At 41.4% G+C, this 70,073-nt stretch overlaps 1 long non-coding RNA gene across 2 annotated transcripts; it reads left to right on the top strand.

The window, feature by feature from the left end:
* The first annotated feature begins 10,135 nt into the window (after nt 1-10,135).
* Nucleotides 10,136-65,103, top strand: LOC308589223. Of its 2 annotated transcripts, none has more exons than XR_014009166.1 (3): nt 10,136-10,202; nt 11,913-12,019; nt 65,069-65,103. It is a non-coding gene; the product is annotated as an uncharacterized lncRNA (long non-coding RNA). The 2 variants fall into 2 exon arrangements; XR_014009167.1 differs by lacking the exon at nt 65,069-65,103 and adding an exon at nt 12,484-12,567.
* Nucleotides 65,104-70,073: the final 4,970 nt, after the last annotated feature.

Below are 70,073 nucleotides of genomic sequence, written 5' to 3'. Positions count from 1 at the left end.
ATGAAGAACTGTGCATTATTGGCAGGAAGAAAATGTACCATTTAAGGGAGGTTTGGAGTACTAAACAGAGTGGACAATGAAACACCTTGACAGAGCAACTGTACCTTTCAGAAGCAAACTTATCCCAGCTTCTATTATTACATCAACATAATCACCCAGAATCCTAAGAGAAGGATATAGGTATAATAAAAGGCTGCTCACACTGTATCTCCCATTGTGAAGGATGTTCTTTATCAAAAGTTACTCTGACTTTATTCATTGCTTCCATCAGTCTATTGAGACTCTTCTATTCCATCAGAATCTGGGAAGAAGAAGAAGAAACCTTGCAAAAGGCAGTATATACTTCCAGTTATGGGACTTGAAGATTGTATGTTGTTATCAGTAAAATAATGCTGCTGTTTAAGTGCTGGAAAAAATGAAATTTCCCCGCAACAGATGTTGTAGCTAGAAAAAGATGCTCAGTTTCCCACCAGCTACCAATTTTGCATGTACTGAACATTTGGTCTCAGCCCAGTGCTAGACCTCGCTGTGCAGCCTTCTGAATCTGTACAGTGCTCTTTTACGCCTCTCAACCACTATCAACTGCTTCCATTCCCTCAGGGTCTGCTGTGCTCTTCCTTCCCTCTTTGCCTTTTGTGGTAAATCGGTTGCTGCAGCTGTCTCTTTGTTGGTTTGAAGAGAAAGAGAAGAGTGCCTTTTGCTCCAAACTCAAGGCCTTCCTGTGAATCCATAGGAAAGGGATTGAAAATAAAACTGCCATTCTCACGAGCCCTTTCTACATACAGTATCTATGGTGCATTCACACTTTGGGCACTATGTACAATTCTGATTGCCACACATGAAAAAGAGCTAGAATACCTTTCCCACTCTTATGTGGGGGTGAATTTGCTACACTCAGGTCAACCCAGGGGATGACTCAAATGTCCCTGGGATGGAGTGTTGGGTGGTATGAATGGACAACTGGCCAATACAGACAAGGAGAGAGCAGAGATATATTATATCCATCAACTGTTTCACTTTAAGCTTTGAGAGGTGTAAAAAGACAGGACAACATTTTGCTATCATAAGTGATTGTGAAGTCCATCAATGTGGACAACTTAAAAATGGTTTTACACAAAGTCGTAGAGGATAAGGCTGCCAGTGGCTACTAGCCAGTCTGAAAGATAATATGCCTCTGCATATCAGATGCTAGAGATCATAAGCAAGAGAGTGCCATTGCCTTCCTCTCCTGGTAGTGGACTTCGATAGGCATCTGATTGGTCACTGTGAGAACAGAATACTGGACTACATAGGCTTTGGTCTGATCCAGCAGGGCTTTAAAGTTATTATGAGCCACCAGTAGAGAAGATGTTTGCAGAAAACGGAGAATAAGAACAGCAAAGCTCATGGATCATGTTTTGTTTCCAGTAACCACAGAGCAGTTTGCCAAGGCTACTGGTGTCTTGCAAAATGAGGATCTAGCCCAAGTTTAGTATTACAGTAAAATAAAATAAGGTAGGAGACTAACCTGTTTCAATATCACATTTACTGCCTTTTATTTCAGGCTTGACCTTCTATGGCTATGTTATCAACTCTCATTAAGCAAAGTTAATAATGGAAGCCCTGACACTTTGGGTAATGGCATAATTACAGTTAGAAATAAATGGGGCATATTCAATACAAGCAAAACCTTGCAGTGCTTAAGAACCTTTAACAATAACTGTTGGCCATCCATTCATTAAGACTATTAAAGTATCTGAATCAGAAGAATTCTATATTAAAAAAAGCATTCTGCACATAAAACATGGAATAAAATAAGGTGGATCTTGAGTTATAGTTGAAGTTCTACCACTCTCCAGATATGAAAAATGATAAAGATCAGGGTTATTTTTTCATTTAATCATTTCAGAATGATAACATTTGCTTATGTATAGATCGAGCTGAGTTTGGAAAAATCACAGAATCTCCCTCAGGCTGAGAGTTTATACAGATGGGTTATTTTTTATGTAACTTAAAAAAGGTAGAGGTATCCCTGCCCATACAGGCCAGTCTTGCCAGACTCTAGGGTTGCACGCTCATCTCACTCTATAGGCTGGGAGCCAGCGCTGTCCGCAGGCACTTCCGGGTCACGTGGCCAGCGTGACAAGCTGCATCTGGCGAGCCAGCGCAGCACACGGAACGCTGTTTACCTTCCCGCTGGTAAGCGGTCCCTATTTATCTACTTGCACCCGGGGGTGCTTTCGAACTGCTAGGTTGGCAGGCGCTGGGACCAAATGACGGGGGGTGCACCCCGCCGCGGGGATTCGAACCGCCGACCATGCGATCGGCAAGTCCTAGGCGCTGAGGTTTTACCCACAGCACCACCTGCGTCCCTGCTTATGTAACTTAGAGTACAGGAAAATATTTATTATTCACCTGTTAAATTTAATAGGATCCCCACCACCTTAGAATGCAGTAGCAAACTAAGACGCTTTTGTAACTTTTGCTTGCTTTGGGATGTCTTTATGTTTTCTTGCAACATTAATGAAGCAACCAGAGTATTCAGGCCTGGTTTGGGCACAGAAACTGCCTTGCTCACCCTATTAGGAGAGAGACAGGGGGAATGTGTCCTGGTTAATTCTCATTGATCTCTAAATGATTTTTAATACCATCAGCCATGGAACTTTTCCAGAACAGCTGTCCAAGCTGGGGGTGGCACCACCACTCTGTAGTGGTTCTAGCCCTACTTGGATGATCATTTTCAGAGAGTGATGCTTGGGGAATACTGTTTGTTCCCATGGAGCCTTCAGGATTTAATGTTATCCCCTAGGCTGTTCAGCACCTGCATGAAACCACTGAGTGGGGTCATCTGGAGTTTTGGAGTATATGGTCGGCAACCTGCTGATGACACAGCTCTAAGGTACCCAGGTGGCGCTGTGGTCTAAAGCACTGAGCCTCTTGGGCTTGCTAATTAGAGGGTTAGCAGTTCAAATCTGTGTGATGGGGTGAACTCCCGTTGCTCTGTCCCAGCTTCTGCCAACCTAGCAGTTCAAAAGCACACTAGTGCAAGTAGATAAATAGGTGGCATTAAGGGAAACGGTGTTTCCATGCGCTCTAGTTTCTGTTACTGTGTTCTGTTGCACCAGAAGCGGTTTAGTCATGTTGGTCACATGACCCAGAAAGCTGTCTGTGGACAAACACTGGCTCCCTTAGCCTGAAGCAAGATGAGTGCCGCACCCCGTAGTCACCTTTGACTGGACTTAACCATTCAGGGGTCATTTACCTTTTTTACCTTACCTTTACAATGACACAGCTCTCCACTTCTCCTTTATAGGTATAGAAACATCAAGTCAAGGACAAATAGACTGAAAAATAGTTTCTATCCAAGAGCTGTGGCCTTTTTGAATGCTGTAACTCGATAGTGAGATCTGGGAGTTTTTGGGGGTGGGTGTGGGTGTGGTTGGAAGGTGGTTTGTTTGGTTGTTGTTGTTGTTTTGCTTTTACTGTTTTTAAGGGATGGCATCCAATTTCGTTGCACTTGTGCAATGTTGCACTAGTGTAATGACAATAAAGAATCTATCTATCTATCTATCTATCTTTACATCTGCAGGTGTGGCCATGGATGTGCTAGATTGATATCTTACCTCAGCAATGGACTGAAAGCCAATAAAATGGAGTTTAATCCAGGCAATAGTGGATTAAATATGACCTGCAAGACCATCTATTCCCTAGAACTGATGGATGGGATGTGGTCTGTTCTAGACAGGGTTTCACTCTCTCTGAAGGAGCAGGTATGTGACTTCAGTGAAGCAGAATGCCGGCCATCAGTTTGGGCTGGTGGCCCAGCTGTGCCTCTATCTGGTCCTTTAACAGCCTAACATTTTGTTGTCTATGCCCTGGTAATCTCTAGTTTGCATTACTGCAATATATTATATGTGGGGCTGCCTTTATTCAGAAACTACAGGTGGTGTTGATGGGAGCAGGAGTCCAACAACAATTGGGTATCACCTGGTTAGAGAATTTTCACTGATCATTCTAATCTACAGCTTCCTGTTCCTGAATTATTATTATTAATATTATTACTTTCACCAGTCCCAATTTATTGTCTCAGAATAAAACAATAAGCCTTAGTGCATTGGTGTGGTATATGAGGGAATGACTCTTCGTATATAACTGAAAACTTTTCTGCTGCAGACAATTAGAATTAACCCCCCCAACTGACTCTCAACTATTACATTCTGATGGATAGATGTCTCCAAGAGCATAATGTTGCTAGGCAACACTACAAAGAAGCAGCACCACGCCATGAAGTCACCCACTCAGCAAAAAAGGGAAAAAAAGGAACATTCCAAATGTTTCCAAAGTGAAAACTGGCACTCTCTGATTCTATATTTGTTTTAAATCAATCAAAACTCACTGTTAAGGTATAACAGTAGGCTCCGCCAAAGAACTGGACATTTTCCTATTCGCTAACTTGGAATTTTTCTTCTCTCACACACACTTCATATTTACACAAATTTCACTGCTGATTCCATGCCAGCCCCTGAATAAATTCATTTAAGTAGAAATAGATTTTAAAAACAAAAAACAAAAACAAACGTAGAACATTTCATATTTGCTGTTCAACTTGGATAGAGATGCACACATTAAACAAGCACAGACATGCTTTTTCATACATTTGTGCCAAGATGATGGGTTGTATTCAACTAGTTTTTTCTCAGAGCAGACCCACTGAAATTAATGGACCTAAATTAGTTATGGCCATTGATTTCAACCAGTTTACTCTGAGTAAAAGTTAGTTGAATACATCAAGTATTGTTAGGAGTTTTGCTGTCTTCATTAGCATGAATGGGTCTATCACTATGATTTCACCTTGCAGACTAACTAACTCAGGTGTGGAAATCTTTTCACAGGCCAAAGGCCAATTTCCAGAAATCACACCAGTAGCGGACATAACCAGAGGCCAAGGTGGACATGGAAAGGCAAAAGTGGGCAGAGTAATGGCTATGCCTCTTACCTTTGTTCAGTAACCTACATTCCATCTATGCAAAGGTCAAAAGGTTTCTACAAAAGCACACACAACTTCTCAACCAGGAAAGCAAGTGACATTATCCTAGTTCAAGGACACATTGCATCTAGGTAAAAACACTCAAGGAAGATGCAAAGTAGTCAGTGGAAGGTGTGCCCTGGGGGTTGGATGTGGCTCGAGGTAAGTCCCATGGGTCAAAAGGGTTCACATAGAGGGCTGCAACTGGGCCCTGGGCTTGAGGTTCTCCACCCCTCAACTAATTGGTAATAGAGGATTTGTCAAAAGGAATTTGAATATATCTTAATGACTGGGGGTGTTTTCCTAAATGACCACTTAGAACTAGAGAGATCTGGATTTGACGACTCAAAGAGGCAAAGGCCAAACTGCTTGATGTTAAGCGTGTGTGTGTGTGTGTGTGTGTGTGTGAGAGAGAGAGAGAGAGAGAGAGAGAGAGAGAGAGAGAGTGTGTTTTAAAATACAAATGCATTCTCCAACATTCCTCAGATGAAAATTGGGACATTTCTCACTTCCTGCAACTGACCCTCAGCCCCGCATTTTTTGGTCAACCCACCCCCTGGCAGAGCAGTTCCTATCAAAAGAAAGACAAGTGCCACCATCACCAACAGGACACAGGACACACTCCCTCCACTGTCCTGAAAAAAAACATTTAATCCTTATATTATTTATTTTATTCTTTGGTAGATTTAAAAAAGAAGCACACATACCAATAAATAATTTTTAGAAAGGGGCAAGATTAGATGCAAATCCTCCCCAAGCTCAGCAATGATGGCACTGATGGGGGAAATAGGGACACCCCAGGATCAAATCAGAAGCCAGGATGGCTTTCGTAATTCCAAGAGTGTCCCTGAAAAATTGGGACAATTGCTCTAAAATCTTTCTCCATCTTTGCGACCAGGACACCCGTCAGAATTTGCGCGTAGGACAAAGAAATAGCAATAAAGGTGCCTGTTTGAATTTAGAGACAGAAGGAAAAACAGCTGAGACCTTTTAGCTGGCATTAATGAGACTAGAACCAGTCTTGGCAGCTATGGGTATCCATACTTTTGCTCTCTGGGAAACAAAAGTAGGGTTAGAGGCTTTTATGTCGTATTGCTTGCCAGGAAAGTGTCTGAACTTGCCATGTCAACAGGACAAAAGAGGCCTCCATTTGCACACTGCAACCACAAAACAGGAAGGTTGACTCAAAAATACAAGGGCTAAAGCCTTGTCATGCCACAAGGCAATAAATGCCAGAGCACTCAACTGCAAGTACAGCCGCAAACATTTGCAGGCACCCACAGAATCAGCCTGCCAGAAATGCTAATATTAGAAAACATTTTATAGCCAGTTGTTTAATACTAGAGTGACCTGTAAAAAGCAAAGAAGGGAAAGGATGACACTAAAAGGCTGAACACACTTTTAATGTTGTGCATTTTGCTGTCTTGAATATTCTGTTGAGTTCTCCTTGAGTATTTTATCAACATTATTCAGACACTCAATGTACAAAAACATATGATGCTCCCATCATGGCTAATAGACGATTTCAAGTGTGCCATGCTTTTCTGAAGAATACATTGACTATTTATAATCTGCATGATGGGGTGGGGTTGGGGGAAATCAAGCAGACACTTTGAACTACTCAACAGAAAACTTTGATGAACAAGACTGCACGAATCTAGCAGTGTTTCAGCAGGCTAGGATGTCACCTTCTTTCTACTTGCTATCCTTTCTTCTCCCTGTAATACCATTAGCAGAAGACTCAAACAGTTTCAGTTGGTAGCAGGTACATAACAACAAAGAAGAAGATGAAGATGAAGATGATGAAGAAGAAGCTGATCCATAAAGGGGACAGCACACCCTGAATACTTTCCAACTTAACCCATGTGCAAATATTTCATGAACTAATTCATTTACAGATCTGTGAACTTCAAAGGTCAACTGTGGTCACCCATCTAATTCAGTCTTTCCCTACTTGGTGCATTCCAGATGTTTTGGAAAGCAATTCCCATAAGCCCCAGCCACCATGGCCAATGGACAAGGGTGATGGGAGTTGTTGCCCAAAACATCCGGAGGACACCAGGTTGGGAAAGGCTGATCTACATCCCTTATATCTTCATCATTTCTGTAGGCTGACCTCCAATATTTGAAAAAGCCATGTGACATCCATTAATGAGCTATTGATAGCAGTAGAACCATATTTTTGTAGGTTTGTTTGTTACATTTATGTTCTTTTTTCAGACAAATTAGCTGTCAAAGCGCATTGCCAAAGTGAGCCCCAAACATCTTGCTTTCTGGGATGGAAAAACACTTGGCACCACCACTTCTAAGTTCACAGTGGCCAAAGCCATTTAGCTAATTCAGCATTTGAGACAACAATAATAATCCTCAATACCCTTTTCTACTCCATGTACATGTATTGCAAAACAGCAGCAACAACAAATTCAGCGACCAATTTATTTCATGGCTATTTAATGACCCCAGCAATCTTAAAGGGGTGTGCATCAGGGGTTTCAAAATCCAGAGCGTCAGAGGGGTAGCTTGGAGGGATTTGGGACTTTTCATGGGCAAAGCAGGATCCGTGTAAGGCAGCATGGGTCAAAGTGGCAGCACCTGAAGTGCTTTGTGGTGCCTCTGCAACCCAGTTATAAAATGATAAAACCCCGCAGAGACAAGCACCTGTTAATAGTGAAAGTAATGTTACTAAGCTTACCATACAGTATTGGAAATAGCACAGGGATGGAGTGATGGTGGAACACTGGAAGCTGCCTCATACTGAGTTAAGACCATGGATCCATCTAGCTTAATATTATCAACGTTGCCTAAAAGTGGCTCTCCAGAGTTTCAAACAAAGGGCATTCACAGCTCTACCTGGAGATGCTAAGGATTGAACCCATGACCTTCTACATGCAATGCAGATGTGCAAAGAGCAGAGGGTCGAGAGAGAGCTCTGTTGTGACTGATAAGTCAAGCCTGTAATCTGAAGGAATGATTTAAGGCTCAAAATCCTGTACACACTTACCTGGAAGCAAGTTCCACTGAAAGGTTTGCTCCTGAATAAACATGCACAAAACACATGTGTGTGTATGTGTGCGTGTGCGTGAGTGTGTATAACAAACTAGTTAGACCTGTGGTTCCCAAGGTGGAGCACATGCCCCACAGGGGGGCAATATGATTTTTTTTTTTGGGGGGGGGGCAATTCGAGAATGAGTTATTAACAGTTCTAGGCTTCCTCCACATAAACAGGAGTTCACTTTTTGAATAATAAAAACTATATGTCATGGCGTTGGGGATCAGGATTTTAGAGATGCTTAGGTGGGGCATGGTCAAAAAAAGGTTGGGATCCACTAAGTTATATGTCCTTGTTTTCCTATCACTGTAAAATATTTCTTTATCCTTGTTGTTTATAACAACATCTTGAGAGACCAATATTGAAACCCATTTCTTTAAAGATGGACTTTCACTCAGGGGAAAACTTGAAGAAACAGAGTTTGTACATCATGCAAAAAAAAAAAAGCAATTTACTTTGCAAGCAATTTTCTGTGTTTCCCTTGCTATTACTGCAGTGGCAGTATTTGGGGATAAGCGCTTTCTGCTGTAACATCTGCTTTAGATGATTCTCGAAGAGAAGTTATGCTGCTTTGCATGTCCTTATCATTGGCAGTAAAGAAAACTGATAACGCAAATTTAGTACTGTTGGTCAAACACTCTACTTCTCCTGCAGAAAACTAATTGCAAATGTTGAAGAAAAGTACTTGGAAAATCAGATGCTGCCCAAATGCCTTGGTCTCAGCAGAATTTCAGAGGAAGGGGTTCAAATCTCTTGTAGAGTAATCTTAACCTGGTGCACTCCAGATGTTTTAGACAGCAACCCCATCATCTGTTGCCATGCCGAGCAGGAGCTGAAGCCCAGGAACATTTCAAGGGCAGAAGGAAGAGGTTCTCCTTCCATTCACCTGTGTGCAGAATTAGGTATAAGGATCTAGATTTGGGAGCATTGGGTGGGGAGAGAATTACCTTCACACCTCAGAACATGCTGACACAAAAATGTTAAATGGGAATTCCCGCTGAAGAAGACATTTCCAGATTTGTCTGGGCCCCTTGGAATTGCCACCTCAGGCACCTTTCTGCAGAAACATTTGTGTTGAGACAGCCTTGCACACCTTTCATGATCATGGTTGAACAAATACAGTTTTCTGGCTGAGGTGGAATAGCAAATTATGTCCCCCCTTCAAGGCCATAGTCATAGAACCCAAGGCTACCCCAGCTATTTTGACGGAAAATCCCACAAATGCTTCCTTAGGAGGTAAAAAAAATAACCAATGAAAATAAATTAAAGAACTAACAACTTGCTGCCTTTTCATAACACTTCAGACCTTAGACAACTGCATCACTCTCCCTAATAGTATGGTTCATTTCTTCATTCTTTGAGAGCATGGCCTGTTGGAAGGACAATGTGGGAGGTATTTCACCTCACCCCAACTCCCACCAAACACTATTCGTCATACTCAACAAGAAAAGAGTGTCAATTTTAAGCATAATGGATTTAATCCAGGTTCTCTTGCAATCAATGACAAAAACGTGCATTGATTCCCTCAGTCACAGGTAGTCTGGCCTCAAGGCCACAAAGTCTGACAGACGCAAATTGACAGGCTACATCTCATTCACCTCAAAGGCAATGGGGAAAAGAAATAATCAGAAAGGGGCTCTGGAGTGGGGGTGGAAGACCAGCTGCATTTTTTTCCTAAAGAGGATTTTATTTATTTCTTTAAAAATGAGGTCCTCTATTTCTAGCTGAAGTGTTTATTCTGAAGTTTTAAATAAGAATTATGGGGGGGGGGGTGTTGGCTGCAAAGCAGCATAAAAATAATATTTGATCTAATTTATTTAACCTAACTATTCCTTCCTTCCTCTTCCTCTTCTGTTTAGTTTCACATTGCTGTTTTTGTTCCTCGTGACTGCTATGGCTCCCTTCACATCATGCCTTTATTTTACAGAAATAATTCTTCTGTGCTCTGCCTGTTCCTGATAACTGCCCTCTATCTAAGATCGTCAAACACAAAAAGTCTGTTTCACATTCTGGAATCCTAGCTCAAATCCAAACAGAAAGCAACAGGTTCTTCAAGCAGTTGCATTCCATGCTCAGAGAGCCCCTTCCATGGGATTCCATTTACATGTTACAGCAATGGCACAGGAAGTGCTTCATCATTGTGCTGTGGTAAGTAATTTAAAAGGTCCTCATATAGGCATGGTAACGCAGGTGTTTGCCACATCTGTGTTCCCCACACTCTCCCCAACTCTGTTCCAAAGGGTTGAGGGGAACCCCCAGAACTCATTTAGAGGGCGCATGGCAGGGGGAGGGAGGAAGTTCCATTGCACAAGCAGAAATATTTGCACTGACAGAACATTCACATTGCTCTCCATCGGATGCAACCCTTAGACATTGCCAAACATGGGGTGCCCTTCCCAAATAATGAGGGAGACATTATGACTTTCTAATGCAAAAGAGGATTAGTCATTTTCAAGAGCAGGAGGCAAAACCCAACCTCTCACATTCCACAATGCAGGTGTTTGAATGATTTAAAAGATGATTGTGCATTTGAGACAGAGACCAGTGCTTTGCACAAGCAGGTTTCTTACTCCATTGCCTCATATAAAGATGCTGTTTTAAACAACAACCAGGAAGGTCACTGAGACTTGCCTGCCAGCCATATGTTAAGTGGGGGCAAACCATTTAAATGCATTATCTACCTAGTCCTTTGAAGAGAGAATGCTTTGTTGATTTTGAACTCTAACAGGAATATTCCCTTTTAACATTTTAAAATAATGAATCTTCATTGTTTTCCTTAATATTTAAACACTATGAATAATTGAAGGGAATATTTCTCTGATTTTGTTTTATTGAGGGTTACATACAGTCAAAGCCTGCAGAGGTTTGGGAATTGTAGCAGGAAAAACAAGGCCCAGCAGTGAAATATTCAAGGCTATGTGAGGAAGTTATGCTGTAGCTAAAGCAAATGTTTTGATACGGTTGACTCAGCTGAAGGCAGCCTAAGATTGATAGGGTGGTGACTCCCTTTTTGCTCTAATGGCATACCCTGCAAGTGTCCCAGAAAAACGTTTCCCGTGAGAGCACAGTGGTACCTCCCAGTCAGCAATATGACCCACCTGCCAGGAACGTAGCATAGTGGCTCCACGCAGTGATCTGCTTCTTCCTTCTGTGTATTCAGTTTTCCCTGACTGCAGTCATCTACACTGGTCTATGGCCATCCATGGATGACCTAAGCTAGAAAAGTTGTCTCCCCCCCCCTTTGAGTTTTCATTGTAATTTTGTCTCCACTGACATTAAGGAGATGGGGGTGCCTTGACAGCTTATTAGGCTACATGAGGAAGAAGAAAAAAAGTTCCCCTTTAAAAAAAAAAAAGTACAATCAATGAGCTTAATTCTAACTTTAGCTAGCTTCTGGAACAGCCTGAGAAATCAAGTACAACAGCAGGCATTCCAGCATAGTTCTACAAATCTATTATGTAAATCTCTCTGCCTTAGAACATCGCCTTTGGTTATAGCAATGCTGAAACAATGTTCTCGTACCTTCCCTTCAGAGACCCACCTTGGCTTGTAAAAATAAATAGTTCTTCATTTTTTCATTTTTTCTGGAATGACTTTGTTGTGTGGTATGCTTTTCAATAACAAACCAAATAGGCAGCTTGTGTTTTGTGGTCTTTACATTTCAAGCACAATTTTAGTGTTTTTCTTCTTGAATAAAAATGTGTTCAGCTTTGTTATCACCCAGGGATGTAATTGCTCACATCTAAACCTATATGCATCTTCTTCATAATCATACATATCTCTATTACATTTTATTTACTGGGTTAAATAATGTCAGAATTTTATCTAAAGTTTTCTTCTTCTTTTTCTTCTCTTCAGCTATACCAGAAGCCATTTTCTCCTTAGCAGAAATTAGATTCCTTCTGGAAAAAAATATCTTTCACATCTTTGGAATGAACATGTTTTTGAGAATTGGTACCCTGCAGGTAAGATTTAATTCACCCCTCCATAACTTTTAATCTACTTTGCACTAAAGTCACAGAATGAAAATCATCTCTTCAGATTTAGCTAAGAACAATCCCACATGGAAAACTATAATAGAAAAATGTTCTTTATATTTCCATGTGTGAAGAATGCAAATTAAACTTTCTAGAACTGAAGTATGTATTCTTTAAATACATGGGGTACTCACACTTAATTGTATACCACTTCATTGCATTCTTTTGACCCCTGGCACCATAAATACACTCTATATTTCTGTGAGTGTGGACCAAGAATATTTACAATACAATGGGAAATCATTACAGTCTGAAGGTTTCAGAACGTAACTGGAGTCTGTCCCCAGGGATAGCTCTCCATAATTAGGCATGACATAGATAATCATGATTAATTATGTTTCTGGATAGTCATCAGCCTCTGATAAATTATTGTTGTTTGTGATAATACTAAGGAAAAGAAAGCAGGATGACTTTTAAAAGGCCATGAGGAATGGACAGAACAATCCTATGCTCAAATTTCACTCGGGGAGACAGAGAGCTGCTGCTGCTATGATGGTGAAACAGCATCCTTACTTGTGACTTTCAGGTTCCTCTTGAAGACATTCTTACGCAGACAGGCCTACGCAGTTGCTTAAAATTTTCTTGAGCAGCCAGTCATTTTAATTATCCTTCTGTGTTGCTTTTGAATGTGTTTCATGCTGCTGTACACCACCCTAGTGTTTTGCAAAAAGGTGGTCTATAAATACTTGTATAAATAAATAAAACAAACAAATTATGCCCCCATGCATGGAAGCAGCCAATGAATTAATTACGATAGGCGCACACACACACTGACATCAGACAAACACAAAACACACAGGAAACATACAAGATGGTCCATCAACCCCAGCAACACAGCCAGCAATGACTCCAGTATTGCTCATCCCAAGGTATCCCAAGATTTGAATCATCATATGTTCCACTCAAGCACTGCTTTAGAGCACAAAGTAAATGTGAAGGCTAGAGGCCTGCTGAAAGCATACAAAAGCCTTCCTGGAACAAGGATTCAAAACTCTCTCCTCAAGGGAAATACCCTTTTTTCCAAGCAGTGAAAGAGGTTAGGATAGACAACAGGGTCTATCCTATTGATAGGATATCACAACATCACAAAAGTTGCTGAGGTTTTTTTTTAAGAAGACCCCGAAATTCTTGAGCTCCCCCCCACACACAAAATGCCAAAAAATTGCAATTTTTCGATTGACTTGCCTAAGATCCAGGACAGAGCACTGCCTTTCAGAAACCCCGACCCACCCTGGACGTCAATCCCACCTTTGAAATCTCAGTACTGTCTGGGAAAATTTGGGTGTATGGCAGTGGCGTAGCGTGGGGGGTGCCAGGGGTGCCGGCCGCACCGGGCGCAACATTTGGGGGGGCGCGTTTGGCCGGCCCTCCTCGAGGAAGCAGGAACCCCACTCTCCTCGGACCTCCTCCGAAGGCTGGCAGTGGGGCGGAGAGACCTTCTCCCCGCACCAGCCTTCGGAAGGCTGTCCTGAAGACTTGTGGTGGGAGCAGTGGCGTAGCGTGGGGGGTGCAGGGGGGCCTGCTGCACCTGGCGCAACATCTGGGGGGGCGCGGGTTAGGGGGCGCAAATTACTTGCCTTGCCCCGGGTTAGGGGGCGCAAATTACTTGCCTTGCCCCGGGTGCTGAGAACCCACGCTACGCCACTGGTGTATGGCAGCCCTATAGACAAGAAAGGCAGCCACAGACATAAGCACTATAAAAGCAGCTAAACACATGTGCTCTCAAGCATTGGACATTAGTGGAACCCAATTAAAATCTGAAATATGCATTTATTTAAAGAGCACTCTCAGAGTGGGTTACAGAATTCTTTAGTAGACTGATAGACATGGCACACAAAGGGGGGAAATGGGGAGGGAAGAGGAAGCAGCAAGATCAAGCCCATATTCTTAAAAGCGGCAATTCTTATAATAACCCATTGGGATGGAAACAGTTCGGGAAACCTGCTGAAATGGCTGCTGCTAGATGACCTCTCAACTCTCAAGACCAATGGCAGCTGCTCCCTCAATAATGCCAATTTATATCTGATAGAAATTAAGGAGAAACCTCAATTTATGCAGTAGGACACAGTCATGGAAATCTACCCATAACAGGTTCAGATGAAAACTGCAGACTGTTCCAAGAATGGACATGTATCATTTCTTTATCACAAGAATTTTCATGGGAAGTTTTTTTCATACAATTAGTATTAGTTCACAACAGAAGAATAGTCCCAACAGCATTGATTATATTTCCTATTCTTTCCTCTCACTTCCCCATTTCAAAAACTGGGGGGGGGGGGACTGAGGGGCAAAATCAGAGCTGGAGCATTACCGGATGGTTGCCAAAGCTTTTGGTATAGTTAATTTAGCATCCATATTTGCTATTGACATATAAATACTGTTTCTGTACACATTCAATATACGTAGTCCAATCTTGAAATCCCATAAGCTAGGCAGCAGCTGAACCATATCCGTGCACTCTCTGCCTGACAGAGAACGCTCCATTTTTAATAGGACTTCAAAAATTGAAATGACAGATGTGAATGAGCCATATTAAATTACCTGGCAAAAGCAGCTACACCCATAAAAACATGGTGATCCAGGTGCTTCACTATTAACATCTTTCCAAACACTTCGGCTTTGATCCAGAAATATGAGCACTTGTGTATTTTTCTTTTTAATGGAGAGCCTCTAGGTCCTTTTAACTCCCTCACTGCTGTTCTCAAGGTGGAATGCACCTTTTGGAACCTTTTTTGTATTATTCAGCTCCATCCTACACATGTTTATTTAGAGAAACAGACCCATGCGTGCCTAGTTCTAGAAATATTCTCAAGTGATTCCTCCTCCCCCCCTTTTATTTTATTTTTGCTTTATCCAATGTATAATATTAGTAAAGATTGTTGAGTGATATACCTGTGGGCAGGGCTTTTTTTCAGCACCACTCAGGTAGGCGCCATTGCCATTCTAAGAGAAGGAGAGAAGGGTTCATGGTGAGTTCTAGAAAAATAGCACTGCCTGTGGGCTAGCAGGTCTTTCTGTCTCACTAAGTGGATTTTTGTACCTATAAAAATGGCTTCAGTCATTTCCATCCCATTTTCCTAACTTTGTGTCTGATTACAAGAGGCTTTTAAAACCCTCACAAATTTAAGCAACACTTCTCTACAACCTTCAAAAATGAAAGGGTTTTGAGAATCGCTAAGCAAAACATCAAAGCAGTAGGAAACCTTTTGTGCATTAGCAATACTCAATCACAATCACAGACAATAGAGATGCTGGATAAAATAAATACAATATCACAGCTACTAAATAATTGAAATACATTTGGCATATTAGATACACAACAGCAATGTCTGAATGGAATGATTAATAAGAGTTAAGCTTCAGAGAGAGAAGTGATTTCTTACATTTCTTACATTTTCTGAAAGCATTTTCCTATGAGAATTGCAATTTTTATTACTTTCTTAACTGAGAGGATTGTGGGTGTTTTTAGTTCTGATTTTCTTAAGTTTTAAGATTCATCCAGAATGAGCATTGTCTCAGGTCTGAGCCACTTTAGCTATAACACACAAAGCAGGAGAAACAATAGGTGTTGGTGGGTTGTTTTTGTTTTTCAAAGTTGAAGGAGAAATCAGTGTTTCTGATGCGTATTGTCATCCAACATTTGTCTTTGATAAAGGGGAAAAATCTATTTGACTCAAGGTAACAGTGGAACAAAAGTAATGTATCTACATCATGGGGCTATTGACTCTCTGATATTGCTTTTAGTTCTCTTAAAATTAATACATTTTCCCACTCTTAATTTTGTGCTGCAGGCCTCACTTGAAAATAGTCCTTCAGAATGTGCAAACATCTCACAATAACATCAATTTTATACTGTATCTTACTCCTAGATCAGGAACTCAAAGGGGGTTGCAGCACTGACAGGGAATCCAAACTACAGGAAACCAGCATAATTTACAGCAAGGTAAATTATGTCAGGGCAACCTGCCCACTCCAAACTCCATTCAGGGGCAAGCTGAGCTGGTCCAAGCCCTGCAGAGGAAAAACAAGCTTTTATTTTAACGCAGTGCTACAGAATTTGCACTGGCCCTTTGGGGGGTTTCCATTGCTATTGCGTTGCTGGGTCACATGGCTGAACTGAACCAAGTTCGGAATAAGGAAAAATCTTCCCCATGCCTTGTCCCATCCTGTTATGCCCCCAGAAAGATCCTTTTTAAGGATTTATTCTGGCCTAATCTGAGCCCAGCTGAGCTGTGATTGGAGATTCACCTCACTGTATCTCCAGCTGAGCCAGGATCAGAGACTTCAGCTGGCATAGCCCTGATCCAGCCCAGGCTCAGTCAGAGATCTGCCTGCTCCAAACTCCACTTATCCCAGCTTGGATGTGAAGTGCTTCCTAAATTCCTTTTGTTATTTAGAAAGATTTATAGACTGCTCCTTTTTTTTTAAAAAAAAAAAAGGGCAGCTCACAAAACAGAATTAAAAAACAGAAACAAACAAAAAAACAGATAATGGAGCAATCCTTAACAGCAGCATCAAACATTACCTAGCAATAATAAAACAGCATCAGCAATTTAAAATGCTCGGGAAAGCAAAAATATATTAACCTGGTGCCTAAAAGGTATTAGCACAGGGGGCAGAGGAGTCTTTCTGAGGGGAGAATTCTACATGTGGGATGCCTCAGCTAAAAAGGCCCCCTCTCTGGTGATTACCTGCCTCACTTGTCAGGGTTATCAGGGATTTTGGATGCTGGTCTTAATACCCAAGCAGATTCATGCAGTAAAAGAAGGCTTCTCAAGTACCTGAATCCTTGAGGAAGGTCTGTAGCTCAGCAGTAGAAATCATGCTTTGTGGACCCAAGGTCTGAGGTTCAGTCCCTGTATATCCAGGCTGGAAAGACTCTCATCTAGAAACCTGTCAGTCAGCATAGACAATATTGAGTTAGTTGGACCAATTGTCTTACTTGGTATAGGGCATTCCTGTATTCCTGTATCCCAAGTTGTGTGAGACTTTGAATTGTTCGTGGAAATGGGCCAGAATTCAATGGAGCTTTTTTTCATCCCATGCATGGAATTCATTATATGTAACTATGTTGGCTACACGACTGATTTTAAGCTGTTTTGTTTTTGTTTTTTCAATCAAGTGGTGTATAAATTTAAGGAAATAACTATAACCTTTAATGGTTTCTTCAGAAGTGCATTTTAACTGATTTTATCCATAGAAACAACAAATAACATAATTTAAAACATAAATAAAATTCTGAACATAACTTAATGCATAAATAAAATGTAGTTTCTGAGACAAACAAGTACAGCAAAAATCACATGGGAATTAATCTCTACAAATTACAGTATAGAGATAACAAGCGTTGCTGCTATTCTTACTGATATTTACAGCATAACAAAATAATGACAAATTCTACAAGGTAGTGCCTTTTGTCCTAGAATTCATAAATAAACCATCCAGAATACATCTGATACGGTAGTAACAAATTGGCCAGAAAGAAAACCAAACATATGCTTCCCTATGTAGATAATTTGTTACTTATTCATATATTCAGTCAGTATTTAATTGCAGCAGTACATTTTGGCATGTAAGTCTTGTAAGTCTTTTGCCTGTTCTATGCAAATTCAATAAAAGATTTAATTAAACTTTCATAACAGTTAGATGTCCATGCGAAGAAAAAGTTTCTTCTTCCACACATTGTTGTAATTCAGCATTATACAAACTAAGCCTTTTCAGCTCCCCAAAATACTTTCTTTTAATATAGTCTATGCAGAATCCAAAGTTATTTATTTTAAATGTCACCCTGTTTTGATTCCCGAAGCATTTTTCTTGGGTTGAAACAATACTGAACATGGCAATGGCAGGCTTCTTCCTCAAGAATAGTCTTCTTTTCATCCAGTACAAAGCTTAGAAATGCTTGTGGTTGACTAAGAATCCTTGCTTTTAGAGCTTCTTGTTTTTGTCTGTTTTTTAAGTGCTTTATTTTTGTACATTAGTGCTTTCTCTTCCTCAAGTCTTACATTTGTGACCACTACTTGACTTCTTCCCACATCCCCTGCTTTTGTTGAATTTCCAGTTATTTATAACATTTCTACAAAGATCATCTTAGAGGAACCTTAAACATTCGTTTTCAGGGTAGGCAGTTCCTGCATTTATTTCTTTGTTGTCTAAGGCTGAGACCACAATTTCTTTTAATGGATCTGAGATGAAAAAGTTAAGAATACATTTTTTAAAAGAATTCTGTGAGGGTTTTTTCAAATAAAGCATAATATTTCATTTGTGAAAAAATAGGTTCAACAGTACAATCCTAAGCATATTTATGGAACTTTGGGGCATATTGCCAATTAAGTGTCCTCTTTAGGCATTCACTGTAGAACGTACAATGTGGCCTGCAGGAATGCATATGGCTAACACCCAAGGTAACATGCTCCTGAGCTGGTATGTGATCTGCTGAGTCTAAAAGAACCCAGTTCATTGCACAAAGGGTTTCCAAATCCAGATCTCAATCCTTGTGTTTGGAACCCTTTTCAGGATGAGCTGCCCCCCTTGAAACCCTGCCAGTTGCCTGTTGGTTTGTATATTAAGATTGTGGTTGCGCCCCCAAGGCCCCCAATCCCTTCCCCAAGTAAATAACTTTACACTGACAAATAATTTTGGTTTATGTTAATGGGCAAAATTTAGGCCACAACTTTATTGATTACAGCAAAGTGAGTGGTATTGGCTTAGGCACTGGCAACAGACTATAACTGACTCCTGCCCCTCTGGCTGGTAGTCTGAAAGGGTAAACACCAAACGAGGGAACAACATCGATGAAGATCAACCGAAGCTCACCCTGGGGTTCCTGTGGTCCTGACATGGCCCTAGCTCCTCAAGCAGACTTCAGACGAGATCCAGGACCCCCCAAATTCCTTTACTGGGATGCCCTTATTCATGGAGGGGCAGGTGATGGCCGCACCTCCCCTCCCACACACTTCATTAAGCCAATGCCTAACCACCTAACCTTACAAAGTTGTGATGATTGCTAAGGGGGTAGGTGAAAACCAAGTGGCCACTGCCAATTTGCCAAATGGAAAAATTACTACCCGGCCCCTGTTCCAAAACAGGCAACCAACCAATATCCGAAGCAAGGCCAAAGCAGCAACACCTACAAATAGGGAGGGGAGGGTGGGTGTTCAGCAGTGCAAAGCAAGTACCTCAGCCATGTCGCGCTGCTGATTTTATAGACCCCCACCAATCACGCCACCTGCACTGATTGGCTCAAATGGCCTGGTGTGATTGTGGGGCCATACAGACAAGGCCTGGGCCACACCCAGCACCTTCGACCTTGCAGGGATTGTCTCAGGGGCCCATGCGTAACCAGGATCCTCGTTAAAGACAATCCCATTTGTAGCTTCTATAAAACAATGCAATTGTCTTAGCTAGTAAATAGATAAACGAGGGCACGGAACTAATGCACTGTACAGAACACCCAATATAGTTATGATGAGGAAGGAAACAAGAGCCACAAACTGCAAAGGAAATTAAAATTGCTGGCTCACTCACTTTGCATGGTTATAGAAAGTGGAAAGCATTAAACAGTGAAGCTCAAGGTGTGCAAACTTCTACATGAGAACAGCAGGAATATCTGAACAAGCACCTTTTTCTCAATTGGAACAAACTTCTGTAGCAACAAGAGCTGAAACAAAGTGAGAGAAATGCACACAAATGTTCTTAGTGATCTATACAAATGTTTGATTTACTGAGCATATTATATATTTTTTTCTAGAAATGGTTAAGAAGCAGACTTTATGTCCTGAATCAAGAAAAAAGAGCAGGTTTTTTAAAATGTCCCAGAAAGTTAACATTTCATGGAGCCATTTAAGTTCCATTATAGCACCTTGACAAGTAATTTCAAAATGGCTGCTTTATATATTCCAACTGTCCTAATTTATAAGGGCAGGCTCTGTCTTCTGGTACTTATGTATTATAAAATGGACTTTAGTCCATGATAACTTAGTAAAGGTGTTCATTTTTAAGGCACACCAAAATTATTTGTTGTTTTTGCAGGAGCAGACTAAAATGACTACCTCTTCTGAAAGTTGTATTCCTGATAAATCAACTTTATTTCTCTTTTTACTTTTCAGATAGAGTTTGGGGTGCTTTAAAAAAGAAAAGAAAATCGAGTGTGAACATATGCACCAGCTCTCATTTCCTTACACTAAGAATGGCAGGCAAATTCCACTTTGTTTGCATTTTAATTAAAACCTACCTAATGCATACTTCTCAAACCAATACATGACTAGACACAGCTGTCCTCCATAATCTGCACTTCTCTGAATAGTGGTAATGCACCACAAATATACCAAACAATGTATACAAAAATGCATTATTTTAGGGGAAAGTGTTTTCAAACGCATATATTAGTGAACATTGAAGAATGCATTATATTTAGGAAAGTTGCTTGCAAATACATATATATTAGAAATTTGCACAAAATGCTGCTGAATTTTCATGGGGATATTTTTTGGGGGGAATGAAAATTGTTGCAGAAGTCAAGGGAAGTCCAGCAGAAATGAGTTGTTGGAATGCAGTTATCAGCTGGGTTTCTCTCTCCCTGTGTGTACATGGACATAAGTAGGGATAGGGAAGAAATTTGTTTTAGTTCACTTTTTAATGCAAACCTACCTAATTCACTGTGGTCTAAACCACTGCACCTAGGGCTTGCCGATTGGAAGGTCAGTGGTTTGAATCCCTGCGATGGGATGAGCTCCCGTTGCTCAGTCCCTGCTGCTGCCAACCTAGCAGTTCGAAAGCACACCAAAGTGCAAGTAGATAAATAGGTACCGCTCCGGCGGGAAGGTAAACGGCGTTTTCGTGCGCTGCTCTGGTTTGCCAGAAGCGGCTTAGTCATTCTGGCCACATGACCTGGAAGCTGTACGCTGGCTCCCTCGGCCAATAAAGCGAGATGAGCGCCGCAACCCCAGAGTCGGTCACAACTGGACCTAATGGTCAGGGGTCCCTTTACCTTTACCTAATTCACACTTCTTGAAACAGTGTGATGGGGAATCTGTGGTCCTCAAAATGTTGGACTCCAACATGTATCATATGTGGTGGACATGTAGAAAGATCAGAGAATGTTGGTGTCTTGTTTATGATGAGCTGAAAAAAAATCTTTGGATTAACCTTTCTAAAAAAGCCTGAGGCTTTTCTGCTAAGCATTCTCAGCAACAATATTCTGAAAAATCTGAAATAATTTTTCTATATGCCATGGCTGCAGCTCAAACATTGATAGCAATGAACTGGAAAGGGGAAAATGTTCCTACCATATCGGACTGGCAAAATAAATTACAGGATTATATAGAAATGGTGCAACTGACAAATAGCTTGAGAGGCAACGCAAGAGAAATATTCATACAAAAATGGGATAAATATAAGAAATATTTATGAAATTATAACAGTGGTATAACGTATATGGCAGCATTTAATTGACCCTTATATAATGAAACATATGACAAATAAGTCAAGAGGTACTAACTGTTGTAAGAATGTATTAGAAGGAATATAAAGAATAACCCAATAATGATAGGTACATTCATTACTAGAATAAGACTATAGACTGGGAAATGACAGGAAGTCCAACTACACCTTTTTCTTTTTCTTTCTTTCTTTTTTGTTCTTGGTTTCCCCCCCTTTAATTCATGTTAATAAATAGATAAGACAACAAAAGATAGGAAAAATATGAATCAGTCTAATTTATGTAAGTAAACAGAATATTACTTGTATATGGTTTTTGCTTACATGGATTATATATACGTTTACTCAGGAAGATGTACAATACACGTGTATATGTATATGTTATATGAGATATGCTATATGAGATGTGTCATATAATATAAGAGATGTTAATAAAGCTAATAAAAAAATATGTGTTGGACTGCAACCCCCATCGGGTTGAGTGAGACATTGCCAAGGGTCAGGAAAGATAGGAGTTCTGCTCCAGCAACATCTGGATGCTACAGGTTCCCCATCCCTCCTTCTTTAAGTTGACCTTCTCTGGAAGTTATTTGCTTTCATTTCAGCAACCACCCTTATTTTGAAAACTGTCCCAAAAAGAACTCTTCCAACCACATCATAACTGATTTGTATTCTCTTCTGGAAATGAAATTTCCATAAAGCCCAGTTTCCAAATAGCAGGGGAAACGCAGCTCACATGTACTCTTGACCACAACCAAATTCAAACATGTTTCTGTTGTCAAAGAGGCAGAAACAAATTGCTGCAAACTATATCTATTCAGCCTACACTGTGACCTGTCAGAGCTGAACAAGAGATATTTGTTGCGTCTTTGCTTTTTACTGGATTTTGTAAGTCACAAATGAGGGCAATTCCCCCCGCCCCCAGAATTCAGCTACATAGTTTTCGCAACAAAAGTTCAAATTTCATTAATGTAACATAACTTCCTGCTGTTGAAACAGCATCTCCTGCATATATTTCTTTATTGTTCCTTTATCAGAATAATGATGTGGGGGGGATGCAAAGTGGAATTATTGTAGCAAAGGTGCAAATTCTACCCAGAAATGAAAAAGGAGGCATCCATTTCAGAGCTTGCCAGTAGGCATGTTTTAATATCAAATACTCTGCTTGAGGCCAAGTACTTTCAACATTTATTCAGTATATTATACTTTCTCATTGTATAAAAAACCAGAGCCATACTACACTTACAAACATCTTGTTTTCATGAAAGATATCAGTCCAAATGTTACATTAACATTCAGTTTGGCTTTGATTGCCAAAATGAATTTATTAATTCTTGAACCTTGAGGTCAAAAGGACTCCAAGAAAATACTCAAAGGCACTCTTTGCATGTAGTGAGAGTATCCAAAATACATGTGGAAAGTACATACTTTAAAATAGATAAATTGCAAAATAAATGTTCTCGGATGATCCGCCAACCTCTGCTGATTGGGGCAATTACCCTTTGCACAGGCAATTAAAATAATTTGCAACAAGGGGAAAAGAATATCATATCCATCTCCACTACGTGGTCAGGGCTTGTTAAGTATAAACAGACATTAGGAGGATATTCAGAATATAGGAGGAAATGGTATGAAGGATAGATTCTCTGCATCAGTTTACCCTTTACTTCGCATAAAGTTGCACTTTGCCCTTATTGAGGGAATTCATTGAGGATCGGACACACTAATGACATTCTGGCGTTATTTGCTTTCCTGTCATCCTCCTCTTAAAAGAAAGTATCACATTATTTATTTTTTATAAAGAAAAGAAAATTGCATTGTTTCAGGTTAAAGTCAAATGATATTATTGATTTTCTTCTTCATTTTTAGTGCAGAAATGATGAATCTTTATCTCATAAGTTATTTATATTATATATTCTGAGTCCAATGACAATCTGGTGCCTTTTCCATCAGAAACCAAAAAGACTCCAGAAATGCAATCCTATAGTTGAGATAGCCTGGCTGAAGAGTCTTTAGAATCTGGGAGAGGTCTTACTACACTTGTATTATTGTTGTTGTTGTTGTTGTTGTTGTTGTTGTTGTTGTTGTTGTTGTTGTTATATTTGTACTTCACCATTCTCCCTGACAGGACACAGGAGGCTTATAGATAAAAATAAGGACCATTAAAAACACAGGACGATCAATTATAAAAATGAAACATTTATAGAATTAAAGCTACATACATATATGAAAACTGTCAGCCATGACAGATATGCTGGTAGAACCCCATATTTCCCAGCAGAATACTATACCAGCAGAGCTGTTCCATCAGAGAAGATATGTCAGCAGGGTGAGGAGCACACTAATGTCATATCCTCTTCCACTTCTGTCCATGGTCACACACAATCAATGACAAAGTTTCCTCCGGCCCTAATCATGTCATGGCCCTGTGTTCTCCAATTCACAGTCCCTAAGCATCAGTAAGGGACGCGGGTGGCGCTGTGGGTAAAACCTCAGCGCCTAGGACTTGCCGATCGTATGGTCGGCGGTTCGAATCCCCGCGGCGGGGTGCGCTCCTGTTGCTCGGTCCCAGCGCCTGCCAAACTAGCAGTTCGAAAGCACCCCCGGGTGCAAGTAGATAAATAGGGACTGCTTACTAGCGGGAAGGTAAACAGCATTTCCATGTGTGCTGCGCTGGCTCGCCAGAGCAGCTTTGTCACGCTGGCCACGTGACCCGAAAGTGTCTGCGGACAGCGCTGGCTCCCGGCCTCTAGAGTGAAATGAGCGCACAACCCTAGAGTCTGTCAAGACTGGCCCGTACGGGCAGGGGTACCTTTACATTTTTTTAAGCATCAGCAGCTCTAAAGAGGAAACAGACTCACTCCCTGCCCTCTCCAAAGTAAATCCGCTAGTATCATATTCTGCACCTAGTCCCACAAACTATGAGGATGTAACTTTACATATGACTCTGAGGAATAGACTACTGACTCACCTGTGGATCAAAAAAAAAGTCCTACATAACTCCTGCAAACCTAGTTTTCACAGCCCAAAACCTGCTACCTAGAAGGAGTTGACAGCTGCACTAAAGGATAATGCCCCCTTCTCCAAAAGAACACAGCTCCAATTCTAGATCCTCCAGGCCAGGCTATAAACTGGAGTTTGCAACATGCCAGTACAGTACTGAAGTGACTTGTTCCTTCCTGATCACAGCTACAAAATTGTTGCCCATGGTCCTGAAATGCTTGCTCTTGAGCTCTAAACCTGCACCCTTGCTCTTGTCCAGGGTCCTGACCTCTCTCCAGCACAAAGTCAGCTTAGGAAATCCTGTGCATGTTTCCATCACTTGGATTTGATATCCCGCTTTATCACTACCCGAAGGAGTCTCAAAGCGGCTAACATTCTCCTTTCCCTTCCTCCGCCACAACAAACACTCTTTGAGGTGAGTGGGGCTGAGAGACTTCAGAGAAGTGTGACTAGCCCAAGGTCACCCAGCAGCTGCATGTGGAGGAGCGGGGAAGCGAACCCAGTTCACCAGATTACGAGTTCACCGCTCTTAACCACTACACCACGCTGGCTTCATTTGAGTTGCCAACTGACTTCTGTTGGAGGGTTTTGTTTTGTTTTTTTAAAAAAGCTTCCCCTATATTGAATTACACCCTGTACTGAAGCCCACATCAGCACTATTGAAATTAGTATATGGTACAACTCAGCATACTATCACAGCATACTAACACCAGTATATAAATCACACACAAGGAAACCATAACTCTGATAAAGAGCCATAGGTCATTGGAGCTATGGTCCCATGTTATGCATGTGTGTGTGTGCATGCGTGCGTGCGTGCACATACACACACACACACACACACACACACATACCTTTAGTGGTGGGAATTAAGAGGGGAAAGCACTTTGCACCAACAGCTTAGCCTCCTAACATAGATAACTGTTCTCAGAGCTATAGACACAAAACACCCATCACCAAACTCTACTCACTCCACTTCTATATCAGAGGCTGCCAAGACAAAGCACGGGTATGCAAGGTTGGGAAACCCATGTTGTATTGTGCAGCTGGCATGACTGTTCCCTATATCTCAGTCTCCTCCACACATTCTTTGTTCTGTGTCAATACTGTGTCTTGTGTGAGTTGTGTTTCATTCTTCCCATCAACAGTGAAGTATCTCCCACTCTCTGGTGAGGCACTTATCCCAGTTGCAGAAAGCTCTCTGTTGGCAAAGGTCAGCCGTACGAGCCATTGCCACTGCTGAATAATAATAATAATAATAATAATAATAATAATAATAATAATAATAATTTATTTGTATCCTGCCCTCCCCGGCTGAGGCCGGGCTCAGAGCGGCTAACATCATGAGCACCTTCGACTGCATAAGGTAAAGCCGAGGTATTTGGAGGAAAATAAACAGCTACTCCACACAATGTTCCACTGGAATCCCCCAAGTAAGAAGGGGGCATGTGCTCTGCGACATAAGACTTGAACACTGGCAACACGAAACACTCCCTCTTCCCTCTCACTTCCTCACAAACATGCAGCTTCAGGAATTATGCTCTCCAGCTGCTGACAATTGTTTGTTACTCTGTGTGCCACCTTACTTTCCACAGGTCACTTCACCATAGATATAGGAGCCATCATTGCAGTTCACAACATACGGAGAGGTCCACTTTTAAGGTATCAGGTGGGCACCTACTCATTAAACCAACCCATTATGCATTGCTTCAAATGCATCTGAATGTCATTAGTAAAGATGCTTGTGCGTGCTGACGGGAAATGTATAGATTTCTGTCTGGTAAGGTTTCATATGTGAGACAGGGCTTGCTACCTCGGAGTGCATATTTCCCCTTCTTTATTTACTTCTCCTCTGTCAGCGATGCCACTGTTGAGCACATGCTCCTTGCTTATTTACAGCCCTTCCCCACCCCTCCTTATGCTGAACAGGACCTGCTTTGTGCCACCATTTGCCTTTCCCCCTGCTGAGTTCATTCACCCTTCCCAAGACTTATGCTTATGAAGCGGGTTAAGCTTATTTTGCCGTTGGATCATGAGGATTTGTCAAGGAAAAGATTCCCTGTGTGGCTCCTTGGTTGTAATTATTCAGTGTGGAGGAAATCTGTAAGAGTGCATTTCTCCATGAGATAAAACTTTTTTAAAGGATTAGATCTGAGTGTTGAAGGCAAGCACATAATTGATTGGAAGGCTGGTTAAGACTTTACTGACGTTTTTTTTAAAAAAAAATTGTCATGGAATAATCCATTACCACATAAGTACCTGGTTGATTCAGGGTCCTACTGAGACATTTTGCTGCCTAAGGTGCCCCACTCCACCCCCTGTCAAGGTGCAAATAATCCAAGGTCAGACAAGTTATTCTAGCGTCTGAGACATAAACTCCCACAAGCACGCCTCCCTAGTAATAAAAATACAGCAATAATATATTAAACAACTAGCCATTCGCCATCTTTTCATAACACCTAGGAGCTGCTGCCTGAGGCGGCTGCCTCACTGCGCCTAATAGGACCGCCCACAGATGAAAGGCTTAATGGTGAAATAAAAAGGTTGATACTGCTAAACTGCAGTAGTAGAGAAGCCTTATGCATTTTCAGGACCAAAACTGAGACCAAAGTGATTTCACCCAAATTTAGGGGATTATAACTCAGAGATTTCTGACTATTAGTGTCAGGCTTAGTTAAATAAACCTCATTGCCTCCTAAGAACTGCCAACTTTCCAAAGTGTTAACAGCAGTTCCATGGAAATGAATACTTTTCTATATATAGTTTTTAACTCCATCAACTCATGATCCAAATACTTGAACACTTCTCAGGCTGAAGGAGAGTCATGGCAGGTGAAAAGTAAAGTCAAAAGGAATTTAATAATCTTCTTGTTTACAGTAGTAACAGACTCGTCCAAAATTCCTTTTATGTATCTTTGAGGAAGTATTTTACTTTCTCTACTTTCAGATTAGCTACAGGATGCCAGAAAACTTGTTCTCAAAGCACAGGTATTGCACTGATAACAGCAGTAATCCACAGTGATTTACCAGACATTTTAGGTCATGAGGAATGGGCTGCCAATAAGAGGTTCAAAAGAAGTTTATGGTTTACTGTAATGCAATAGGCTAAGTCAACAATGTGCTGGTTTTTAAAGAACAGTTAGGAGCAGGTTGAATAGGTCATGAAGTCCTTTCTTTATGCAAAGGGCTCACGATTAAGCCTGGCATATAATGATGGGAAATGATGCTCTTTTGATTAATGGTGCTTGATGCCTGGTGGATTCTCATTTCAAGTTGCTTTACAGAATATTTTTATACCTGGGAGATGTTGATTTGGGACCAATAAAGCCTGCATATTTGGTCATGTTCCATCTCCTCTAGCCGTACACTTGTGAATAAACAGCTGAGATTTAAAATGTACTGTAAGGATGTTTCTACATTAGCAATCACATCACTGGATTTTAGAAATAAAGTTCCATGTGCAGTGTGTGTATGTACAGTATGTACAGTATGTATTGGAAAGGGTAAGCCAAGGTTAATTCCTCCTGGTACGGCAATTAGCTTGGGGTGGGGTTGTCCCTGATACCAAATACCACACAGAGGATGGCTTTTACTGTGATTTTGGCTGGAGATGGAGACAGAGTTTAGTTTTTCGGCTTAATTTAGTATTTAGCCCTAGCCTTCAAAGTTATAGGGCTCCTCCCACCCCTGCCACTGGGCACGCTGCGTTGGACATAATTTATGAAGATAGCTCTATACATGGAGTCTCTATGTACAATATAGAAACTTGGGTGAGTATAGTTCTCAGACAACGTTCAGTGAACCTCCATATGTACAACATTCTCCCTGTTTCAGAAGTTATGCCCAATACAGTGACAACAAGGGTATGTGGAGCCATGCAGCTTAGGGCTGGAGTTAACTGCATGGTCTCACAACCTTTTTCATTATGCTTGATCTCATCACACAAGGAACGCTTGAAGAGTGCCAACACTTTAACCAAAACTTGTGAAGAGGCACAAATTGCTGACATTTTAGGTTTTGGTTCATGAGTGGCCCTGGATCAGCCCTGATAATCCTATTAGGGGTTGTTGTTTTTACAGAGCTGAACCTTTACAGTATTAAGTTACTGTAGCACCTGAGAGGCCGGCACATATTTCAACTCAGCTCAGCAGTGTAAACATTCAGCTCTATTACAAAAAAAGTAAGTTTAAAAGTTTGACAGTATATTTTACATTACTGTGCTTATCTAAATATTTTTTGCTATTCTCTAATGTCTAGACTGCATCTTGGCAGAGAGACAGGTCACAAAAAGCCAACAATTTACATTTCATCCTGCTCCATATAAAGTGCTTCATTTTTCTCTTCTCCTCATGTCTAATGAATTTCTGTGTTTCTATAAATGTGAAACTAATATATACATTATGACACTTCTGGGGTAAACTACAAGTACAAATTCATTATTCAAGGCTCTTTTAAAAACAAAAAACAAATGCATTGTAGAAATATTATCTTTATGTGCTAGGATGTCTAGAATAGTGCTGCCTGCTCTATGCCCATGTAAAGAGCATTTAAAGACTTCAATGCCTCTTAGTAGCCGAGGTCAGTCAAGGATTTCAGTGCAACAATGAATTTACAGCTCCACGTCAAGAACTCACCAGACACTAGAATCCAAGGCCACCCTATGTTGCTGAATGTTGAAAGATTCAGAGATAGACAAAAGCAAGTGTTACTTATTGAATTTGCTTCCACGATACGTAGTAATGACTATGCCTTTGCATAGACACCACCACCGCCCTCAGTCTGATTCTGCTATGTTTGATGTTCTTAAGGCTATGCCAAGAATAAAGCAATTCAATGAAACTCGTATTGATTGATGGAACAAACTAAACTGTTCCATCTATGTGATTTCGAGGCAAAGAAAATAGAGAACATCCATGATTTTGCAGTAGATGCATGCTTCTAAATGCTTAATAAAAATACAGGTCAAAGCAAGGAGGGCACTAATCACATTGATTATCACAATTGCTTTAATCAGGAGGCTGGCTGTGCATGCATTTCCTTTATTTCTTGACAGCGAGGGAGTGGGTTTGAAGTTCAGTGAAAGAAACTGAGTGTCCATTTAGATTGGACCAAATCACTGATATGCACTTTGCAGAACAGAACACAATTCTTTCTTTTTTTTTCCCAGTAGCCCGCAAGTTTTGAGCAAAACCAGATTTAGAGTGTGAACTTCAAAAAGAATTTCCTGGAATGCTCGCTAATATGATTGCTTGCTAGTACATGAGAGAAATAGACAACTGCTGTGTTAAAACTGAACACAGCACAGCAGATAAATGTATACCAATTCACTTATCTGGATGACCTGAGCGGCATAGAAAATAATGAATGGGAAATAATATGTGAACTGCAGCGGGGTGTTGCAGGCACAGACTGGCCTCACTCACACTGCCATATGTATGAAGGACTCCTCTGTATGTGCTGATTGGGCCAGGTTACCCCCTCAGATAGTCAAGCTCTTTGCAAGTATACCAATATGTGTGGATGTCACCTGATCGTCATCTTATACCTTTCACTTATATCATGGACCTGACACTTCTTGTCGTATGCAGGTTTGGTACAAAAATCTAGATGAACTGCTGAAAATTGTTTACAAGTATGATTCTGACCTCTCCCCATGAGTTCATTCTATGTACCGTGTCATCAGTACAGTGGTGCCCCGCAAGACGAATGCCTCGCAAGACGGAAAACTCGCTAGACGAAAGAGTTTTCCGTTTTGGAGGTGCTTCGCAAAACGAATTTCCTATGGGCTTGCTTCGCAAGACAACAATGTCTTGCGAGTTCCTGCTGGGTTTTTTTCCCTTCCCCTCCCTTTTTCTAAGCCGCTAAGCCGCTTATCAGCTGATCCGATCAGCAGATAAGCCGCTAAAAGCCGCTAAAAGCCGCTAAAAGCCGCTAAAAGCCGCTAAAAGCCGCTAAAAGCCGCTAATAGCGCCAATCCGCTAATCCTTCAATGGGCTTGCTTCGCAAGACGAAAAAACCGCTAGACGAAGAGAATCACAGAACGGATTCTTTTCGTCTTGCGAGGCACCACTGTACAAGTGGTTACTGTTACACAAATAGGTTGACCAACCTATTAAGATGTTCTCTTCCTACAATCTCATGGAATAGTCACCTCTTTTCATATGTACCTACCCGGACCCTGAGATCATCTTCTGAGGCCCTCCTTTGTGTGCCTCCTCCACAAAAGGTCTGGAGGGTGACAACACGAGAACAAGCCTTTTCCGCAATGGCTCCCCATCTGAGGCATGCTCTCCCCAGGGAAGTTTGCCTGGTGCCTTCATTATGCACCTTTAGACATCAGGCAAAAACATTCCTCTTTAACCAGGCCTTTAGTTGATTTGATTGACATCCTATGCCCTTTTTAAATGGGGGGGAGGGGGTTATTGGGTTGTTGTTTTATTTTGATTATGTACTTTGTGGTTTTATATTCTGATTTTATCCTGTGAACTGCCCTGAGACCTGCAGGTATAGGGCAGTATATAAAATAATAATAATAATAATAATAATAATAATAATAATAATAATAAGAAGAAGAAGAAGAAGAAGAAGAAGAAGAAGAAGAAGATTGTAGAAAGATCTGGGGAAAATTTAACAACTGCTTTGTGGATAGCAAAGCTCAACTAGAGATACCAGGCCAACTTCAAAACTGAGACTGCTTCCAAACATCCTTCTTTGTCACTTGATTGGTACGAGTTCCCCTTTATTTACAGAGAACTTGAAGCTGGAAAGGGCAGAGTATATTACTAGAGTATAGCCAGTGTTCAATTGATCAAAACTGACCAACTGAAGCAAAGAACCTTTTAATCAAGCTTCGTCAGGGTAGCAATGGAGGAAACCTTCTCTGCTGCAGCTCCTTCCCTACACAGTGCCAGTGATAGGTTGTTCCAGTTGGTAAATCCAGGATGCAACATTTTACCACCATATATAAAAGATAGGCATCCAAGAACAGCAATACAACTTTTCTATACATAGCAGGTGGGCAGGTGGGGAATGTCTCTGTCCCCTTAAACACTGTAGCTATATCACAGTGCTTTGTGCCTGCTAAGAGAGTCCATAGGACCGGATAGTTTATAGCCCTCTTCAGACATTCCCTCCCAAATGCAATTCAATCTGAGAAGAGTGGGTTGTGCTTCTTCACCCCACCTCCTCTGACTCTCCCCTGATCAGGTCAAGCTCACTGCATGTTAGGAGGGTAACACCTGCAAGTGAAAATCCTTCTTTACTCATCACCCAGTTTGGAACCCTGGAAGATCAGGTTCTAAGTCACACAGGGAAATTACACAAGTGCAACAGATCCTTGCTGCAGACATTTGTTCTCCAACTGGGGGAGGGCAGCAAAGAAAGTGACGGTAATGCAACAGAGGGAGATTTCGCCACTCTCTCTGTCATCACAGGAGGGGCGTAACATCTGAAGAAGACATGTGCCTTCCTCAGTGCTGATTGAAAACCCAAGAGAGCATCCACAAATACTTGATTCAAGAAAACTGCTGACTTAGGAAGCCCACCTGGAGGTTTGACAATAAGACTTTGGTAGTGTCTTCGTGGGCATGCTGAAAGGCTGTTGCAACTAGGGCAAGATTATGGCAGCACAGATTTTGCCTGAACACACAAGAGGCACAAGCTGGTTTTGAATAGTGGGTAATCATATTATTTTCAAGTGGAATGATCCCAATTCAGCTTTGAAGTATCCCTGCTTACAAGAGCTGGAGAAACATGGGAACGAAACACTGTTGGTTAATTAAATCCAATGCTGCCAGTATTTATTTGGGTGATTTCCCCTGTCTTGTAATTTATGAATGGGTAGCTTAAAAACCACTTTCCAGAGTCATACATTTCTTGAATGGCTCCCTATTTATTGCAAATTGGTTGTGCCTGTACAGCTGTGGGTAAGCAATGAAGCACATGCTTAAGCAATAACAGAGCTGAAAAACCAACTCAAGTACAAGTGGTATAGCTTGTTTATGTGTATGTGAAAATATCCATTCTTTCTAAATTCTTACATTTCATTATGCTGTGTTGGGAATCATGGTGCAGATAAGAGCTAATTACATTTTATATTTCTTTTTTCAAGCCCACCAAATATTCAAGTGAATGGTGTGTCAATTATTTATCTGTACAAGGCAGAGTGAGAGTGTTTTTCAGTGCTACCAAAATCTTTCAATGTTGTTGAGATCACTAGAAGCAATATATTATGTCTGCCATAATCAGTGGAACGAGTTAGCAGAACAGGCAGGTTTGGGGCTAGATGTTCAGCGCTTCATTTTTGCTCAAAGGCATAAGCAGTTTAATAACTTAATTTTTGTTCATGTTTTCTGTTTATCATGGGGGGGTCATGCTGAGGTGAGATTAACTCTGTCATTGCTAGGTATTTTCAAAGCCACAAAAGAATGGTCTAATATTAGGTAGCTTTATTCTTCTTAGTGTAATTTTCATCAGAACTGTGCATTACATTTTCTGGCCTCTCCTTTGATATAGGAAAGATCTCATAATTTAAGCTCTGTTTTTCAGATAACCAGTAAATCATGCAGATATTATGTGTCAGGAGAAGCTGACATCTAGCCTATGGGTGGGCAGAGCAATCAATTTCTAGTCTTTGTTAATTCATAAATCTTTTCCATCCAATTTTTGCATTAATTTGTGTGTGTTCATATTTAAATAAATACTTTCCCTCAAAGTACAGATGTCCCAAAATACACATTTTGAAGTTTGTTTTGAGCCAAGAAGTGAGTTATGAAATTTGGAGAAGTGTAAAATTGAAAAACTTCCATTCCCATCAGCCCCAGCCACCAAAAACAATGGGCAGGGATGATGAGAGTTGCAGCCTGAAACATCCGGAGGGCACCAGGTTCTGGAAGTTGATCTATGTTGTTAAATCTATGCAATATGGGAAGGTAAATTACTCTCTCAGTAAAGGACATTTCCTGCCTATCCGCCCACATCCAAATATTCATAGGTTCAGTCAGTATGTACAGTGGTACCTCAGGTTACATACGCTTCAGGTTACAGACTCCGCTAACCCAGAAATAGTGCTTCGGGTTAAGAACTTTGCTTCAGGATGAGAACAGAAATCGTGCTCCAGCGGTGCGGCAGCAGCAGGAGGCCCCATTAGCTAAAGTGGTGCTTCAGGTTAAGAACAGTTTCAGGTTAAGAACGGACCTCCGGAACGAATGAAGTACTTAACCTGAGGTACCACTGTACTAATTTTAGAAAAGCCTTCATTCAAAACTAATCCACCCATTTTACAGCTTTCCCACTTTTTCTCAGATATTTCCACATATCACAATGATTTTCCAATATTCCCAAATATCTTCCAATCAGAAAGTCATTTCTAATTGCAGAATGAAAAATGTTTTGAAATTGCATAAATTCCATTAGCTTGTCATTGTATTACTGAATTAAAAGAAATTCAAACTAGTGCTTAAACTGAAGGGCCTATTAGACACCCACAGTTCACTAGAATACATTCCACCATTTTCATCGTACAAAAGCTGAAAACGCACCGTTAACATATCTCCCCTGTGATAAATCATGTTCGGTTTTCTTTTCCCTCTAAAGAGTGGTGCATTTTAAAGTCACAATGGCTTGTTTAATTATTAATTTCTTTATAAAAGTCCCCAAAAGCTGAAGGTATAAAATTATTCAGTTTGTTCCATAAATACTGCTGTCATTGCTTTGAAACTTTAGATCATTTGCTCTCCAGGGCCACTTGCTTGTCTTGCAAAAATCTTGGCAACTCCATGCAGATCTATGATACCTGATGCTAAAAATAAAAGCCATAATGTTGGTATGTATAGCCAGCTCTTAACAGCACTGAATAAAGAAAGACGTATGTGTAAGTGCATACAGAGGCAATATGTAGGATGTAGGCTGATTCTAGGCAATGCCAGCCCTTTCCCATGAAGGGAACTGTTGCAGGGCACAATCCACCAAGTAGTTCCCCTGCACAAGTCAAGCTGACATGAAGGGGGGAAATGTAAAAGCAAATTCTGCTTGTTCTGTTCCCATTCATCTCTTGGGCCTTTACAGGAAAGCTTTACAGCGGACTTAGTATATACAAATCTTATTAGCTTTAATAAGAACATTCTGAACCAAATCATAAGAGCCTTCTGAACCAAATCACAGAGACCAGTCAGAGTTACTTCCACCAAACTACAAAAAGCTGGGTTGGGGGACCTGTGGCCCCTCCAGATGCTGTTGGACTATACCTCCTATCATCTCTGATCCTTGGCCAGGCTGGCTGGGACAATGAGAATTGCAGCACAACAATATACGGAGGGTCACAGATTCCCCATTCCAAGTACAAAGGCAATGGCTCTCCCACACTGTTAGCCCTCTGGGAACTAGCATTTAGAAGTATTATTAACTTCAGGTTCCACTTCAGTTACTATGCTAATGGCCCTTAGTAGACATATCCTTCCTGAATTTATTTACACACACCTCTTGTCAAGCTATGACATAGACTGCAGCCAGTGTCCAGTTGTGGCACAGATAGGCCAGAGGAAGAAGCTGTGGTTGAAGGATCAGACTCTGGTGAAGACAGTTGTGAAGCAACAGAGGTAAAACATGTGGTCAAGGATGGACTGACAGACATATTCCAGATTCAGCCAGCAAGTCTAAGACAATATCTACCCCATACGTTTAAAGCACTGTTATACTGTCTTGAGATCTTGCGATGAGGGGTGTCGAATAAATCTAACAAATAATAATAATATTTTAACAGTCCCCAAAGAATTGTGGGAACTGTGGTTTGTTAAGGATGGTGAGACTTGCTAGTTCCTCTCACAGAGCTACAATTTACTGAGTGATCTAGCCATCAATCTGTTACGATATTGAAGCAATGTAGCCACGAGCTGCTGGTAACTTGAAAGCAAAACATAATGGGAATGTTGGGACTGTCCGTGGGAAACAGAGGGACAGTCTATTCACAGTGCGAAGCACCGGAATTAGCTCAGAGTGTAATATGAGCTCTTCCTCTTGTTCCTGTACAGGAAGTACAGGAGGTGTGTTGTTGTTTTTTCGACTGCTGGAGTTTGAAGAGAGCAGTCATGTTTTTTGTAACGCTGCAAAGACAGAAATAAAGGCATGTAAATACGTTTCTGTCTATCTCTTTCCCCTGCCAGGGGGTGCAGGAAAGAGGGGTGTGTTCTTCTCACGCTGAGAAGGATCGCCTATCGCAACCTAGCCTGGATCTTGCTGGGGAATACAAACAGGGAGGTCAACAGGAGATCCCTCTTCCTAGGGAACTCAATGAGACAATTTACTAAGACTGAGAAATCAGGCCTGGAGCCAGACTTTGATGGGTTCTTCAGATCTCCTGATCCAGCTGAATTGAAGAGCTGTAGTACCCTCTCTCTCACTGTGATAAGCGATGATGTAGCACAGATTGGGCCAGTAACTCATTCAGCCTCTACAGTAAAACTCTTGGGTCCTGCTGTTTGAGCCTATTAAAAGTCATCTAAGTCAAAGGCTATCACTACATCTTGAGGCAGTAAATTCCATAGATTAATTATATGCTGAGCCTGAATGAAGAAGTACTTTATTTTTTATCAGCCCTGGATCTATTTGAGAGATCGACTTAGAATAGATAGTCTGTTGACAATGACAGCAGCAGCATGTTAGGGCCAAAATAGTGTAGCATCATTCTGCAGTATACACTAGCAGTGAGTCCGAATCAGACTTTATTTCTTTAGAATGTTTCTAAACAGCTTGATCAAAAAACTCTCCAAGTGGTATACAAAAAAAAGGCAGCTAAAACACAGTTAAAATCTGCAAGCCAATTAAAAATCAAACATACATAAAACCATCGGCATTAAAGCAATGATTAGCTAAATCACACTTTTAGGACCAAATCTGGGTTCAACTGAGGGTAAACCCATTAAAATGATTAAGTTAGATCCTAATATTTCAATGAGTCTACTCTGAGCAAAGCATAGTCAAATACCACCCTAAATTAGATATCTGGGTATGATTGCCAAGACAAAAAAGTTTTTAGCAAGCATCTAAAATATATGCAGCAAGTATGCCTGTCTAATTGGAAAGGATAACGCTGATGATTTAGCAGTCCAACTCTGTGCAAGCAGGTTTCAGTTCACTTGGTTTCCTGTCTTTCTGGCTGATTTACGACTAGACTATTCTGTTTGACCAAATCACAGGAAAATATAAAACCTCAGTTTTCCTTGCTCTTCTGAGCAATGCCATATTCGCGGAAAGTAACATAAGGCACGGCTTTGTCCGTGTCCTAATATTTGTACTGGCAATGAGATCAAATTCATTGCTTAATATCTTCAGGAGTCAAAACGTTTTATTTACTCAGACAATATATTTATGGCAACAAAATCAGATGGGATTGTAAGACTACATATTTCCGTCACAGTGCACTGGCTAAAAGCCTTCAGGTTTCTGGTAAGCATTAAAATAATGTTTTATCTTCTCCAAGTTTGGACTTTGGGGGATTCACTGTAGAATCTTGGCTCTTAATAAAATAGTAAAATGTAAACAAACACCATGGGGCCACTAAAACTGCAAGCATTGTGTTTCACTGCTGTCATACTGTTTCTGCTGTCACATTCCATCCATCTTTTCTTCCCTGTACTTACTTGCATACTGCTTGTTTATGTCGTCCATTGAAATTGCAAACCCTTGTGCTACTGTTTCTCCCCAAAGCCCAGAGCGCACCTTCCACTGACTTCAAAAACCTATGAATTTGACCTTGAATGACTAGACCCTGGAACCTACTCTCCCTTGCATAGCAGCATGACATGATAAAAGGATGCATCTACAGTTGGTGTAGAGGGACACGGCTGGTGCTGTGGGTTAAACCACAGAGCCTAGGACTTGCCGATCAGAAGGTCGGCGGTTCGAATCCCCGCGATGGGGTGAGCTCCTGTTGCTCGGTCCCTGCTCCTGCCAACCTAGCAATTCGAAAGCATGTCAAAGTGAAAGTAAATAGGTACCATTCCAGCGGGAAGGTAAACGGCGTTTCTGTGTGCTGCTCTAGTTCGCCAGAAGCGGTTTAGTCATGCTGGCCACATGACCCGGAAGCTGTACGCCAGCTGCCTCAGCCAATAAAGCGAGATGAGCACCGCAACCCCAGAGTCGGCCACGACTGGACCTAATGGTCAGGGGTCCCTTTACCTTTACTTTATTGTTGGCATAAGGCAGCGATGGGGAGCCTCAGGCCCAGGGACCAAATGTGTTCCTTCAACCCTCTCTATCTGGCCCTCAGGATTCTCCCCAGATCACAGCCGCACCCTTCTGCAGCCCTGCTTCATATGTGACCCCAGGAAGATTATCTAGAAAGGAATGTGTCCCTGAGGCTAAAAGGGGTCCTTCAGTCCTGGCACAGAGGAACATTTTGCTACAGCTACAACCGTTGAACAAGGGGTGAGGTTTTGTTTTGTTTTTGTTTTTAAAGATCAACATTAAAACAGGAACAAATACAACAGTTCTTAAAACAACAATCAGGACACCATTCTTATACAGACCATAATTTTAAAAATGCTTTAGCTTTCCCTAGAAGGACAACAGAGAGGAACCCATCTTAATTTCTCTGTGGAGGGCATTCCAGAGTTCTGTGGTCACAACAGAGAAGGCCGTGTCCCTAATGTTCACCAACCTAATTGCTCTTACCAGTGGGCCAGAGAGCACCTGTGGGCAGTTCTAGAATTCACTGCACAATATGGGTTGGGGACAATGGACAAATGTCAGGAGAATTGATCAATCAAAGCCTTTGAGCCGTGATGACTACCTTCATGTTATCAGATGCTAGACACCAACATCATGAAGTAGCTGTGAGCTTCATGCCTTGCTTCAGCACTGGCTTTAGTGTGGTGCAGGTGGTTCCAAGCAGAGAGGGTGCAAAACTGAGAGGATCCATAATTGAGAAGATCCATTAGGGAGTGCCAAATTTTGGGTTCACACAGGGTGCCATATTACAAAAGATTACCAAAATCTGCCCTGGCTTCCTTGAGAACTCTATCAGCACAGGCTACTGACAGAGACAGAATGCTACACTAGACAGACTTAGCAGCTCAAATCAGGTACAAATCAGCTAGGGACTAAAATGAAATAAGACTCTATGAGAAAATGAGAAAGAATTTATAAGCAGACCTATCTAGCCAGTTTGATTGGGCTGGTTCATGTCCCACCCAGGAATTTACGCAGCCTGGGAATTTGAATGACTCTTATTATCAAAATTCAAGGTTAAACTGAAGCATGTTTGGCAGGTGGAGTCTCATGTGCTTTCTCTAACACAGTGGATCTAAATAGTTTTGACAAAGCCAAATCAAAGCAATGCTGATTTCTGCAGCAGCTCGAAGCCACATTTCGAAAAGAACCATTACCTATGGAAATCAATGCGGTACTGCAGCACTCTTTCTCTTATGCACTTTGATTAAATTGAATTGTAGTCTCAAAATGTTGTTGCTTCTTTTTTTTTTTAATTCAGCGGATGCCATCTGCTTGTTTCCAATCGTTGCAGTGCATTTTGTACAGACTCTGCATACTGCATAGCAAGAACTGCTCGATGAGGCAATTTAAACAGGTGGAACTCTTGCAATACATTGAAAGACTGATAGCATGCTGCTGGGGCATTGGGTGCCCAGATTTGGTGATAAGTCTTCCTATCTCTTGTAGGCTGGTAACTTAATTTACTTGAGGTGATTTACAGTTCTAATCTGAAAACACTGCATTTAAGTATATTAACCTTTTCACAGTAACTGGCTCCAAGTCCTCCTACAATGATAACTGAGGAAGTGTATTGTTTAGGAGTGCCAAACTTTTTGAACCTGTATGTGTCCATTTCAAATCTCACCTCAGCCCTATTCAGAAGAAGAAGAAGAAGAGTTTGGATTTGATATCCCGCCTTTCACTCCCTTTAAGGAGTCTCAAAGCGGCTCACATTCTCCTTTCCCTTCCTCCCCCACAACAAACACTCTGTGAAGTGAGTGGGGCTGAGAGACTTCAAAGAAGTGTGACTGGCCCAAGGTCACCCAGCAGCTGCATGTGGAGAGCGGAGACGTGAACCCGGTTCCCCAGATTACGAGACTACCGCTCTTAACCACTACGCCACACTGGCTCTCACTTCTTTGGTGATCACTTTGGTGAGTAAGATTGTCTTCCATAAACACGGTTTTAAGAATGAGTCCATAAGTGACTGTGGAGTCCAATTTTGGATCCACACGTTCTTCCACAGTGGGGACATTGGTTTCCGGGCGGGAGCTGATCACGGTGTGGATTTGCCAAGCATGCCTTCCTCTTAGCACGTTTCTCCCTTGCGTCCTGAGTTCGAATGTCTTTAAAGCCCATGACACCTTTGGTAAAAATGGTTGCCTTACCTTACAAGATTGTTGCACAGATGACTTAGATGACATGCAGGAAAAGATTTCTTGGTTTACGAGTAGAGAAGCAAGTGGTGGATTTGGCTCAAGGGTTTTGTTTGGCCCTCAGACTTTAAACTGCTTTTCCAGAAATGATTATTTTAACTTCCAGCTAATCACAAATACTTGGTAACTTTTTTAAAAAATGAACTACATTAGGTTTTCTTTCATAAGATTGCACTGCAGCTTTCATTTGCACTTTGGATTTAACAATGTTGCAGAATTTGTAGTCACCTAAAGATTTTGTTCTTCATTATATACCTCTTTTTATTAGATTATTAATTAATGCTAATTTTCTACTCTGGGCATTCTACCTAAAAGAACACATTATATGCCATATCTCCTTACTTAAATTTCATTTCTCTCTGAATTATCTTGAAACACAATAGTATACTTTTTTTATCTGTTTATTATTGCATCATTAAAGACATGAATATTGATCTGTTTGGAGCACAGCACATGCTTTGGTTTTAAAAATAAGGTCATTAGAGTCATTAAGTTCTAATGTTAAGCAGATCGGTTCCAGACTTTTTGCTACAGGAAATCACGCTGTTATCTCTGGGGATGGTGTAGCGCAGTGTAACAATGTTGGCTGGTGCCCTAAAGAAAGTTAATAAGTTATGTGTTAAAAGCTTTGTGGAGAACTGAAATGAAAAGTAACCAGTCAGCTGTATGATGTGCTGATGAAAGAATCAGTCAGATACTAGGGATATATTGATTGTGGGCTCAGTATATATTAAAAATGTATAGTTCGGAATGGGGGGGGCATGAAGAGACATTCCCACATATTAAATTCCAGGGTCCTAGAATCCTCCAACCTTTCTTTCCAAGCTGGGAAAGTGCTAACAAGGCTTTGGGAAGGAGAGTGGAGGGCTCTAGAACCCTAGGGCAGTCGTGCCTTCTTTCTAAAGTCCAGCGCCTTACTTACCCAGCTTTGGGAAGGCAGCACGAAGCCTGCAAGGGAGAACGTCAAATGTTGCTGAGGGCCACAAAAAAAGGTCTTGAGGGCCGCATCCTTGGGCCACAAGTTGGACCACCCTCTTCTAGAACATCCATAACTATTGCTGCCAAAAACTTAGCCAGGAAATCAAACCAACTGTCCAGAGACCTTGAGCATTCAACAGAAATTTACATTTCTCTGTCAGAAGAAAAAAAATTCCGAAGTTTTCCTTCCCCTGTTTGCTCTTCTTTGCTGCTCTCTTGTAAGCAAGTAGAATTTAAATCAATAACATGCATTCACAGGTAAAATTGGTTTTAAATTTATTGCATAATATGGCTCAAATGTGACAAGGCAGAACACATCATAAATTTAAAAATCAGAACAAGTTTGGGTGAGCATGCGCTTGGCCAGAAGGTGATTTAGATTTACCCCCCTCATTTGGGAAGAATTTCTACGGCAGCCAAATACATCTACTGGGTATAATGCTGATGCAATGCAAAGCAGAAAGCTTTTGACAGATTGGGATATGTTCCCCACCCTTCCCCATTGCATACTGATATCTGCTGCAATTTACCACCTGTGCAACCAACATTTTACGAGTGTCTTGTGCACACCTTACCAGAATGAACTGACATCACACTGTTCTTAGAGGGGTGATCCTTTATGCCCCAGTTTGTAGTGAATTCAAATGTTTTATGGACCATATTTTACAGCCTTTGGATATATGAATGGAATGCCCCAAATGGCACCGGAACACCCAAGTGACTGCAAAGGTAATAAGGAAGCAAGGCAGCTTGTACCTGCTCAAAGACACTCTTCTTTATTGTAACTTCAAATGTTGTGAAGCACACTGAAAGAAGGAAGGTTCAAAAGCTGAGCCTCAGTGAGTCAAGGCTCACACTTGTTCTTGAAGCCAGGCCACACATTTGTTTAAAAATATTTGCGGGTGTTTTCTAATGGCTGCAATATGCAAAGCACCCACACCAGAAAACACAGTGCTAAGGAGATTGTTCCCTCAGTGAAAGCAGTTCTATTTACCTGATGGAATGATCTCCCCGCTTCCCCCCGACACACACACACACACATGAACGTTGTTTTGGGGAGGAGAGCGGGGGAAAGTCCCACTGCACTACTAAGAATCATTGCACTGGCTTCTGCTGGCACAATGACTTAGCTAAATATGTCTTTTACGAGTCACTCCTCTTATTTTCTTAAATTTGCAACTTAGTATGTCATATTTTAAGGGACGCGGGTGGTGCTGTGGGTTAAACCACAGAGCCTGGGATTTGCCGATCAGAAGGTCGGCAGTTTGAATCCCCGTGACGGGATGAGCTCCCGTTTCTCGGTCCCTGCTTCTGCCAACCTAGCAGTTCCAAAGCACATCAAAGTGCAAGTAGATAAATAGGTACCGCTCCAGCGAGAGGGTAAATGGCGTCTCCGTGCACTGCTCTGGTTCGCCAGAAGCGCCTTAGTCATGCTGGCCACATGACCCGGAAGCTGTATGCCAGCTCCCTCGGCCAATAAAGCGAGATGAGCACCACAACCCCAGAGTCGGTCACGACTGGACCTAATGGTCAGGGGTCCCTTTACCTTTACCTTTATGTCATATTTTGGTCCAATGTGAATAAAGTCAAGCTGTGAAATTTGTCAAATGCTAAAAATAAGTGTCTATATATTTGACCCATTTTGCACTTGGGACCCAGACAAAATGGCTCCCCGGTCCATCCCCTGGGTACATCTTTGCATCCAGAATGACCCAGGTTCAATTACTGGGATCCATAGATGGGTTAAGTAAGACTCCCATCTCAAACCCTGCAGAGCCAGTGTGCCAGTCAGTGTAGACCAGGGGTAGCAACCCTTTTGTCCCTCCAGATCTTGTTGGTCTCTAATTCTCAGCAGCCCCTGCCAGATGACCAGTGGTCATGGATGATCTTGAAGGCCACATGGGTGGACAATACTGAGATGGGCAAATGTTCAGATTCACTATAAATGAAGCTCTCTACATTCCACCAACCATGGTGGAATCTACACACATATTGAAAAAAATATGAAAATACTTTTTTAAAAAATGTTTTGAAAAATAAATTGGATTTGCCATAGCTCACCTTCACCATCTAGTGCCACATTTGTATACTGCACTTTACAACACACTTAAAACATTTTATTTGCAGCAGTATAGCTGAGTCTCTTGATAGTGGTCCCTGAAAGGGCTTTGGGCCATGGCAGGTGCCAAAATCAGACGCCAGCCATGGCAGTAAAGAACCAAATCCATATGAATATAAGAAGATCCTTGCTAAATCATACTAAAGGTTTATTTAGTCTAGCATCCCAAGCAGCCAAGTGCTTCTCAGGGGTCCACTAAAATGATGACAACTAGAGAGAGAAGTTTGGAAGTGGGCAAAAGATAATAGACCTTTTTGGTGATGCCTGTCCATTTGTAGAATGTTCTCCCCAAGGAGGTCCACTTGCCACCAACACTGGCATCTTTAGAACATCAGGAACATACCTTTTATTCCTCCCTCCCACCCCTGCCTGGCATTTAGGCAAAAGTTTAGCTCTTGTTTTGGTGGCTTTGAATTTTATCTACATGCTTGTCATGTTAGGTGGGAAACAACATTCTATGATTTTGTAACTCATTAGTTGTGGGTGAACATCTTAGTGCTAATATGTTGCATTAATTTACATGGTATATTTGATATGTGTTGTGTTTTTTAAATATTTTTCTGTTTGCAAATCCCTTTGAGATACCTTCAAAACAACAACAACAACAACAACAACAACAACAACAACAACAACAACAACATCAACACACGATAAAAGATCAAACATTAAAAACTTCCCTAAACAGGGCTGCTTTCAGATGTCTTCTAAAAGTCAGCTAGTTGTTTATCTCCTCAACATCTGATGGGAGGGTGTTCCACAGGGCAGGTGCCACTACCGAGAAGGCCTTCTGCCTGGTTCCTTGTAACCTCACATCTCATGGTGAGAGAACCACCAGAAGGCCTTCAGAACTGGATCTTAGTATCCAGGCTGAACTATGGGGGTGGAGGTGCTCTTTCAGGTATACTAGTAATGTACAAACTAGTTCATAAATTAAATTAAATTAACTACAGTGCCCACAGCTCTCCTTACTCATGGCGCCTCTGTGGCCGTGCTACTAGACATAAAGAGGAGGGTAATATTACAGCTTGATAAGTGAAAACAGCAAATGCAAGGCAGTGCAAGCCAAACTAGTGCAGACAGCCTTTCCTAGTAGAGGAGTTGGCTTGGCACTTATTCTGGATTTAATACCACTTCAGCTGTAGAGGAGCAGGTGTAGCTAATGAAGGCCCACAGCTTTGGACTTTTAGGATGTAGTCTAAACAGATTAACTGGGGGGGAGAGGGGGTTCCATTCCCAAATTCCACTGACATCAACAGTACTTGCTTCCAAGTAAATGTATTTTAGATCAGAGTGTAAAGCCAATCTAAATCCAGCTAATACATTTTGTGGATCGGAATGCCTGAAGGGCAAAGTCGTTAGAACTAGAAAAACTTTGCACCTTGCCGGCATACTAAAATGCGTAACAAGAACCACAGTGGAATTGTTGTGAGCTACAGTGACTCTCTGATCAGTGCATCAGTCCTGGTTTAATGTTCAGATCACTGGGAGTAGAAAGTGTGCTTGTTTCTGCATCTTAAGCAGGAAAATGTTTTATAGGCTTTCATTGTATATTTGAAGATTATCATAAAATGGGAATTTTTCCCATTGTAAATGCTCTGAACAGTAAACCTTTAAGACTACTTGACATTCATTGCAATTTTTTCAGGGAATAATCCACAATCTACTTGCCACTGAGCTCCGTGCCTCAGAATCCAAGCATAAAGTCCACCTTTTAAGTTAATTGCTATGCTTTAATAAACAAGACTTTGTTGTATAGAATGTATTTACCATGATCCCATTGACACACTTCCTTTAGCTTTTCAGAAAATATTGATTTTAATAACTACCATGTTGCCAGCAGCAAACTTTGAACAAATGTGACAGACAGCTACTTGAGGGAGATATGGGCTGTGAGTATTTTGCCTGTGGTACATATCTTCTGTACAAAACATTTCCTTGGTCTATATGAATGCAACAAAGGAAATTCTGTGGCAATACAGCAGCTACTCCAGAACCATTTTAGGACATTTAAGGAACATTAAAAACACCCACAATTGTAATTTACCAGCTGCCATCATGTTAGTACTGATCTAACACCAGCTGTGTATCCAATCCCCATTGAAAGGAATGTCGAAAATCATTGTGCAAAGGGGGATATTTTTACTGCAGCAAAGTTCATAGAATATCTTTTGCTTTTGTTTGTGCAAACCTGAGGTTTAACTTGGGGTTCATATCTTCATCTCTTATATCTTCTTTGCCTGTCAATTCTTTTTCAGAATTTTTCTGGCTGTTGTTAATATTAACAATATTTACAGGCTACTGTATAACAAGATTCTCAGGACATCTTGCAACAAGAATAAAACAATTCAAAATGAAAAAGAAATGAAAAGGAAAATTTAAAAACCCTGGCCTGGCCAGACCTTAAGTATTCTTTTCTTTCAACCTGCAGACTGAAAAAACCTCTCTGATTGACGTCTGACCCCTTTGCCCAATTACCACCACCTCTACTAGAGCTCATATTCATATAATCTGAGATGGGATTTTCTGTCCCTGTCCCTCTTTGCCTTCAAATGAAGGTCCCAATATTCTCCTTCATCAATGGAGGCTATAAGTCTGTTTCAACTAAGTTAGGATTATGATACTGTTAGCCTTAGAAAAATCATGATTTTTTTTTTCTTTGTGTAACTGCATTTTCTCTCTCTCCTTACTTAAAGTGTCTCAACAGAAACCTGATGCTGGCTGACTTGGTGCACAGGGAATCTTGTCTTACTCATGTGTCAAGCCAGCTTAGGTCTATATTATATATTGGCAGGGCAAGGTGTCTGAGAATCATGGGGTTAAGTCCAGTTGATGGTGACTAGTGGGTTGAGGCAGGGCCAGTCAAATAAACTTTGCTGCCTGAGGTTTTACCCCCTGTCCCCAAGTCTATGTAAGTAACACCCAAGGCTGGCCAAGTTGTACTGTTAGGTGAAGGTAAAGGGACCCCTGACCATTAGGTCCAGTCGTGGCCGACTCTGGGGTTGCGGCGCTCATCTCGCTTTATTGGCAGAGGGAGCCAGCGTACAGCTTCTGGGTCATGTGGCCAGCATGCCTAAGCCATTTCTGGCGAACCAGAGGAGCACACGGAAACACCGTTTACCTTCCCACCGGAGCAGTACCTAATTATCTACTTGCACTTTGACATGCTTTTGAACTGCTAGGTTGGCAGGAGCTGGGACCGAGCAACGGGAGCTCACCCTATTGCGGGGATTCGAACCACTGACCTTCTGATCAGCAAGTCCTAGGCTCTGTGGTTTAACCCACAGCACCAAAACCAATTTTTCATAGGGAGTGAAAAATATATAATAAAGCATTAAATAACTAACTGCAATACTTGCTAGAAATGTGCAACCACTGTGCTGGGATTGAATAATGAGGTGATTCTACCCTCCTTCTAGTTGAACTGAGATGTCAGAGCCCCGAATTGGATTAGGCTAGTAACTTAATTTGCTGGAGGTGATTTACAGTTCACAAAGCCTCGTGTAGCTCTGTTACCATGTTTTTCCATAGTCTCTACTTTTCAGATTACCATAGTTATATGTTTTTCAAGGTCTTTGCGTTTCCCTACTCTAGAGCTAGGCTTTTTATAAGACCCCCCCCCAAATGCTGTCTCCAGGATCTCAGAAATCTCTGAATGATTTTTGTGTTAAAGCAAAACAGAGAAGTTTTTGTTAAAAAAAGATAAAAGCTTCATTTAACTTTTTTTTTAAAAAAAAATCCATCTGCTACTGCTCTTCTTGGGGGGAAACATCACCTGGAGTTCTTCAGCACTCCACAAACAGAATTAACAGCTTCATCTTTAAATTCCTATTGGAATTGCCCTTCCAACACAGGCAAGTACACTAAGCTAGCCAATGTGAAGCTGTAAATAATAAAAAGTAGAAGCAAGACTACACAACACTTAACCTCCTCTTAATTGTTTTAGAGTAAGAAAGAGCAAGAGATAAACCTCCACTGCTCCCCACCCACCCCCAAAATTCGGAATGAATATGGATTTTGGATATTTTTTCCACAAATATGGGTGAGGGAGGAAACTGTTTTCCTTTTACTAACCCCACAAAAGCCCCTGGAGCTGCAATTTGGTAGACTTAATCCGCTCTGGAATGGCTCCTCTGCAGGTCTGTCCTATCCATGAGGCAGGCTGAGGTGACTGCCTTAGGCAGCAGAATCCAGGGGCGGAGGAAGGAGGGTGCGGTGGGTGCAGACTGCCCCAGGTGTCACCACTGAGGGGGGTGACAAAATGCCAGGTGGCACTCACCGCGGGGCCTGCACAGGTCCCACGTTGCCCAATCGGTCCGCCTACTGCCTTCTCTCCCCACCCCCAGCTGTAGGGTGGCTGAGTAGGAGGAAGCAGGCAGGCTCCGGAGGCCCTGCAGTGCGTCCCGCCCCTATGGGTGCCTCACCCCACCCTGGGCATGTCGCCTCAGGCGCCTGAATGGCGTCAGCCACCACTGGCAGAATCCAAGGGGTGCTTCTGTGTGCATGCCACACCCCCTGCCAAGAAGTAAGGAAAAGTGATGCGACAGCTTCTAGGTTCCAGCAAGAACTTGTGAGAGCCTTGAAAGCTCTTGTGAGAGGCTCACAAAATCACTTGGAAGCCTTACAAAATCTCAAAGGGCTCTAGTGAGAGCTCACTGGAACCTGGAAGCTGCAGCCACACAACCCTGGTAAGTGATGCTTCATCAGGGGCAGCAAGGTGCAGCACCTTCCCATTTCTCCGCAGGTGACAAAAAATGATGGGCTACCTCTGTCCTTGTGCCAGCATATTTCACCTGCTTCTGCCAAAAGGAGGTGTTTGAGGTCTTCTAGATTCCTCGTAAGAGTAAATAGGGATGCAGAGCTTCACTTTAGACGAAGCAGTGCTGGCTCAGAACCTGAATCACAGATCAAAGTGAACAGAGCACAGAACAACTCAGAACCAGTTGAGAAACGTTTTTAAAAGACCATTAGAAGGAGACACAAGGGGCCTATGTACAGTCCTACAATCTGGTGCCCTTTCGTGGCATCTCGAAAAGAGCTGCCTAAGATAGTTTCCTCATTCTCCGTGTGTTAGAGATGGCCCTGGGCTGGGAATTGTTATTTCTGTACTTGTAAAATATAGCATAACTTGAAGTGTCTCCAGCTCCAAGGATGGAAACTCATATCACAGAGGCACAGCTTCTCAGTGTGTGACTATAGTTCATCACAACAGACATGGAACCAATTTGGATCTTCACTGCCCTACAAATAAATTACATTTGGGCATTTACTCGGTTACTAGAACAGCCCTCAATGAAGCAGAGAAGCATCCAATTCTCATTTCCCTATTTATTCAGTGTGGTGTCATTTTTGAAAACCATGATATGCTTAATTGTTTTTCCCCAAAAGGAGAAATTCTTACCCATGATAATACAAGACACAAACTAATCTCCTCTTGATAGATGAACCATTTCTCTTAGCATTCACAAATAAGTTGAATAGATGCAGTTATTCCAACAAGTCAAAATAAAAAAATTCCTTCCAGTAGCACCTTAAAGACCAACTAAGTTAGTTCTTGGTATGAGCTTTCGTGTGCATGCTCATACCAAGAAGCTCATACCAAGAAGCTCATACCAAGAACTAACTTAGTTGGTCTTTAAGGTGCTACTGGAAGGAATTTTTTTATTTTGACTATGGCAGACCAACACGGCTACCTATCTACTACTTATTCCAACAAGGACTTTGTGTGTGATTGTAACTAGACGGTGGATAGAATAGGAGGAGACAGTTTGTACTTGTAGCAACTTAGATCCTATGAAACCATGTAATGGAATAAAAACCTTAACAAAGAATTAAAACAAAGATGGAGACTTTAATTGAAAACTTGATCAATTAGCAGAAAGGCCATAAGTAGGAGGCAGCAGAGCATGAAATTTGATTAAACCGAACCATACGTCTCACTTCATTTCCAGCGGTGTCGCAAAACTGATGACCTTGAAAAGGGAAGACGTTTTGGGAGTGCAAAATACTGGTTAACTCGATGCTGTTTAAAAGAGGCGACTGATAATAAATGTTGTACCTCGAGAAAGCCTTAAATTAAAAATCACATACATATTCAGACCTGAGAGGCGGGTAGCCAATAAATTTGGATAATTGACACGCAATCCAAATTTATTACAATGGGGAGAAGCAGAAGGAATGTGAAAAAGGCCCTCATTTAGCAAATTTGACAAACTGAGCTGATCATACAATAGCTTGCTGACTAGTCAAATTATTCACAGGTAGTTTGGCATTGCTCTGCACGCTCAGTAAGATTTCTCCACATGGAGAAAACCAGACATATCCCTCTAGTGATTTGCATTTGGGGTAGGTAGAAAAAGAAACATTTTTTTTTACTACTGTGGCAAAAGAATCCCAAGTGCTTTTGCATGGGCTGAGTACATGGACATTTGGTCATGAAGTTCCCGAACTGTCCCCCCCCCCACATTGTTTAGGATGGCCCTGACCTTCAAGAGATGCTTTCTAGGCATGTGGGGGGCTGCTGAGGGAAAGAGGTAATGGGTCCTCACCCCCACCTTCAAGGTATCAAATGCTTAATTTTCCCTAGCTAACAAATTCATAGACTGAAGTTAGCCTTACTTCCAATGATAAGGCCAATTTTGCACATTTGTTTTTGAGGTGGTGCAGTTTGCAGGCATCTCCCCCCCCCCCCCCGCTTCTTAATGTTTCTAATGGGAGCTATTTCACACAAATGCTTCCCCGTGCGAAAATGAAGTGTCAATAGTGTTCCATAATTAGAGGGCCCCAGCATTTATACCTCCACAGATCAGTCTACTAAAAGTGCATTAAAATAACAGCCCAAGACGCCAAAAGCCTGCCAAAGCAAAATTCAATAAACTTTGACCGCTATATGAGCTTCCCTCTCAATACAAATAGCAGCTTTAGGGGAATAATTATATCGAGACCACTGCAGAAAGTAGAGAGTTAAATTCATCTCTGCTCATCATGACCCTGAACCTGATCTCTCTCTCTCTCTCTCGATCTCTCTATCTATCTATCTATCTATCTATCTATCTATCTCTATCTATCTATCTCTCTCTCACACACACTATTTGGCTTTGAAAATTTGATCACATTGAATGTAATAGTATATTTCTTTAACATATGTAAAAGGTAGTTTGGTCCTAAGTGCATAGCTTACATGTCTGGCTTTCTGACAAGCTTTTCTGACTTGCATGTGCACCCTTATGCCTTGAAGTTAGTTGTAACATGAATAAAGCACAAGGAATTAAAGAAGTGCTAAGGAATGGCTAGTAAAATGAACATGGAATTAAGAGAACCCACTGAAGAGCGACAAAACAGCCATTTTGTTACTGGTAAAGAAATTTCAACTCACAGTACCATCTATTGTTTATTATGAAAGCTTGAAATATTCACAGCATTTTATGAAGTAGTGACAATACAATCAATACTTTGTGTTGCTGTTGATGCATGATCAGTTGGTGTATTTAGCTCTTAACCCAAAATTGTTGGGTTAAGGATAGGGATAAAAGAGAAATTCAAATCAAATAGTCCAGCAATATGCTGACAGGCCTAAGCAGTTGTTTAACATTTTCAGGAGTAGCCAGTTACAATTAATCATCATTCTGTATTGCTTTTAAAGGTGTTTTATGTTACAATACACCACCCTGATGTGAGAGAGCAGTATATAAACACTTGGGTAAATAAAAACAAAAACAGAATCCTATAAATCCACTGTCCATTGTAGCTATACCAGTGCAAATATTGGCTTTTGCCACCACAGCTGCAGAGATGTCCTGCATCTGTCAAGAGAGGCAGAGGCCTTCTCGCTGCCATGATAACCTGAACTCCTGAAATCTGACTCTTAAATCTAGGGACTTTACTGTATAATCCCTCAGTTTCTGGTGAGTGAGGGTGCAGCTTGGAGAGAGTTCCAAAGCCCAGGTTTCGCCCTCAGGGCTGACATTCCCTATCTCTGAACCCAAGGAAAGAAGGGAGGCTGGTTGACAAAAGAAAGCCCAGTAGGGCATTCACAGTCAAAGTAACAGGATAAAATCTTCAATAGCAGCTTCACATAAGAACTGGGTCCCTATAACATGATTCTTGGGAATGCCCATGAAGCTTATGGGATTACGCTATATACTGGGCATCGTTGCTAACTTTTTAATGCCACCCTTGTCTTTTACTATTAAAAGACCATCACATAGTCACATCACATCTATCCATCCTCAGGAGGCTGTTAGTAGAGCTTATTAAAATTCATTATCAAAGTTCATGACTTACTCTATAACTTCACAACTCATTTTCTAAAACAATATGGTATGTTGATTTATGCGCTCGTGTTCCTTCTCTCTCATAAACATGGTTTGTCACAAATCATTATAGTGCCCCTTAAACAGACAGCGCTGGGACTTTGAGAGCAGATCTCCAATAAATTTTATTTACTTTTCCAATAAATTGGCCATATATTGACAAAGGCAGGAATGGCATGTTTTAACAGGTAACAAAACACATGTGCGTATTGGATAGGTTTTGTTATTCGTCTTATAGACAATGCAGTCTATGCAAGTAAGTGGGCAAATTCAACAATTTTTGTTTCTCTCAGTTTTTTCAATTGTAATTTCAATTCTCCACATTCCCATCACTTTCAGCAATTTTTTAAAAGTACTCATTAAAATTCACCAACCTTTTAAGTGTGAATTTATTCTAATATACACATTTTAATACATTTTGAATAATATTTTTTCAAAGCAGATCCCTATATTATGATGCATTTTTGTAAGTTGTTTTCACTTGTTTATGCACACTTTCCAATATATGAATTTTTGTACGCACTACTTGGCTGGAGAACTGCGTTGCAAAATTAGGAGACGTGAATTTCAAAGGATGGCTGTGTTTTGGTTTGCACGTTGTTTCAGAAAGAGTGGCTTAGATAGGTTTACATTTAAATGCAAACTGAATCAAATTTCTCCCCTACCCCTGCTCCTCAGTAACTGTGTTAGGATTGCAGCCTAAGTGGCTTGCACTTAATTTTCTATTACATAAAGATTCTGGGATGTACCTACAGAGTATTCCTGGATATCTACTCTGAGCAAAGAAATAGGAATATTGACTGCATGGGCTCAGATGATGGTGGTGATGATTTATTAAATTAGTATACTGCCCTATACCCTCAGGTCTCAGGGCAGTTCACAGAATAAAATCACAATATAAAATCACAAAATACATAATCAAAATAAAAAGAAGAACAACCCAATAACCCCAAGCAGGATCAGGTTAAACGAAAGAGATGGCATCATTTGTGATCAGGCATTAGGATATAGCCTAAGAGCTTTCTAGATTCCTAGGAAAGGATATATACGGTATATATGAATGATCTCTTTTTTATTTCTTATAGGAATAAAGGGATATAGAAAGCTGCCTTGTACTGTGTCAGCTCAGTATTGGACCCTCCAGCTCAATATTTTCTACATTGACTTGTGGTGGTTCTCCAGGATTTCAGATCAGGGTACCTCCCAACTCTACCTGAGGATGCTGAGAACTGAACCTTTCACCTTTTGCATGCAAAGCAGATACTTTGCCACTGGACTAGTCTAGGAGGCCACTTTTTTCTGGAGGTCTAAACCTCCAGAACTCCCAGACTCCATCAGCTGGCTATGCCAGGCTTAATGAGGACATTTTCAGGGAGCACAACCTTTCACAACTGTGTTGGGTTCTGAACCCACTCTGGACCAGGTTGCATTGTGAACTGGAATGAAACCATTTGAATGTGGCATTTTTATGCTGGACTGACTATGTTTGATAGAGTCACTGTCAAACTTTTTTATTTTGACCTGTTGGATCTTGCGACTTCTTCAGTCTGATTGTGTTTTTGATTCTAGCTACTGGAGACAGTGGCGGAGCTTCATGCTCCAACACCGGGGGTGGAGAGCAGGTGGGGGCAGGGCTTGTGCGCATCCTGGGGGCGTGGCGCACCGCCTGCGGGGGCAGCCGCGATGGCACCTCACCAGGAATGGGCTGCCAGGGGCGGTGCGCTCCCCCCGCACTCCTCTTCCTCCGAAAGTGACTGGAGACCTTAAACTTTTCAGGATCCTTAGTTAAGGACACATATGTGTTGTGAGCATTAGGACACATATGTGTTGTGAGCATCAACTTCTTTGATCATCTGTTTCACTGCAAATGAGGCTCTGAAGTTCTTAACTTGCCTTGAGAAGGGTTATGATTGAGGACTACACAATCACTGTTCATTTTGAATGCTGTCCAAATACCCAGAGAAGCCTGGGTTGAGTGATTTATCTCCATGGATCCCTTCCTGCGTACTGACCTCCCTTTTCTTATGTCACTTGCCTCTGCTATTTCTATTTGTGCCTACTAGAGGCTTCTTTTGTCCCTGGCCTCTCAAGCATCTGGTGCCTCACCATATTTCCTGTGATGCATTATGCTGTTTGCTTTATTGGTGCAGAGATAATGTTGCTTTAATACATTGCACTAAATGAAGTGTGTTTCTAAGTACCCACCTTCCTGACAGTCAAGTGGAATATGCCTGTGAAAATACATTAACAATACTCTTCCACATGGTGTAGTAGGTGTTGGTGCCATCAGTTAATGCAATTGCTTTTCAAAACAAGAGATTGGGGGCGGGGGGAACCCAACAAGGAGAAATACGTAAGTGCTAATTCACATGCATCTTAAAACTAAATGGCTCCCAGTGGTAGAAAAACATGTTTCATCTGCACTTTACAGTATAAACTAAAGAGGTTGGAAAAACAAGTGACTTTGTCGAAGGTGTTGCACTAATTATGGTACCAGGGTAGAGAGATAAAAGATGTGTCATCCAACAGCAACATGGAAAAGCTTTGAATGGACTTCAAAAAGGGATGGGGCTGTGATATATACCGTAACAACCAGCCTCTGGTTTAATGTCATAAAAGAAAATGAAAGTACAGCCAGGCTTATTTACCTTTCTGTTGCTCTTTCCAGGCACAGATTCGTGCTTAAAAGCTCCATGTTCAAGCGTTACAGAGGTTTTTTTGCTCCAGAATTTTCTCTGCAAAAAGCCACTCTTTAGTTCTCAACTGGAGCAAACATCAATTTGGGTTTTAAAAGGATTGCTATTTGTAGTGCTGTTTTTCTAGAAAAAGAGGTGCCAGAACTCACTATTAAAACCTCCCTTATTTTCTTATAATGGAAACTGCATCCACCAGAGAGTTGCCGGAACTGAGTTCCAGCGAGTTCCAGCTGAAATTTGCTCCGACTGAGCTTTAAAGAGTGGGTTTTTGCAGGGAAAGCTATGAAGCAAGAAAAAGAGAGCTCGGACACAGAGCTTTAAAGAGCAGATCGTGCCTTAAAGTGTGGATAAGCTCTCCATTTGGATGAATTGATCCTCACCTCTTTCTCCCATAAGATCCCACACTGGGGCAGCAGAGGATGGTCTAATTGAAAATAATGTTCTAATCAGAACCATGACATGGGTGATCAGCTTGCTATTTTGGTGCAATGACAATGGCTTCATTTGTGCTTGCTGGAGCTAAATCCTGGCACCTGTCTTCAATGTCAGCGATCAACAAACCTGGAAAATATGGAGAACTGTATATCAGGGTTAAGAAACCTTTTTCAGCCAAGGGCCCCCATTTCCACCTGAGCAACATTTCCATGTCCTGTGCAGATCAATATGAACCTGTACTTTCATAATGGACAGCATTTGAGCACAATTAGTAAGGTTGTATAATCTTAATGGAAGCATCTGATAGCCATTTGGCTTTTGTAAATTACTTGTTCTCCACTAGTAGACAAGAGAAACATCATTTATATCTCAGCCTGAGCAGGTTATGCTCTTGCGCTATGGGCTGTAAGTGAATCTCACCGCAAAGGCCAGGATCACGACTAATGCAAGTGTGGGAAGGAGGTGCACACTTGCCAGATATGCTGAGAAAGTATGTCAGATATTTTACTGGACAATGATATGATCCCCTAACTTCAAGATACCTGAGGCCCACGGCTCAATAGTAGAGCAAACTGTTTGCATGCAAAAGCTCAGTCCCCATCATCTGCACATAGGAATGGGAAAGACTCTTGCCTGAACAGTGGCGTAGCTAGCTGCTTGGGTGCCCGGGGCAGTGCAGGCGCCTGGAGTGTGGACACGACGCACGGAAGGTGGGGAGAAGCAGGAAGGGACACGACGCGCCAGAATCTCAGTGCCCGAGCCCCATTCCTCTCTGGTGCCCTGCAGTGTCATGGGCCAGCAGGCTGCTTCACCTGCTGAGCAGCAGCCTGAAGGAGGAGAAGGCGAAGTGACTCCATCTGCTGCTCATCAGCCTTCTTGTTCCTGATGAGAACTAGCTGGCTCCAGCTTTCTTAAGCAGGGGTTCTGGCCTCAGTCAGTTGCTGGAAACAATATTTGTCGTTCCTGACCAGACCTTGCTGCTTCTTGCTTCTCGTGACCTTGGATCCTTGGCTTTCTTGACCCCCCTATAGTCTGACTACATGAACTGAGATACTCCTGACTTTAGAACACTGGACTCTACCGTATATATAGACTCTGCCTCCAGGCAAGTACCCCCCTGAGACTCTGCTGGTTGGCTGGCTTCCCCCTCCCCTGAGCTCTGCCATGGCTGGCAGCACAGGACTACAACATGGAGGCCCACATTGATTTTTTGAGCAGCGCAGAGCCTGCAGCTGCCTGAGCCACCACTTCAGCAATCCTCCTGGGTGTAGTTCATGAGGTGGAAACAGTAGTCATCTTTAAACGTCTCCTGAAGACTTTATCTTTTTCTGTAGGCGTTTCCTGGCTCATAAGGGTTTATTGTACTGCTTGTTCTACTGCTGTTTCATTGATATATTTCTGTACATTTTTGTGTCTTCTGTGAAAGAGATAGATAGATAGTTATATTGGTTTTAGTATCTTTTATGTACAAAAAAAATCCCCATAGGAATTCTGCATATTAAACAGTATACATAATAAATAAGCAACCCCTTCTTCTCCCACATGCCATAATCCTGACAAAAATCTGCCACGTTACAGCTATTGGCACTAAAAAAAAAATAAAGCAAGAAAAAATAACAAAACTTCAAGCAACTTTTTAAGCATCGCCTCTGGTTTGGCCCTGAGAAGTCTAGTAATGGTTAAGAAAGTTGTGTCCCAGTGGTGTTAAGGAACCTTTTTCAGCCTGAGGGCTGCATTCTGTCATGGGTGCAACTGTCTGGAGCCCGTATGCCAGTGGTGGCAGAAGTGGGCAGAGTAACCGGTTTTACTTTTACCTTTATATAGTGGGCTGCATTGCAGCCTGGCAAAAGAGGACCTTTCTACACATGGTGGTTGGTCTATATGACCCCTGTGGTCCCTTCCAGATCTCCAGTTCTATGTTGCAGAGTCTCTCCCCCAACTGGCAATCCCACGCAGCAATGGGGCATTGCACTGCCTTTGAGAAGATACACCAGAGCCCTGCCCCACTGTCAGGTGGGGGGAGAGAGCTCCCCCTCCTGCCCAGCAGCAAAGCTAGATGGCAGAAAGCCTCCCCTCTCACTGATCTGGCAAAGGGGAGGCGTTCCACAGACCTTTGCCACTGGTCCTCTCTGCCCCTAGAGGCCGAGGAGACTGGCAGCAAAGCTGGGTGGTGGAATGGGAGTGTTGTCCCTTGGGGGTGCTGCTTGAGGCGACTGCCTCATCCCGCCGCATGGGTGGGCCAGCTCTGGCTAGGAGCCTTGCATTCAGTATTGTGAGCATGTGGAACTCCCTTTCAGTTGAGGACAGGCAGGCAGGCAGGCCTCTTTATTGTTAGTCTTCCGGTGTTAGGTGTAAACTTTTACTATTATTACTTCAGTGGGCATTTTAAGTAAGCTTTTCTGATGAATTTGAACTATTCCCCCCCCCCCTTTGTATCTCTTTTGTAAACACGTGCATAGTAGTTGTTGAAATAGATAAAAGCGAGCAAGAAATTTAAGGGCACATATTTAAAAGAAGATTGAAATGGAAGCTCTCATCTTTTAAGTATGTCAGTGCTGTAGCAGGAGGCTCAGTTCACAGTGATGTGAAGTTGTCTAGGCTTTGTACAGTCACACTGAAAGGAATAAGGATTGGACAGCCACAGTGTTTGCTGTGCTGTTGCCCTCAATGTTCACATAAATGCTTCCATTTAATGTATTCATAACTTTGTGAAGACCCTTAGGCTAAAGTTTTTCACTTTTTCTGTACATACTGTTGTGGCATTAGAAAAAAGAGAGGCATTCATGGCTCCCTTTTAAAAAAGGGGAAATAAGATTTGACAGGAGTGGGGGGGATCCTTACTGTTGTTAAAACGTGCAACGTTTCCCAGTTTTCATTTTCCAACAGAAAGAGATCAAATTTTATTTCCCCCTCTATTTTTATCTTTTAAAAAACAGCTTTTATGAAAAAGCTGCTTTTCATATTTGGCAAAAACAGCATCCTAGGAATGGGCTGCTCTGCTCTTGTCATGCAAGTTATAATTTTCTGGCAAAATTCAAAAAGTGACCTGCCAGGACTTCATTTTACACCACAAGCCAATCAATTCCTATGGTTTTCAAGAAAAGGCGTGCACAAAGGGCCTGTCCATCAAAACAGCCATCATGATTGGTTGTGACACTCCACAATCTTTGCCCCAAGCTGGGGAGTGGAGATTAATAACCCCCTTTGTATCCATTAGTCAATTATTCACCTTTGAAGAGTCAGTCATAGAGTGTATTCAACTCCCCAAAGCGTTAATGGCTCATTGGAGGTGAATAATAATTCATTTTTGACCTCTAATTCTATCTTCCCTTCACAATATTGGTTTTTTCCCCCAAAAGAAAACTCTGTATTTCTCACATTCACAGGCAAAACTGAACAAGAATAATATTGTTTTATTGCAATAATTAGGGAGGGGGAAGCAAAAAAAGTCTGGAATCAAATTTACCTTACCTAGCAGGAAACAACTTTTACGAAGGACAGGAACAATGGGACATAATAGATAAGGCACACAAGGGAGAGTTGGATTGAAGGGTTCAAAAAGATCACCAGTGATGACTGTGTGCTTTGTATTTTGCATATTGCCTGAAGTAATGTGGAGATGTTTCACTGCAGGTCTCTAGCTATATTTGCAATGATTGTGGTTGCACAAAATTTCTGAGTTGGATCAACCTGTTAAGAAGGCATCTCGGATCAGAGGTACTCACTGAGCTTCCAAGTCACTCTGTGGCCTTGTCTGTCCCTCTCACACAAAGTTTTATTTTTACTGGAAGCTGTTTTGAGCCATACAGTGGGAAGCGGAGTATAAATTCATTAAATGATAAAAAACAAAATAAAATAATGGTGAACAAACTGACTGGAATAAATTCAGTTGCAATTCCAATATCGCTGCTCAGCTGTACTGAAAATCACTTTAAGTGATCTGATCCTCCGAATGTTTCCTTGAGGCTGGAACTTGCAACTGTCGCTGTTTCACAGCTTACTTATTTTCTGTTCTATGTTTACTTATTTTCTGCACCAGCAAGTTTTGTACCTCAGGTTGTTCTTCACAAGGTGCTGATGGAAGCAAAGGAAAACATGGCTATGCTGTTGTTTAAAGGTTGTGAACACTAGAAAGCTTACACTTACAGTTCTGTGTGGATTTTGTTACTAAGAGTACAATCCACAGTACACATAACTGTAGTCATCTTATATTGCAAGCTTGACAAGATGGCACTCTAAACCCCATATTTTAAAATCAGTGGGAAGTGTGCTATTGATTCAACTCAGAACAAAGTTTGTATTTTATTTATTGGGTTTTATCCAGAATCATGAAAGTAGCATTTCATTTGTGCAATGACGTTTCCCCTTCCTCTCCTCCCTCCGTATCCTACCAATCTTGGATGGGTTTGTGAGGGGTTTGGATAAATTCATGAAGAATTAGGGTCTCAGTGCATTAGCAAAAGCATTCCTCTGAACATCAGCTTTTGGGGAATAGCACTCACATGTAGGTAGAGTGCTATTGTGCTCAAGTCATGTTTGCAGGTTTCCCAGAGGCAGCTGGTTGGCCACTGTGAGAACAAAGACGCTGCATTAGATGGACCTTTGGTCTGATCCAGCAAAGCTCTTTCTGATTAATCTGAAGCTTTGACGTCTTTTGGATCATCTACAGGACTAGGATAATGCATGAGTCACTAATCCACATTATTTTAAAGCAAAGTCAAATCATTAGATAAGATAAACCTGGTAAAATGATCATAAAATTCCACCCACCTTTCCATATGCTCTTCCACTGACCCAATGGTCTCATGGCTAGGAAGCTCTTCCTAGAATCTAATTTAAAAATCCACCTCCTTTCAGTAAATCAGTGCTATTGCTTATCATAGATGTTCATCAATTGATCCTGTAATAGCATTTTCCATTTTTGCAACAGCATCACATTATTGACTCATGTTAAACTCGTCATCCATTATAATTCCTCCATCCTTTCCAGCGGTACTATAGCCTAGCAGATTAATTATACTGAAAGTATTCTTTTCATGAACGCAATTTGCCTCACATTTCCAATTAACCTTAATGGAAGTTGCTTGCTTGATACAGAATATTAGCCTTTTCATATTTCTTGAGAGTGTCATTTTTGTCAATTTGGTATTTTCCCCCAATGCTTTTTAATGTTTACCACAGGGTATGTTATTAATGTTGTGTTCTATTCTTCCAATAATATTTGCTCTGGGTCCTTTGTTGCAAGGCATTGTTTCAATGAGAAATGAGTATTAACACATGTTCACAGAATCACATGATCAAACATCTCATTTAATACATGTCATCTCTTTGAAGTTTGTACTCAACCACTGGGACCTAGATGCTTATTTTCCCCCAGAAATGATTGATTTGCTCTTGATGAAAGTTTATGAGAAATCCTGGAGACTCCAGGGGTTGTTCTGTTGATAGCTAATGTGGTTGTGGATGGATTAAAATAAAGTATCATTGTATTTCTTCCTGGAATCAGAGATCCTTTTCTCCGCAAAACTATGTGATTGAAATGAGTTACCAAACTTAAAAGTGGATGCTTATTAGATGTAATTCCATGTGAGAATTAGCATATGATTGACATAGTCTATGGTTTGATAAGATTAAAAAAAATCTCCAGAGATAATTGCTCATAATGAATCATTTATTATGTATATCTCTTAATTCTAGCAGGGTTAAGGATGAGTGAGCGTGAAAGCCAGGGGCAGAGCTTGCAACATCCCATAAATGCTTCTTGCACATATTTATATGAGTCCCAATGAATTAGCACAAAGAAAATATTAAAACAAATCAAGGGCATGCATGGCTCATACTTAACTATTCACACAACAGAACTAATTTAGGTCATCTGCTGGTCACAGAACACTAATTCAGTAACTCCCTGAAAACACAGCGCTAAAAGCAGGAAACAGCATTGGGAAACGATAAAAGGAGTATGGGTCTTACTCCCACATACATATGTATAGCACTGCAGTGTTAAGGTCTTTTCACTCTTCAGGTTTCACGTTCAGAAGCACTCAACAGAGAGAGGCAGTCATCACTCCCTGACAAGTATAATTGTATAATACACATTTTTGTCACATTCACAATTTACATTTGACATATGTATTTCTAAATATCTTAGTTGTTCATCTAAGAAAAATACAATGCAAATTGGTCTTTCCATGACCCTTCCTTCTGAACAAAGTAATGTGGAAGCTTGACAAAGCTAAAAATGTCCCTTTATGTAGAACTTAAAGTGCATGCAAAGATATTGCAAAAAAACACACAAAAAAACAATTAGGTTTTGTAGGGTTTTTTATTCCATACTTTTGCATAAAATGGCTTTGTCCATTCCCCTTTCTTCATCCAGTTAGAAAGTTTCAATGTGACACTAGAATCTTCTTATCTGTAAGTTTCTTTCAAAGTGTGATTTTTTTTTACCTTGTAATATTGCCCAATTTATTTTGAGATGTTCTGACCTTAGTGAGTTTAACATCATAAAACTACAGACAGCATATATTTTTGATGAGCACAGGAAATCTCATAGTAGCATGCTAATGAAATTGCTTATTAGCCCTCTATTCTTGTTATAACCTTCCTTGTTGAACAGAACCCCTCACACAAAACCATAAAAAGGCGCTGGTGTAAAGAACATGTTTACTATGCACCTGTGAGAACCCCTTAGCATAGCATCATAGAACTGATTTTGTGTTAAAATCAGGCTATAGCCATGCCATACATTTAAAGCTCAATTATACTATACATGGCTTACCCCCAAAAGCCCAGTTACAAAAGTGCTTAGGGTTGTTAGGAGACCCCTGTTCCTTTCACAGAGTTACAATTCCCAGAGATCCTGGGATGATATGTTGATTGTTAAACCATTCTGGGAACTGTAGCTCCACAAAGGGAATCGGTCTATCACCACCCTGCACCCTTAACAAACAAACAACAATTTATTTATATGCCACCCGCCTGATTGAGTTGCCGAGCCACTCTGCGCAGCTTCCAACAAATTAAAATGCAGTAAGACACCAAACATTAAAAACTTCTCTATACAGGGCTACCTTCAGATGTCTTCTAAAAGTCAGATAGTTGTTTGTTTCCTCAACATCTGATGGAAAGGCATTCCACAAGGTGGGCGCCACCACTGAGAAGACCCTCTGCCTGGTTCCCTGTAACCTCACTTTTTGCAGTGAGGGAACCGCCAGAAGGCCATCAGAGCTGGAGCTCAGTGTCTGGGCTGAACAATGTGGGTGGAGACGCTCCTTCAGGTATACAGGGCCAAGGCTGTTTAGGGCTTTAAAGGTGAGCACCAACACTTTGAATTGTGCTCAGAAACATACTGGGAGCCAATGGACTGTGTTATATGGTCCCGGTGGCTGCTCCCAGTCAACAGTCTGTCAGCCACATTGTGAATTAGTCATAGTTTCTGAGTCACCTTCAAAGGTACCGTTCACAGGATTCTGGTATAGGAATCCATGACTGTTAGAGTGGTAGAATAGTGCTTTTCATGGATGTGGCCACATGGTTTTCAAAGGACCACCAAAAGTTATTGTGGAGAAAATGCTACAATTTTCACTCGGCGGTATTACACCTAAGTGTGATCTCAGTTCAGGGAATCTGGCCTTTACTTTTATTTATTACGTGTTTGTCCAACTCGTGCTCCAAAGAGCTCAAGGCAATGTGCTCAGTTGCCCTCACCCATTTTATCATCAGAACCACCCTGAGAGGTAGTTAAGCCTGATAAATATGACTGGGCCAAGGTCATCCCATGAACTCTATGCTTGTGGAGATTTGAATATGAGTCTCCAAGCCTCAGTGGCTCTCTTTATGTATATGACTTTTCAAACACAATAGAACCTCTGGATCCAACAACCATCTCAAGTGTGTGTAATCTTTTAATTAATTGTGTTGCTTCAATCTTTTTTCAAGAAATAATTTCTCTAAAGCTCTTGGCAGGTCACTTACTTTAAGCATTATAATGCATGTGGGTTAAGCCTGTCCAAAGGCATATGTGTTAACAGCTAATAAGAAGCTATATAGTAATTACATTATTTTTTAATTTACAGCATGTAATTTGTTTACACTAATTTGACAAGGCACCTAGAGAGATAATTAAAATGGAAAGGCAGATAACAAAAGGAGTCAGAAAGTTCAATATAGGACACAAAAGGAAGTACATCCTATACAGTGGTGCCTCGCAAGATGAAATTAATTCGTTCCGCGAGTTTTTTCGTCTAGCGAATTTTTCGTCTTGCGAAGCACGGTGTCGGAAAAGTTTTGGAAAAGCTTCAAAAATCACCAAAAACCTCAAAAAAGGCTACCACACCATGTTCTATGAGTTGCTCCTCGAAGTCAAGTCACAACTGTATTAACGGTGTTAAGAAAAAGGAAACAAACTTGCAAGACGTTTTCGTCTTGCGAAGCAAGCCCATAGGGAAATTCGTCTTGCGAAGCAGCTCAAAAACCGCAAAACCCTTTCGTCTAGCGAGTTTTTCGTCTTGCGAGGCATTCGTCTTGCGGGGCACCACTGTATTGTTGCCAGGGTTGTGGCTGAATGGAATTGTTGCAAACAGTCTTCAACCGGTTAGGGACAATTCAAGGCTGGAGGACCTGCAAAAAGTAAAGCAACAAAGATGCAGCTAGATTTCCTTAAATAACTTTAGGTTTTCAATTTTTGAGTAATTATCTGGACACACTTCCAGAAAAGGTTGTGTTTTCAAAGGGTGAGATCAGCCCTTTTGGAAAATATTCAATTAAAAACTATTTTTAGTTTACTGTTTTAGATTCTTTATCAGAAGGTTGTGTTGGGTAATGAATGTTAACATTATATTTTGTGTGTGAGAGAGAGCGGGGGTGAGGGAGAGACTGTCTAGTATTTTGGGTATTTTTAAAGCAGACAAACAGCCAAAAAATAAGATAAATATATAACAGTAATAAACAAGAGCATAGAATCATAGAATTAGAGGATACTTCAAAGGTCATGTCGTCTACCATGCTGCCAATCCAGTAAACTTCTACAGCATCCCTGATAAGGCTAATCCAGCCTCTGCTTTAACAACTCAGACATTTCATAGTTCTTTCATTTAAAAACACGTAACGGTGACACAGACAATGTTCAGCACCTTACAACCCTTGTGCAGCTTCATTTTATGTGGCAATCACAATAACAGCAGATGCACTATCTGGAAGAAATGTCACATGCTTCTAGTGCTTGGAGTACGGAATAGTTTTTAAGCCAGGCGTAGGGAACCTCAGGCTGTGAGGGGTCATTGTGGCAAACCTGATTATCCTGAAAGAAAGTGCAGGAGCAGAAAGAGCCACTGAAGTACTGGTATCAGTTGGCAATTTTGTTACTGCCGAGTTTGAGACTGGGAAATTCAAAAGAAAGTGCAATGGCCATATGATGCAATCAGACGTCCATTAGTATGAAATACACTTTTTAAAAGTGGGGGATTTCTGTGGCACTTGTCTTCTCTGCCAGTGATGATGGATATTTGGTTGAAAAGAAACAGATCATTAGGGCTTTGCCATAGCTAACTATAAGTTCGCATGGGCATTACAACTTCCCACAGGGACTTGCTTTAGAAGCATTTATTTGGAGGCACCTATCAATGAAGTTCCACATGTTGCACTGACCATATTACATTGCTTTCAGGTCATTTGACAGAAAGCCTTTTTTCCAAAGTTTCCAATACACAATTTGACACAGACCCATGAAACATTAGCACTATTGCCACAGATGGATTTATTGTTGCTGCTGTTGTTATTATTCATACTTCTAGACAAAACAATTATCCAAGTTACAAATTAATTATTGAGATTGGAAAACTCAATAGAGTTAGATAGGTCACATTTTTTAGAACACAATAAAAAGAAAGCATTTAATGACCTGTGGCATACTTGATGGTTATTTTTGTAGGGAAGGTTAAGCCAGTTAAAACACAAACAGTGGAGTGTTATTTGAAGATCACCATAGGCACCAGATGTAGGGGGCCCCAGGTGCCAGGCACCCACAACACAGGGCTCCGCCAAGACTTTTGGTTTCTACCAGAAGTCGCGTTGGAGCCCTGATGTGACCTCCCAGACGGCGTCCAAGGCCTTGCAAAGACTCGGAAGGCGACTGCCAGTAGAAGTCACATCGGCGGTCTTGCAAGGCTTCAGACGTGACCTCCAAGACCCTGTGAGGTCTCAGAAGTGATGTTGGAGGCCCTGCCAAGCCTCTGAATGAAACTTCCAGTAGAAACCAGAAGTCACATCAGAAGTCTCACAAGTCCTCAGATGTGACCTTCCGGACCCCACAAGGCCTCAGAAGCACCGCTGTGCCACCAACAAAATGTCACGACATCATGACATCATGTTACGTCACAGGTGCCATTAAGCACCCATAACCTGAAGACCACATAATATTAGCTAAAACGCCCCAAAAAAATGTGTAAAGAAGCTTACAAATGTTAAATTGGTCTCTACAGAATAACACAGTATAAAAAAGGAATGATGGTTTGGTTTAAGAATGTAAGGTCCAACAAATCCCTCAATTGCCTTGCTGACAATTTCATTTCTCAGAAGATGGAAGAAGCAACAATGGGATCACCTCTCCTGGATGATGAAATGGAAGTATTGGGAAGCTTGAGAGGAAGTGATCGTGTTCTGAGGAAATATGGAGCTTTCTGAGGTAAGTTGCTAGCAGCTAATAGAGATTTTCCTGGCAGTATGACAAGCCCTGAACAATTTGGTATAAATTGCTGGCAAATTAATCCATAGTTTAAAATAAAAGAGAGCCTTTTGAAGTATTTTTTTTGTCTCCTATGTGTCTGTGTGTGTGTTATTGTTGCTTTCTGTCATCACTTCATTATCTGTGATAGGATTTTCCTTCCTGGCATTCAAAAGGTATTCACAAGGTTGGACGTCTTCCCAGTACTGAAGGAATTTTTCACCATAAAGAAACTTTAAAAGAGATGATTGCCTCTAATACACCATGTATCTGCTTTGTGCTAAAGGCAGTGAAGCCTCTGACATGGATTGGCTGAGCAGCTGTCATGATATAGTATTTTCAGTTGCTCAGTTTGGTTCAGAGAACCAAACATTTTTCAGTCTAGCTTTATAAGGGAAGAGATAATTCTTAATTTGCCTGGGATTAAGTCTTGTACAAGTGACTACTAGGAAGAAGTCCAAAGACCATGGGATGTAAGAGTTTGGGAGTTCTGAGGCAAGAGTTAAATCAAGGGTGCAAAGTAAAGATGGGATGAGAATTTCAAGTAGGGTCACTCAGCAATGTGAGCCCCCTACTCAAATTGTTGCAAGAAGTAAAGCAGGCACGGCACACTTTTAAAAAAATTTTGATTTATGTAATATATTTCTAGGCAGTCATTCTGGGCAATTCCTCTCAAAGACAGCTTAGAATAATAAATATTTTTAAATATCAACAATACAACAACCTAAGAGAACTGTAAGTAAAAGTATCATCCAGCCAATTAAAACACTTTCCACAGCAATAGTGAACCCCAGTCTCAGCCATAAAACACCAATAATGAATAAGTCAGAAGAAGTCTATCTTTAGGGTCTTTTGAAACAGTTGAAGGATAGGAAATCACTGCAAATCCACTGACGGGGGGGGGATATTGGGGCCAAAATGGAAAAGACTCCCTTGCAGCCACCAGCCTTAGTGACCTTGACAACAGACACATAAAGAGAACTTCATTTGTTTATCTCAATACAGTGGTACCTCGGGTTAAGAACTTAATTTGTTCTGGAGGTCCGTTCTTAACCTGAAACTGTTCTTAACCTGAGGTGCCACTTTAGCAAATGGGGCCTCCCACTGCCAACGTGCCACCGCCACACAATTTCTGTTCTCATCCTGAAGCAAAGTTCTTAACCCGAGGTACTATTTCTGGGTTAGCAGAGTCTGTAACCTGAAGCATCTGTAACCTGAGGTACCACTCTATGTGGACAGGCTGGTGCCAGGTGCAAGTTGTCCTTCAAGTAGCTTGGGCCCAAAATCTATTTAAGGATCTAAAGGGTAAAACAGTGCTTGCAAATTCCAGCTGCCTCACCCACATCAGGACTCTGGTGGCCACATTCTGAACCAGCTGAAGAGCCATCTTCAAAGGCAGCCCAATGAAGATTGTGTTGCAGTAGCCAAACCTCAACATGGCCAAAACATGGATCACTATGTCTAGGCTCGTCAGAACAAAGCTCAACATAAAAAATGAATGGATGAATTTATCTATTTTCACATGCCTCTCTCTCCATCATCTCTCCCCCCCTCCCCCCACTGCTACAAGCTAGAAAGGGAATGAACTACACAGACTCACAGAAAACAACCATCGAATGCATGGTTCTGATGTGCTTAGGTTGGACAGTCAGAAGGGAAAGGACAATTGCCACTCCTGCCCTTTCTATGTGGGGTAGTTCGTGTGGGTTTTTTGTATCTTCCCTCTCTGGAAATGCATAGGATCTGCTGCTGGTGATTTTTATGATTGACTATGCCAGAGGTGACCCAGCCCATTTCACGCCCAGAGGTGAAACGGGAAGATGCTGCCCCCATTGCCCCCATCATCTGTGCTGAAGCCTCGCTTACTGGGGTCATGTGGCAGTGGTTTCCAAGTCCCACTGTTGTGGTTTGGTGTGAGGCGATGTGGCTTTGGGCAAACCACAAGGGCTAGATAGAGAGGCCTGGGGGAGAACATTTCTCCCCTGAGTCTGAGGTTCTCTATCCTATCATAGGGGCCATTTTGAAGGACTTTTTGTAGGACAACTTCTGCTGCAGCTGAGCCTGTAGCCAAAGGAAAGCAGCTTTCACTTATGCCTTTGAACGAATCAACCATTTCTTTGGCCTCAGGCTTCTGGCATGTATTAATATTTAATCTTTTTTATGACTTTCTGTTCAGATATATTTCCTTAACTGTCATTAAAAATAAATAGGTTGTTGTGCTTATTGTGTAGGGAGTCGCCCCTCCATTTTGTCTCTGATGGGAGCCCTGTTGAGCGAATGCTAAGCAAGCACCATGTTGAGGTAGATCAGATATGCACTACAGAGGAGCAATGGCCACTCACAAGTGCAAACACAAATACAGGCATATGTATGTTCTTTGCGCTCTTTGATCGTTAGCTCTGAGGAACGGGGAATTGTTCCTCATTAGTATGACTTGGCACAAAGTAGAACCACGAGCAATGAGAACTGATAATTAGCATTCACTCATACCTTTGGGGACCTTGAATAAAACGGCAGACACCTTGAATTAGTCTTTCTTTTCTGTGGAGAGCCGGTGGGAGACAGAGCACCCGGCTGGGGTGTGCAAATGGTGCTGATGTTGCTAAGCAGGCCGCTTCTTTCTCTGTGACAGTTAGAGCATCTCTTGGGTACCGGGTTTAATTCTGAGGCATAACGACTCGTAATACCCTCCCAATAGCTTCGTAGCCTGCTGTTTGTGATGAACAATTATAAATATTGGAAAGCTTTTCATTTCATTTTTTAATTGCTTTGCCAAGGTAAGGCAAAGAACAAGGGGGGAAAGTGGGGGAAAGAGACAGGGAATAATAGTCAGGAGCTGACTAAAAACAGGTCTACACAGAATTAAATAGAAGATTTTTTTTAAAACCCACCTCCTAAAACCCTAGCAATAGCAATTCACCAAAATATGCAGATTTTTGGCATTTATTCCTGTGCTTCCCCTTCATTAAAGAGCACTGTAGGAGAATTTAAACTTTAATGTGCTTGTGTGTTGCTCATGCTGAAAATTTGGGCCCATCGCTTCATTTAATTATTTATTTTGAAAACTAGATTATAAATGGTCATGGAGTCTATTTTATCTGCATACCAGGTATGCAGCCCTCCATATCTGGATCGTGTAGAGTATTATTAAAGGTTCCCCTGGAAAAGCAATGCCCTAATTTCCCAGTCTTATATCTAATTTATGGGGATGTTCTTTAAACAAAAACTATTCCCTTCTTGTATTTTTAAAGAGAGATGAGCTGGTGGAATGTTCTTTAATGAAGAGAGTTCAGTTCCATACAGCTGCATAAATCAGTATCTACCCAGGATGTATAAACACAGTCAATGCATAAGCTCCCTTGATCTCCATGGGAATTACTATATGTGAAACTTTGCAGTTTGACTATCCCATTCCTGCAGCTTTGCAATATGTTTTTTTGGGGTGTGTGGCCCGACTACCTGTTCCATTTGCCACTGCATGTTCCTCTTGGTTCTTTCTCCATACATCACTCCCAAGATTTGGAAACACTATAGGAGATGTGCAGGCTGGGGGACAAGGAGAAGGGGACGACAGAGGACGAGATGGTTGGACAGTGTTCTCGAAGCTACCAGCATGAGTTTGACCAAACTACGGGAGGCAGTGGAAGACAGGAGTGCCTGGCGTGCTCTGGTCCATGGGGTCATGAAGAGTCGGACACGACTAAACGACTAAACAACAACAACAGCCCAGTATTATCTTCTCTGACAGGCAGTCTCAGGAACAGAGAGCGCCTTCCCATTACCTGCTATTCTCATGGATGCTTTAGCTGAGATTCCTGCATTGCATATGATTCTATGATTCTATACTTAAGACTCTTTTAACCGGAGATGCGAGGGATTTGAAACTGCGCCCTTGGGCCTGCAAAGCATTTGCTCTACCGCTGTGCTATGGTGCCTCCCCCATGATGATTTTGAATGCCACAATGTTTTTTCCATTGTTGGGGTAAAGGAATTGAAAGCAAAAGCAGACATTATGACCCAGTTCCTGTGGTCATTTTAACAATCTAAAGAGGATTTTCTCTTATCAGTTTCACTTGGGGGAGTATTTCTTACAAGCACACCCCATGCAGTGACAGATCATGTTTTCCATTTCAGAGAGACTGTTCGTCCTCAAGCTTCCACCTGACAGGCAAAATACCTCCTGTCACCACGTCAAAAGTGAATGTGGGACTGCCATACATAATGCAACATGATTATCTCCTGATCAGGTATTCGACACCCGCCTTCATTTTTTGTGGCATCTAATTGTGTGATCTGAAGTGTAACTCATCCCAGTCCTAAATTCAGGTAGCTTTACTCCCTAGTGTACATTTTGAAAATCGAACATTAATACTTTTAAATATTTTTTTGGAAACTTTTTTTTAAAAAAAGAAAACATTTGTTTGGAACCCTGGACCTGTGGTTTATCACCACAATCTACACTATACCATCTATCTGCCATCTAGTCCTAAACTTGAGCTAGATCTGGATGCATCAAAGAAGCGTTTCAGTTAAATGCGCTGTAAATTTAAACAGGGAAATCCAGTAGGGAAAAATGGGACTCCACAGTGCCTTCTGGTGGCACAGCGTTATATTGCATACAACACATGTAAATCACTTTTTCTTCACCAGTCTAGCCGAGTCCTTGATTAATCCTGCCCAACAATCAACCAGCAGATGGGTTGGTTGATTCAGGGTACACAGCCAAAGCCTACGCCAAAACCTACTAACATCTGTGATTCATAAGTTGTGACCTGTTTAAATCCCAGTTAGGTGTCTAGTGTTTATTGCAAGTATCATGCCTTGGCTCCACTGCCCATGGTTCCACTGCTCCTAGGCCCA

This window comes from Podarcis bocagei (assembly GCF_964188305.1).
Source record: "Podarcis bocagei genome assembly, chromosome: 6".
Classification (NCBI taxonomy): Eukaryota; Metazoa; Chordata; class Lepidosauria; order Squamata; family Lacertidae; genus Podarcis; species Podarcis bocagei.
The sequence above is the reverse complement of the archived record's forward strand: the minus strand, read 5'-3'. Positions and strand labels throughout refer to the sequence as shown.